Below are 72,089 nucleotides of genomic sequence, written 5' to 3' on the forward strand. Positions count from 1 at the left end.
TTTTATGGAAACTTGGTCTCACTCTACCCACATTGCTCTCGCCCCTTCTTTCACTTGACATTCTACCTTGATTCTCTGTAAGTCATTAGATATGGCACTAACACTATATTTTTGGGTGTTTAACTTACATGAATAATTTAAATAGATGATAGCAACTCAGTACACTTTATCTGGACTTATACATGTTGTTGTTAGAAGCTATCAAGTCAGTTCTGAGTCACAGTGACCCTAGGCACCGCAGAACAAAACTCGGCCCGGTCATTGCAATCCTAATAATAGTTGCTATATTTGAGCACACTGTTGCAGCCACTGTATCAATCTCATTGAGGGTCTTCCTCTCTTTCCCTGGACCTCTGCTTTACCAAGCATGATGTCCTTTTCCAGGGACTGCTCCCTCTTGATAACATGTCCAAAGCCATCCTTACTTCTAAGGAATATTCTGGCTTTCTCTGCTCAAGACACATTTATTTGTCCATACACAACACCACTAAAATGGAAACATTATCATTCATGCTTTTTAAGTCCACTCTTCCTGCATGTTCTAACTCTCCTCCTCCTGTTCTTTCCCACAAGTGAATCCAAGGTAATTCAGGTTAACAATGTGGTAAGTAGTCTCTCTTATCCTTGCTTAAACAAGCACGCACAGACTTGCATGTATCCTTCTCTTCTCATTTATACACACACATAAACATAAACAGGTATTCAAGCATATTCAAACAATTGGTATTGTTTAACCCAGATGTGCTCATTTTATATACACTTCTCTGCACCTTGATTGTTTCAGTAATACTTCCATAATACTTCATAGAGATTTCTCCCACTCAACTACTACAACTCTTTTTCATTCTAAGGACTCCCTGTTTTATTGAGGATGTAGCTTTACCATAAGTTCTCTATCATTCCACCATCAATGGACAGTCAAAGTTTGGTCATATTAATAATAACTATCCTTTGTGTACTACAGGATTTGCTTCTGTGGAATAGACTCCACAGAGTGAGATTTCCAATTCAAAGAATGTTAAAAGTACAGAGCCATGGCCTTTTCTTTCCCCTAGAGGCTGCCATAATGCACCTCTCCAGCCACGTCTCAGGGCATCCTTCTCCCCACAGCCCAGCCAGCCATAGGTGGTGCTGATTTTCAAATTGTGCCAGTTTCACTGGCAGTTTGATATTTTCTTAACTTGGACTATGTTTATTGGGCATGTGGATTTACTCTGAATGAACTGTTTGAATTCACTGCTCATTGTTCAAGTGCTTAACTTTTATCCTTCTGTGTAAAATGGAAATTGTTATTAAGCCTTGTCATCTCCATTTCACATGATTTTCTAAATCTATGATTTGTGTATCACATTTTTGCAAGCTTTGTCCCCCAGAACGATCACTTGAGTCAGCACCATTTATTAAATAAATATAATTTTCTTGAAATACGACCTTTGTATCAATGGTTCTTGTGACTTCTTAACAGATTTTCTGTTTCATTGGTTGACTTGTCAGCTTCTATGCTATGTCATATCAATTTGTTCTGTTACCCAACAAGGTAGACACCTGTTACTATCCTGCTTTTTTATGTTTTACTTTGGTAAAACTGCCCTGGTTTTGCAGCGATTAAGTGCTCAACTGCTAATCCAAAGAAAGTTTGGCAGGTTGACCCCACCAGGTGGCTCCAAGGGAGAAAGACCTGGTGTTCTGCTCCCGTAATGATTACAACCTAGAAAACCCTATGGGGCAGTCAGATGGGATCGCTTTGAGTCAAAAATCGCCTCCAAGTCTCGTGACAACAGGAATATTCTTTGTTATCTATTCTTTGTTATCTACTGTACTATTTGTAGCATATGATTACTGTATACAGTTCAAAACCAACTATCTTAATATTCCGGCTAGAAATGCATTCCACTTATATATTAGTTTTAAGGACCTCCATTTAGTTCACAAGACATTCCAGTTGAAAATATGGCATATTTTTGCATATATTCAGGTTTCATTTTATGTACTTTAATACATTGTTTTCCCTCATAGAGGTCCTTTGCTGCTCTGGTTAAAACAATGTATTGCTAAATATTTTACACTTTTGGACAAAGTGTGGTACAGTCAAGTAGTAGGGGAAAGAGAACGGTCTGCCCTTCCCACCCTTGCCAATTTTAGACCCTTATTCTATACTGGAGAGAAACCATTGATTTTGATGCATTTGTCTTTTATGCAGGTATGTACTTATATCATCATTATTTTAAATATCTTTTAATACTTGTACTAGTTATTTAAATTTTCTAGTTCATTCCTTCACCTAAAAACTATGTTGAGTGATACCAAAATTTTTGTCTAGTTCCAAATTTATCAGAATGGGTTTAATATTTTTCCATTTATCTCACACCTGATAAGTTTGGGGATATTTTGTTATGCACCAATAGATAACTAATACTCTGAGCTACTGACCTTTATGGTAATCTACACACAACTTGTTTCTGACAGTTAAGTACTTCCACCTGGCCTCTGTTCAGCTGGGATACCATGATTTACATTGCTACTAGGCAGCCCAGCTCCCACTAAAACCTGAGCCTATAGAGAATTGTTCTTCCTGAGCCTATAGAGAATTGTTCTTGTTAGCTGTCATCAAGTCATTACTGACTCATGACCACCCCATGTGGGCATAGTAGAAGTGTTCAGTAGGGTTTTCAAGGATGTGATCCTTTAAAAGCAGATCGTCAGGACTGTCTTCTGAGGTGCCTTTGGGTAGGTTCAAACCACCAAACTTTCAGCTAGTATAGAACACTTAACTGTTTGTGGCACCCAGGGACCCCCTGCAAAGGATACATATTGGTAAGCTCCTTATTGCTGGTGCTCCCCTCATCTCCGCATTCCTTATTCTTTTGATGAAATGGGTGTCCTTCAGAACCTCCAAGAAATGGTCTTACAGAAGACTAACTTAGACATGCCCACATATTGGAGGCTTTTATTTCTTCTTCCAACACCCGACACAGTAGGTCCGGCATTTCGATTTCATAGAATTTGGGCCGTTGCCTTTTCCAACCTTCCAAAAGCAACCGCACAGCATATTAAACCCATTTCCAGAACCCTTGCTACGGTAATAAATCCTTGTCAACAAACTCTCCTTGACCCAACTTTATATTAAACTCCCCTTGACTCAGCACCTTCAGCACTCGTCCCTCAGCACACCCCGGTCCTGCTCACACAAGGCAGCCAGGTCTTGCAGCTCCTGCAGTGTACAGTCCCTTCCCCCTCAACCACAACCAGCACTTCCGCCGGTGGCTATGCTGGTAACTGACAGCTAAGTATCTGGACAAATGCATGGGACACTATCTGAGGATTCTGCAAGGGAAACTGTTGAAGGTGGATGGGGCGGGGGTGGGAAACCAGAACATAGAGTATGAACATTCCAGAGGTTGAAATTAAATGAGCCCAAATCCCAGAGCTGCACATCTGTTGTGGACAGAAACAGCTCCAAGAGAAGCCCTCTCTCATATAAATGGGATAGAGGGTCCGTAAAGGAGAGAGACGGGCAGGTGGGCAGACATGTGAAACTGTGGCAGAGGAGAATCCTTCTCTCTGACCAGAGTATGGAAGGGCCAACGAGTGTAGAGGAATCTCCAATATATTTTTTCTCTCTCTCTGCTGTTAACTGGAACCTAGTCAATTCTACCTCAAAGGCTGAGACTTTTCAAAACCAGATCGCCAGGCTTGTCTTCTGAGGTGCTTCTTGACAGGTTCAAACTGCCAGTCTTTTGGCTGGTTGTCCATCCAGTGCTTTGGCCCCATAGGTAGAACCAGTCACTTATGTGCACGACAGAATGAAGAGATTAAAGCCCCTGCATTCCTGCCAGTGGGCCAGGAAAGCACTCCTTCAGAACTCAGACAGCAGAGAGAAATAAAGAGAGGAGACTGTGCAAGAAAGAGATTCTGCAGACTTGCCATGAACTCCTGGTTCACCCCCCAGATGCATCTGCATTGCCCTGACTCTAAGAAGCATTATCAAATCCTTTAAGAGCCGCACTATGGGTTAGAACGCCATCAAGGTTCCAGACTGAGTGGCGCGCACATAGATTAGATCTGAATACAGCTGCAAAGCCTTCAAAATTGAACTAACATTTGAATCATAGAATACAGAAGATGGGACAGAACTTGGAGCCTGAACATAACTGGGTCAATAGACTGCTAAAAACAAAAAAGAAAAAAGAAAAAAATTCTCATTAATTAAGCCGGACTTGTAGTCTTGAAATCATAAGATACAGATTTTAAAATGCTATTCTAATCATTCTCCAAGAAATAACAGGGACACTTTTTAAATAAATGGAAAGATAATAGGTGCTATTTGCAAAGGAAAATTTTACATGGTAGAAATAAATTCATTTGATAGTTTCAACAGCAGAATGGTGATGACAGAGAAAAAAAATAGATGAGTTTAAAATATTTATTCTGAAAAGAGAGAAAAAATATGGAAAAAAATGAACAGAGCCTCAAGAATTAGAGAAAAAGTCTGTTTATTTATTAGAACTCCAGAAGAAGTGGAGAAAATGTGTGCTGTAGGAAAACATATTTGATGAAATACTGGGTGAACACTTTCCAAATTTGATGAAAGACGTAAACTTACAGCTTCAGAAGGTCAGCAAACCCCAACAGGTTAATCCTAAAGAATTCTATGTGAAAATATCATATTTTTATGCAAATATTGTGTTATGTGTTTTTTGCAAATCACACGCTCCCCTCCCCCCAAACCGGCATATTTGCAAGTATGCTGTGCTAGTTTTTTACACCAACATATAAAAAAAATAAATAAAAGTAGGCACCGTTCTCATAAGAGTACCTGGGAAGGGGAAGGCTCAGTTGGCAAAAAATATCTATAATGTGTGCATTATTTGCACAAAAATACAGTACATCATAATCAACTGCAGAATAACAAAGATCAAGAAAATACCCAGGAAGAAGCTAGAGAGAAAACAATAGATTTCACATGGGAAAAATAATTTCACTGACTCTTTCTTCATTATCAGAAAACCACAGAGGCCGAAAGGTTGTGAAAAAACATTTTTTCAACACTGAAGATCAGAAACATTACCCCAGATTTCTATATCCAATCATTACCTTCAGGAGTAAAGAAAAAACAGTGCCATTCTTAGGGAAGGAAAACTGAGAGAATTCATCGCCACCAGACTTCTCCCAAATGAGACGCTAATGGAAGTGCTTCAGGAGGTAGACTTGGAATTTCAGCCGTATTTCAGGAAATCGGAAAACGTGGGCACTATGTGGGTAAATATACTGTGTTAATACTGTAGTCACTGCACAACATGGCGCTGGACATGATTCTTTGGAAAGTTTTTCCAGTCTCTTGGAAATGCTTGGGAATATACACTTGATGGAAAATCATTATTAGAGAATAGAATTAATTTTGACAATATCTGAAAGATGTCTGTAGTCAAGTCTGGTGAATAAAATGGAAACTAAATTTTGGGACCCAAAATAAGGTGTGGTAACAAAAAATGAGTCTCAATTCCGATGTGGCCATGAGCTGGCTCTGAAGGCCGGCCTTCCCCAGAGAGGCGTTTCAGGCACATTGGGAGCAATGGCCTGTTGTTCTTGTTGCTAGGTGCCATCGAGTGGATTTGTGAGTCACTGCTGCCCAGAGTGAAGACAATACTGTCCCAACAGGGTTTCCTGAGTTTTAATCTTAATGGGAGAGGATTGCCAGATCTTTACTCCTTTGAGCCTTTGGGTGGGTTCAAACCACTGACCTTTCGGTTAGCAGCCAAGCACTTAAACTTTGCACCATCAGGGCTCCTTGGAATAATGGCAGCACCACAGAATTTGGTATAAACTTGCCCATGGGCCTTCCCTGAGAAGTAACCTCTTTGCTGAAGTACCAAGTTTAGTTTTCATACATAGTCATTCTGTAGAAAGTCTACATAAGAATTAGAGTGCTTCCTTGAACGGACAACATTTTACATGCCCTCCATGAAGAAAATGCCTCAAGGGCAAAGTTTAAGAGTAAACCAAGGCATTTCCCATAACTCCTTACCTGAGAGCGTCTTTGTGAGGATTTCACGAAGACGCTCTCAGGTAAGGCGTTATGGAAAATGGAAAAGAGCATAGTAGACACTGCCTTCTTTTACCTCTTCCCTCCTAAACAAACAGAAACCTTTGCTAAGATGTCAAGTGTCAGGCCCCAAACTCCTCTTCTTATCCTGTATGTAAGTTCTGTAATGAGACCAGGACCCAGGCAGTATTTCCCATCTTTCAAAGTTTCGAGGTCCAGTGAAATCCTGTTACAAGTCACTAGATCAGCCCAGGAGCTGGAAGACTGAAATTTCTGGTCCTCTGACGAGTGGGAAGGGCAGGGTGGGATTGGGCAGAGCCTTCTTGACCATCACTTGCCCCAAGAGGCTCTGGAGGCTGCTTCATGTTATAAGTCAAAGGCCCTTCCAGCCCAGTCGCATAAGAGCAGGGAAAGGCTTTTTCCATTGAAAGAAGAAATGGGCTCAGGAGCAGCAGGTTTGAGGCCATTCAGCTTCTGTCAGCTTTGCGGCTTCTGACATCTTGGTCGCTGGTCGCCTTCACAACTGGGTCTTTATACCTCTCCACCTCTCTCTCCCTCCCAGTTTTCTCCCAGTACCATGGGCTGTGGCTTCTGCTAGTTTTAATGATTTCAATGTTTCAGTAGCTCCTCGCCCCACTCAGAGGAGGCAGGTTTGCGGGGTGTGAGGGACAAACCTATAGTGTTGCTTAGGTTTCCTTGAACAGAAACACTCCTGAGGTGACAAGCTGTCCTGACTGATTTTGAGACCAAGACAGAGAGAAACTCAGTGAGAGGGTCATTGGCTTCTGGAAGTGTCAGCGTTCTCAGAGACATGTCCTGGGGTCATGCCCAATTGCAGGAAAAATGAAGTGACTCTGAACCTCGGTGTGTTGACCGTCTAGTACATAGGACCCGGAAGCCTCTGGAGGAGTCTCACTTTTAGTCTAACCGAGCACTGGGGAAATCCTCACAGGGTGGGAGTAGTGATATTCTTGGGCATCTTTATTCTAAAAATCTCAGAGCAGTATATACAGTCTTGTGAAGTGGGAAAAGAGAAAGCTTGGGACCACAGGAGGGTGGCAAAAGGAGGCTCCTATCACTCACTCCCTCTGGGATCTTGTTCAGGTTTTTGTTTTTGTTTTTTAATGCAACTTGGGCTCCAGGCAGGAACAAGGTAGGCTAAAGTATTTCTCTGTTTTAATTTATGATATCTAAGTCAAATCTGGAGTCTTGAGCTCATTTTGATAATTCGTCTTTAGTCTGTGCAAACAAGAGTCCGCTCACACCCATGATGAGAAGCAGAGGAAATAAATTCCCTAGCCTAGACCAGGGCTGGCTCTCTTGCTCCTCAAACTAAGAGCACCACACTTGGGGAGCTCTCCTAGGGCAGCGCAGGCGGTGAGTCCAGTCTGGGGCCCTGGGAGGGGGACGGGGTGGGTGCCAGGCAGTGTGGCCTCTGTAGCTTTGCCTTCTCCTCCTGGAAGTGCATCTCGAAGGCCTCCACGTTCAGATCCTGACGCTAACCACAAGTTCCCACCCTTCTGTGTCCACTGTCTGGACCCAAGTCCTCATATGCCTCCTCTGCCCTCCTATCCCATCATATGAGCTGTGATCAGGCTCAAGTGTGTACCTGGGTCTCGCCCTCTATGGCCTTATGCTTCCCCTAGTTCTGTTGGGACCTGCCAGCCTGGTGGGTCTGAGGTCCAGGTGGGGCTGGGTGGGCTGGGACTGTCACAAAAGGCTCCTGAAGCCAGCTCTTTCCTGTTCCCCACCAGCTTGTGGTAGGGCTGTCTGGGACCTCGCGCCTCCCCCGGGTGCCCCTCTCTGAGCATCCCTGCCGCCCATTCCCCTAGTTCTTGAGGCGCCTTCTCTTGATGCACAGATGCAACTGGGCACCTCACCGTACTGAACCCGAAGTCGGTTCTCAGCTAGATTAAAGACCTGAACCTGAAATGCACAACCTTAAAACCACTAGAACTAATAACTCGTTGTTGTCTAATCCATTCCGACTCATAGGGACCATAAAGGACAGAGTAGAACTGCCCTATAGGGTTTCCAAGGAGCGCCCGGTGGACTTGAACTGCCAACCTTTTAGTTAGCAGCTGTAGCTTTTAACCACTACTCCACCAGGTTTCCTAAAACTGCTAGACAGGTGTGAAATGAAAAAAGAAAAAAAAAAGTAAATAAAAAAATTTTAAGAAAAAGAACAATTACATAATACGTAAAAGAAAAAAAATAATGAAACAAAAAAACAACTACAAAAAAAATCACGTAATATGAGACTGTAACCTCACATTATGGACTCAAGGAGGCTGGGTTGTATCTTTCTTTGCAAATAAGTCTTAGATTAGGGAATTGGTACCAGGAGTAGATACACACTCTCACTTCAGGAAAATGGAAAATCTGGGATTAATTGACCTGGATGAGGTAGAAAACAGTGATAACCACATGATATTTAAAGATGAAATCCTAAAAGCCTAAAAACATGCAGTGGAAATTTGTCTAAGTAAAGTAGCATCAGAAGAGGCCTTTAATCACTATACAAAATGGGTCAGTAGTTCAAGATCTCCCTACAAAGATGGAATCAACTCAATGGCCAACTGGTTTTGGGTTTGGTAGATCACTTTTAGGCAGGTTCCAGCAAACACGCAAAAAACAGATCATTTCCATCCTGTACACAGTCAATAAAGAAGAGAAAACTATGAGATGCTTCCAACTTGTTCCCTAAGGCTACTTTAATATTGATACCAAATTAGAAAAGGAAGGTACAAGGGGAGTTACAGGACAAGCACACTAAGCAATTGAGATGCAAAAACCTACCTAAAATGCTGGCAAAGAAATCCAGCAAGGTATAAAGCATGTAATACGCCATGATCAAAGGGGTTTATTTAAAGGATGCAAGCTTGAGTGAACATTAAAGGTTTAATAATTCAATTCACCACATGTGTAGGTTAAGGAAGAAAAGACATAGGTTCACCTCAAGAGACGGTGAAAAGGCAGTGATAAAATCCAACCACACTGAGACGTAAGAACTCTGAGCAAACACGGAACAGAAAAGGAGTTCCCGAATGTGGAAAACTACAACTAGCATGATAGTTCCCGGTGAAATATGGGACATTCTCTTTAATATTCATTAGCAATAAAATAAGGATGCTTTCTCTCATTATTTCTATTAAATATTTAACACTGGAGTACAAAAAGAAAAACGTATAACTCTTATTATTCATAGATTATAGGAATGTCTCCACAGAAAAATTTAAAAACCATAGAAAATATTAGAATTAATATTAGTTAATCATAAATACAAAGTAAAAAATAAAGTGAATTTCTATGCAGCGGCATCAAGACAACTCTGTCATAGCTCTCCGTGAAAGCAGAGGACACTGACAGGGAAACAGCAGGATTCAGGTGGGCTAGACCACGGAGGGGAGAGCACTATTTTACACTGGGCTGGATTTATAAGCACAGGTATGTGTGTTAGTTACCTAGTGCTGTCGTAGGAAAAAAAAATAACACAGTCGGGTGGCTTTAGAGAATAGAAATTTATTTTCTCACAGTTCAGGAGGCTACCTGTCTGAATTCAGGGCATGGCTCATGTCTACTCCAGCTTCTAGCAGCTTCCAGCCACCCTTTGTGTTCCTGGTCTTGTAGATGCATCTGCTCCGTTGTCTGTCTTCCTCTCCTACTGAGTGTGTCTGTGTCTATTCTGCTGTTTTTATAACTCAGAAGGGACTAGGTTTAGGACCCACCCTACACTGGTATGGCCTCATTAATATAATTTTAAAATCCCCTATATCCAAATCAGGTCACATTTACGGGTACGGTGGTTAGGATTTCAACATGCCTTTTGGGGTTATACAATTCAGTCCATAATAGTGCCCTCACCAGATGTTCTGGACTGAGAATACTAGCATGAGCAGTTGAGAGTGGTTCTATTTTTTTTTTTCGCATTAGTGGGTTGTAACTTGTCTCAATGGCCACTCATATGAACTTTGGAGCAGCTTATTATGAAGGCCCTGGCCAACCTTTCGTAACCATGTCCATTGTGTGGAAAAACACACAGACTCCCATCACTGAAGCCTTGGGAAATTCATTTATAAGTGTGGAATGGAGTTGGGACCAGAATTGTTTCGTGGCCTTGATAACATGGAATAGCTGTTAAGATATCCACATGGAGATGTCAGGTAATAATACTAACAGCTAACACTTACTGAGTACATGCACTGGTGCCAGGATTCTTGTAAGGGCTTCTCCTTTCCTATTTGTTCTGTATGATAGCCCTATGAGGAATGTAGATTATAATGCACATTTTATACATGAAGAGGCCGATACAGAGATTTAAGCTGATATTTGAGTATAAGTCTGGACCCAGGAGGAGTTAAAATGGCTGAAGGTGTAAATCTCACGACCTCAGCTACAGACCGATGGCTGTGGACACACTGAGGCATTCCAGACAGAGGGTGTCAATAGAGAGAGAGGACTAAACACCGAGCCCTAGGGCACCCTGACACCTACAAGCTGGCCGGGTGAACCACAGCCAACAAAGGTCTCTGAAGGCCAGTGTGGTTCCTGGAAGGTGGTCTGTCCTTTCTCTAGGCCGAATTTCCCCACTGCCCCGCCCACCCACACTGGCTTGTCCCCTTCCTAATGGCAGGGACAGTGAGTAACTTTCACCACTGCCCAAGATCCCAAGGTTACAATAACATTGGTATGGAAAGCAGAATGATGGAGTCAGGAAGCCTGGTGGTCACATGCAACCAGTTGGAAACAGAAAAGAGCAAATAAAGAAGGGGAGAAAACTGTGAGCCAGAGGGGTAGGAGAAATGAATATTTCCTGAGTGCTAAATAAGGCTGGGCATCTGCTAGTGGCATGTAGTTCCTCATTTAAACTTCAGAGGGACACAATGAGTGGAATAGACATTGCTATCCACTTTCATCATGCAAACGTTTTATTATCTTTGATTTTAACAGTAACTTCTTGTAAAAACAAATGAGAAAATAGAGAAGAGTATAATAAAAGAATACATCTCATCAATTCAGTACTATCATTTTGCCTCAGCAGTTACACATTTTTGTTGTTGATGTAAATATAACACACAACCTTTGCCAAGTGAATGAGTTGTACAGGTGTACACACTATTGACAGGAATTACATTAATCTGCTGTGCAACCCTACCCTTAATCTGTGTGATTTTTCCATCACTGTAAACAGAAACTCAGTTTCCATATGCAATAAAAAAAAAAAAATATGCAATAGCACCTCTTTATTCCCTCCCTCCTGCCCCTGGGAACCCCTATAAACCTTCGTCTCTATACATTTGCCTGTTTTTGTAAAAGGCATGCTTTTTAATTTGAAAGTTCATGACAAGCTACAAGGGAGAATTCATGTGGAAGCAGAAGTTATTTGCAATACATACATCCTACTACAAACTTGGTTCTAGAATATACAAAGGATGATTCATAAAGAAAAAAAAAGAGAATTCAATAGAAAGACAATACTTGAACGCTCTATAAAAGATTTCTGTATGGCCAACATACATATGGAAAGGGACTACATCAGTTATCAGAGGAATTCTAATAAAAACTCACAATGTGATCCTAACCCTACACACCAGAATGGCTAAAATTAAAAAAAAAAAAAAGGAAATACCAACTATTTGGTAGAACACGGAGCAACTGGAATTCTAATCTACTGCTAGTGAAAGTGTAATTTGGTACAACCACTTTAAAAATGCTTTGGCCATATCTACTAAAGCTGTGAACATCCATATATTCTATGACCCAGCAATTCTACTTCTAGATACATACCCAGTAGAAATGGGTACATACGTTCACTGAAACACATAAGTCTAACCATCTGCTAAGGAATGAACACCCTCCTTCTGAATGCCTAACTTTTGTTTTTAATTGTTCTTTAGATGAAGGTTTACAGAGCAAAGTAGCTTCTCCTTAAACAGTTAGGACATATATTGTTTTAAGACATTGGTTACCAGCTCTAAGACATGTCAACACTCTCTCTTCTTGACCTTGGGTCCCCTATTACCAGCTTTCCTGTCCTCTCCTGCCTTCTAGTCCTTCTTCCTGGGCTGGTATGCCCCAGGAGTCTCATTTTGATTTATGGGCCTGTCTAATCTTTGGTTAAGGGTGAACCTCAGGAGTGACTTCATTATTGAGCTAAAAGGATGTCTGGGGGTCATATTCTCAGGGTTTCTCCAGTCTCTGTCAACCTAGAATTCTGGTTTTTTTTTTGAATTAGGATTTTGTTCTACATTTTTCTCCAGTTCTGTCCTGAATGCCTCACTTAAAAAGCACTATTCTTGTCTGTTCTAAGGTGATGGCCATATATAATGATAAGCTTATAAAGAAAAGTCTAGAGCTTTCTGTGAAATACAGCAGCAAATCTCTAGAGGCTCATGTTCTTATAGCTTCTGTTCCCTCTGGAGCTTCTCCTTCTCTCTGTCCTCCTGCTGGGCTGCACCACATGGAACCAGTTATAAAATTCAACTTCATCTTATAAATTCACAGGAGTCTTACTCACACAAAATTTTTATTGGCGAACAGGTGTGTAGAGGAGGTATAGAAGGGATTTCTATTGCAGCAAAGCAAAACCTTAAAATGAAATGGCTGGGAATGGTGGGCCTCCTTCTGTAAAAATGCTTTTCTACATGGAATATGGAAAATGCAGTTAAGATATGGCTTATGCAAAAAGGCAAAAAGGAGTGCTTGCAGCAATTTGGTAATCATTTAGATCATCTGTAAAAATATTTTCATCCTTTTTCTCATAGCTTGCAGGAAACAAAACTCCAAAAGGATTGCATATTTAAAAGTAAAATATGCCACCATACAAATTTCAGAAGAAACTATGAGAGATTTTGTTTTGCTTTTTGTTGGTAAAAGAGAAAGATTATCTAAAAATCCCAAAGCTGTGAAGGCTGAAACTGGTAAGATACAGATATAGATGTTTGGCATATGAAAAACTATGTGAAGAAAGCAAAAATACAGGCAAAAATCTGAAGAAAAATTCGTAGGCTAAGGATTTGAATAGACGTTTCTCCAAAGAAGGTATAGAAATGGTCAATAATCACATGAAAAGAAGCTCAACCTCATTAGTCATTAGGGAAATGAGAATCAAAACCAAAACGCACTATTATTTCAAAACCACTGAGATGGCTCAAATCAACAGGATGGACAACACAAGTGGTGAGGATGTGGAGAAACTGGAACCCTCATACATTGCTGGTGGACATGTAACATGATCCAATCGCTTTGGAAAACAGTTAGGTACTTGCTCAGAAAGGTAAACATAGAGTTAGCATGCAACATAGCAATCCCACTCCTAGGTATGCATCCAGGACAACTGAAGCATGTTCACATAATAACTTACAAAAGAATTTTCATAGCAGAATTATTTATAAATAGCCAAAATGTGGAGAGAATCCAAAAGTCATGAATTGACAGATAAACTGTGGTATACTCGTAAAATGGAATATTACTCAGCCATTAAAAGGCATCAGGTACTAATACACGGCACAACATGGACAAACCTTGAGAACGTTATGCTAAGTGAAAGAAGCCAAACAGAAATGACCGCATGGTGCATGATTCCATTTACATGAAATACCCAGAACAGACAAACCAACACAGACAGAAAGTAGATTAGCAGTTGCTACGTCTTGGAGGAAAGGAGTAATGAGATGACTACTAATATGCAGGGCGTTTATTTACAGGGTACTGAAAATATCCTGAAGCTAGACAGTGGTGATTGTTGCACAACTCTGTCCATATACTAGAAACCACAGAATTGTGCACATTATAAAAGGCAATGTTATGGCCGGTGAATTATATCTCAATAGAAATATTTGTGACTCCAAAAGGCTAACATTTCAATTAAATATACAGAACCTATAAATCAGTAGGCGAAAACAACCCAATTTTACCATATCTCTTTCCAGCCAAAGTGAAGGGGGTACATTCTATTAATACATCTTATTTTTTTATCTCTTCATTAACAAGTTCTGTTCTCATTATACAAAACTGGTCTCCATTTCTAATCACACATAACTAGTCTCCATTTCCTTATGTCAGTTTTCAGTATTGTAACTACATAAACAGAGCACTTCCATGGTTTTTATAAAAACTCACCCACTCATTCAATCAGACATATCACTTTTGGAAGCTTCTTATGTGCCAGGAACTAGGATACTCTGACCAACACAGCAGACAAGGTCCTGCCTGCATGGGCCTTCTATTTTTGTGGAGCAGTCAGATGATAAACCAGCCAAACAGTATGTAATGTTACCTAACATCAGGAGGGAGACGTATTATTTTGGAGGTGTCCCAAGCTGTGTCTCTCTCATGAAGAGTTCCCTCTTGCCTTTGAACCCAGTGGAAAGTAAACACTTTGAAGGAACTGTGAGGTCAGTAAGTGTGAAAAAAGACATTTCATTTCAGTTTCATTTGGTTGGTTTTACCTGCTACGCTGTCGACATTTTTTTAAACACTATCCTGCAGCTGACATCAACCACCCCCCCAAAAAGCAAAAACAAAACCCGATGCCATGGAGTCGATTCCGACTCACAGCGACCCTGTAGGACACAGTAGGGTCTCCAAGGAGTTCCTTGTCTTAGGACACAAATAATGGACACAAATAATTCCTGCTTATGAGAATCTGAAAGTTGTTCACTGTGGATGTGTGAGGGACTCAGTAACACTTGCAAAGATTTCCATGTGGGTGTGGTGCTCAAGTGTGAGCATCGGGGGGAATGGACTCCATGTGCCCTTTGCATCCTTCTGGAGATTATGACACAACAAACATTCCCTCCTCATCGTCCTGCATCTTGTAAGAGGACAGAGGGAATTGTTAGGCAGAACCATCTGAAAATGCATGGCAAGAAATTTTATTGAAACATTAAATTCAAAATTAAATCTTCCTATGTTTTTCAACCTTCCCTACCTCATTTCAAAGGGGTAATTAAACTCACAGAGTTAAAGCCCTGAAACTTCGAGACTCTGAACAGTCTGTTGTAAGAGTCTCAGCTCATTGGAGTAATCACACTGAGTGAACTGGAACCCAGGGGAAGAGTGGGAGTCAGACAGCAGAGACCTACACATTGGGAAGGGGTGAGGCCTGCTTCTTGATAATGCCCTGGGCTAGGTGGCAGCACCTCAAAGGGTAATGCAGGCACACAAGTAGACAAACCACGTTATGGTGTTCCCAGCCCTGCCAAGGTTCTCATGCTCCATCTGGGAATGGAAGCAGCAGAGACAATGCTTCTAGAGAGATCACCCACATAGGCTGAGGCGATGGGTGTGTTAAAGATCTGCAAACCTTGGTCCTCCTTTAGACCCCGGGGTATCCAGAAAATAAACCAACACCAAATATACCCCTACAAAGAAGTAAGGTTAAAATTTTACCCCAATTTTGTAAGCCGAGAGCTCTGAGTTGGAATTCAGTTTATTTAAAGAAATATCAAGTTTTCTTGCACACATGAATTTGTGCTGATTCACACTTACAATTCATATTATTCATCCATCCACGAAGTCAGCAAACATTTACACTATAACAGCTATATGTGAGACCCTATGTCAGTTGCTCTTGATGATGAAATGACTCAGAGAATTTCCCTCAATGCCTGGTGAGAGAAACAGCCAAGTTAACAGTTGTATCAGTCATGTATTGCTCTGTAACAAATGACCCCAAATTGTAGTGTCTTAAAACAACGACAATTTACCAGCTCACAATTTTTCAAGTTGTCAGTCTGGAGCTCTTCTGATCTGGGCCAGCCTCAGTGGCTCACAACACGGCTTCCTCATGTGTCTACAATTTGCTTCCAGGTAGCTGGGAGCCAGTTCATAACATCAAGTCAGTGAAACCGCTAGATCCTCCCTCCACTGGTCTTCCATCATCTAGCAGGCTGGCCTGAGTATGTTCCCATGAGTTCTCAGGGTTTAAGAGCAACAAAAGGGAAAGTCTCAATGTAAAGTCTTCCAACTCTCTCATTTTATCAGGTTTTCTACCATCCCAGTGTCCAAAACAATAATGTCAGCCCCAACTGAGGGATGGAGAAAGACTCCTACTGCTAATGAAATGTACTCCAGAGTCTCATAGAAGGCATGGGCACAGAGAGAGGATAAATGTGTAGACATTTCTTACATCAACCACAAAAAGTAAATGCAATTGTGTTTTATGCTGTGGTAAAGGGTTTTGCAGGTACAATGGACTAGGGAGCAAGAAGTGAACAAATCTACCAGGAGAATATTTACAGAAGAGCACAACCAGGAATTGATGCCTGAACCAAGTTGGGAATATGATTGGATAGTTAAGGGGTGACAAAAGGCCCGGGTCCAGGAAGCCCCATGTCTTCTCCAGAGAGAAGTCTGAGGAGACAGGCTGAAGCCACTGAGGCATTTGGTACATTTGTGACCAGATGCAGATCATCTTTTGTTCTACTGTTTTCCAACCACTCATCCCTATTTATAGTTTGGAGTCATACAAGAGTACACCCTAGCATTTCCCTGTTGAAACTTTTATTTTCCTCTGAGAAGTCATCACCACCCCAATGTTCTTAATTGCTTCCTCAAATGCTGTCTCCATTTACCAGCTCCTTTTCTATATGGGCTCCAGAGTGAAAGCAGAGCCTGGAAGATGCACAGGTCATGGACTTTCCCCAAGTCAACTCCTAAACCTCCCATTCTGGCTGACCACAAATTCCTGAGTCTTAGGATTTTATGGTGACCTCACAAGCCCAATCTGTTCCAATGGGGTCAGTTCTCTTAACCACCATGCTTCACCAGAGAGTAGGCCATCAGATGGGATGGGAGAGAAAATCTTCTAGTCACAGGGAAGAGCCTGTGTGAAGCCTCACAGGCTAAGGAGACCTGATAGGTGTTCAGAGCAGACACTGTATGACCAGGGCTGGAGAGACATGATTCCAAGAGAGTCAAATGAGAAGTTTTGGAGAAATCAACTCCTGGTCACACTGTAACGATTCCATGTACTCTCTCTCTCCCCACCAAAGGATAGGAACGACATGGAGTGCAGAGAAAAGTTGCAATTCCTTTTTTATATCCAAGCCCCCTTTTCCCAGTCTGGGACTGGCAGTATTCAAGCTCCTACTTGAACAGTTTCATATTTTTCTTTTTGCTGTGTTTCTGTTTAAAGTGGGCCCATGGAACTGAGCAATGTCAGGAATGATGTCACACAGGGTTATGGAAGCCATGCCATTCATGCTGATCTCTTTTGGTGAGGATGTCGATCTGAGATCCTGTGGGAGAGCACCTGGAACTACTCTATCACGGAAATTCCGGACTAAACCGGGGTCCCCCAGTCACCAAACGGTCACGCATCATGAAGAACTGGGAAAAGAGATAAAGATCCTTCAGAACATCATTATGATTGGACATCTTCACCCAGAGAGGATGAAACAGTGATACAGAAGGAAGAGGCCTTTCTCTAAGACTCTAGATAAGGGTGAGAGGAAAAATTGTCCCAGATTGATGTGTGTTACGGAACAAAGGGTATGGTTTCCACCAGAAAAGACAGCCATGATAGGACAAGATGAAGGAATTGGGAATGGATAAGGTCATAAGGAGGAGCGTCCTGAGAAAGCATTTCCTGTCATTTGGTAGACAATTAACCAAATTCTTATATCAACAAGAAATGTAGGAATAAGTGAGGGATCAAGCTACAGAATTCATTGGGAGTTTGAGAGCTTTCCAGAACAGATTCAGACGAGGCACTCTGCTGTTTAAGATCTGTACCTGGTGGAAAGGAAGGAAGCCAGTGGACAACTAGGGCAGAGAGTATAGGATGGGGCAAAGGGTGGTTAGAGAGAAGCGTACTTTATTATATTTTCTAATGACATGATATTAATGTACTATGTGAAGAATTAAGAAAATATCTCAGGAGGTTCTGGGAGTGAGAAGTTGAAGGAGCCCAGAGCCCACATCATTGAGGGCAGAAGATGGCTTGCAGACTCCTCCTCTAGATTCAGGAACTCCCCTTCTCCTCCTATGTCTTCTCCCCACATCTCTCGAAGGGCCTAAAAAACCCTCACAGCAAAGACAGCTATAGGATAGAATTTTTTTACATTCCTACTTTTCTTAACCTGAATTTTGTCTAGGATCTTTAATTTGCCACTCCTTTTCAGGGCAGTTTTGTTGCCCTCTCCACTACCATTATTTTTGCTGCCCCCCACCACTACTCCAGTGCTGCCCTCCACTGGCCCTATTTCCTTTTGCTTCCTAGGTTTCTAACTGGCCTCTAAAACCCTCTTGAGAGATACCCTGCTGCAACTTCTGTCACGGAACTTGCACTCCACTCCCAAGACGCTTCCATCTCTTTCTTTCTTAACTCGCCAATCCTACCTTCATACTCAGAAAAATACAGACCCTTATGTTGACATATACAACCCACCCACACACACAGTTGATGTGGTTGTGTCTTGGCTACTGAGATTTGTACCATCGGACTCTCAAATATGGACATCTCTTTCTGCCTCACACTGAAAGAGTATTTCTCATAATGACATGGTGAGAGCTTTCTGTTCAGGGAAAGGCAATTTTAAAGGAGAAGCTTTAAATTATACATAAATGTACAAATTTTGCTCCAAGTATAATTCCTTGAATAACAGTTCTTCCCTTAATGGCCACATAAACCAGGGACTCCATCAGCCTGAAACCAGAAGAACTAGGTGGTATGCAGCTACAGTGAATAACTGCCCTGACAGAGGATACTTGCAAGTTATAAAAATGATGGTACCCTCAAATACAGCCCTTATACTGAAAGAAAAGACCAATATGAATGTCAGAGATACTCTGAAACTTGCTCTTGAACGTAAAGTAATGAAAGAAATGATGAAGTAGAAGAGCTGAAGAGAAGATTTCAAAGGGCGGCTTGAGAAGACAAAGTATGATAATGACATGTGCAAAGACTTGGCATTAGAAAAACAAAAGGGAAGAACATGCTTGGCATCTCTCAAGCTAAAGGAACTGAAGAAAAAATCCAAACCTCGACATGCAATAGTGAAGGATTGTACGGGCAAAATATTGAACAACACAGGAAGCATCAAAATAAGATGGAAAGAATACACAGGGTCACTGCACAGACACACACACACAAAAGCATGGGTCGATGTTCAACCACTTCAGGAGGCAGCATGTCATCAAGAACTGATGGTATTGAAGGAAGAAGTCCAAGCTTCACTGAAGGCATTGGCAAAAAACAAGACTCCAAGAACTGACAGGTACCAATTGAGATGTTTCAACAAACAGATGCAGTACTGGAGGTGCTCCATCGTCTATGCTGAATAATTTAGCCATCCGATTGGAAGAGATCCATGTTTGGGCACATTCCAAAGAAAGTGATTCAACAAAATTCAGAAACTATCAAACAATATCATTAATATCAAAACCCAGTACAATTTTGCTGAAGATCATTAAAAAGAAGTTGCAACAGGAATTCAAGTCAGATTCAGAAGAGGATATGGAATGAGGAATATCATTACTGATGTCTGATGGATCTGGGCTGAAAGCAGAGAACACCAGAATACCAGAAAGATGTTTCCATGCGTTTTATTGACTATGAAATGGCATTACACTGTGTGAATCATAACAAATTATGGGTAACACTTCAAAGAACGGAAATTCCAGAACACTTAAGTTTGCTCATGTGAAACCTGTACATAGACCACGAGGCAGTTTTTCAGAGAGAACAAGGGGTACTATGTGGTTTAAAATCAGGAATAGTTTGTGTCAGGGTTCTATCCTTTCATCACATTTATTCAATCTGTATGCTGAGCAAATAATCCAAAAAGCTGCACTCTATGAAGAAGAACGTGGCATTAGGTCTAGAGGAAGATTTATTAACAACCTACGATATGCAGATAACACAAACTTGGTGAAAGTGAAGAGGACCTGAAGCACTTAGTGGTGAATATCAAAGACTACAACCTTCAGTATGGGTTGCACCTCAACATAAAGAAAACAAAAATCTTCACAACTGGACCAATAAGCAACATCATCATAAACAGAGAAAAGATTGAAGTTATCAAGGATCTCATTTTATTCAGTTCCCCAGTCCACGCTCATGAAGCAGCGATCAAGGAATCAAATGATGTATTGCAAATCTGCTGCAAAAGAACTCTTTAAGCTGGTGACAAGCACAGATGTCACTCTGAAGGCTAAGGTGTGCCTGACACAAGCCATGACATTTTCAAATGCCTCATATGCATGTGAAAGCTGAACAATGAATAAGGGAAACCGAAGAAGAAATGCTGCCTTTGAATTATGGTGTTGGTGAACAATATTGAGTATACCACAGACTGCCAGGAGAATAAACAAGTCTGTCTTGGAAGAAGTACAGCCAGAATATTCCTTACAAGCACAGATGGTGAGTGTTTGTCTCACACACTTTGGACATGTTATCAGGGGAGACCAGGCCCTGGAGAAGAACATTATGCTTGGTAAAGTAGACAGTGAAAAAGAGGAAGACCCTCAGTGAGATGGATTGACACAGTGGCTGCAACAATGGGCTCTAGCATGATAACAAGTGTGAGGATGGCACAAGACTGGCCAGTGTTTTGTTCTGCTGTATATAGGGTCACTATAAATTAGAACTGACCTGATGACACCTAACAACAACAATATGCTGTTCAGCTCACTGCCTGTCTCTTAGTTTGCTGTACTGTGGTGGTTTGGATGTTGCTATGATGCTGGAAGCTAGGCCACCAGTATTTTAAACACCAACAGGGTTATCCATGGTGGACAGGTTTCAATGGAGCTTCAAGACTAAGACACACTAGGAAGAAAGACCTGGAGATTTACTTCTGAAAATTAGACAATTAAACCCTTACAGATCACAAGAGAATACTGTCCAATTCACTTGCTTTGGACATGTCATCAGGAGGGATTAATCAGTCCTAGAGGAGAATATCATGGTTGGTGAAGAAGAAGGCCAACAAGGCTGTAGGAGACCCTTGGTGAGATGGACTGGCACATTAGCCATAATGATGGAATCTAAATTGCTGGCACTTGTGAGGATGACACAGGACCTGGCAACCTTTAGTTCTGTGTTACCTAAGTTCACCATTAGTCGGAGTCACCTCAATGGCAGCTAGCAAAAAATTACTGTTTGAGAGGAGAACTGAGATATGAACTTCATACAATATACCAAATGTTAAAATGTTCAAAGATCTCATGTTTACTATGAAAGAATAGGAATTGAAAATACAACTTTCAAATAGCTAGAAGGAAAAAGAAAGTAAGAGAAATTTTATCATTCCAATAAAAAAATAAACAGGAAAGGCAGAATAAAAAAAAATAAAAAAAAAGAACAGTGAATATGAAGTATAATACGGGAATTATGTCTAAATGTATGAGTAATAGCAAGAAAAAGGGATTAATACCTTAGGAAAAAACATGTACACTCAGCTTAGACTTGCAAATCCACCCATATCTTATTTATAAAACAAAATTAAAAGATAATGACAGAAACTTTTAAATGATGTAAATGAAGAAATTTCTACTTTTTAAAAAAAAAATTTTTTTTTTTTTAATGACTACAGGAATAACCCTCTGCCAGATACTGCTGATACAGAAAGGATTAAGAAAAGATTCCTTGCAGTCTGGTGAGAGAAACAGCCCAGTTAACAGATCAGTTATCGATTGCTCTATAACAAATGATCCAAAAATGAAGTGCCTTAAAAGAACAAGCAGTTACTTCGCTCACAGTTTTGCGGGTTGGCAGTTTGGGGTTCTTCTGGTCTGGGCCAGACTCAGCCGCTCTCGGATGGGCTCCCTCATGTATCTGGAATCAGCCACCATGTCAGCTGGCGGGCAGAGGGTGTGAAATCTTCTCAGCTGGATTCTCTCTCTAATGGTCTTTTGTCATTTATTAGGGTGGCCTGGGCTGTTCCCATGGGTTCTCAGTGTTTGAAGAGCAGCAAGAGGGCAAGGAGGAGCCCTGGTGGTGCAGTGGTTAAGGGTTCAGTTGCTGAAGGAAAGGTAATCAGTTCGTACCCACCAGCTGCTCTGTGGAAGAAAGACATGGCACCCTCCTCCTGTAAAGATTAAAAAAAAAAAAAGATTACAGCCTTGGAAATCCTATGGGGCAGTTCTACTCTGTCTTTCAGGGTCACTATGAGTTAGAATATACTTGAGAGTGATGGGTTTGGTTTTTGGTAAGAGAGCAAGCCACTATGTGTCTAATTATATCCGGTCTCTGCTTCTATTAGTCTTTGTACTGTCCCAAAGGCCAAAGCAATCATAGATCAGTCCAAATTCAAGGACTGGAGGAAGAATCTTGCTCTTGAGAAAGGGAGCTGTAAGTCATATAATATGTATGGATACATACATATTAGAACATGTGGCCATTTTTGCTATCCATCACAACATGTAAATGCAATCAAGTTTGTCCCTAGTTGTGGCAGAAGCATTTCTTAAATACAATAGAGTATGCAGCAGGGTGGGAAATTCTACCAGGTGTAGGGTTGGAAAGGCTTCCACCAGGAAGTGATGTTTGACCTAAATTTTGAAATACGGGTGGATGGTTAGGAGATTTTCTTTTTTATATATTTCCAACCACTTGCCCACATTCTACCATCTGTAGTCACACAAAACGAGCCCTCTGCTCCCATGTTGACATCTTTCATTTTCCTTCAAATCCTCAGGCTCTCCTCTACCTACCAAGCACAACTTCCCAAACCCTGCCTTAAAATGTTTCAACAATTTGCTTCTTCCTTTTCTAATTGCCCCCTGGACAAAAAAGGAGATCAAGCAGAGGACAGTGGACCTTTCCCCGAGGGCTCTCCTAAGCCTCCCAGGCAGGTTTACCATAGACGTCCGGAGTCTCAGTGCTTTTCTGTGATGATGTAATCCTACCCTTTTTAGTGGCTCCAAGGGAGAAGCATGTGGACAGGCCAAGAGGCTTCACAGGGTTGAGAGTCAGGAGGTCAAGAGAGAGTGGCCTAGACACCACCACTGAGTGATGGTACCTCCAGGCAACAGACCAAAACCTCCATTCTGCACAGATGGCTACGAAGGGTGAGTCTTTTGGAAGAGTCTTCTGTTATTTAATCAATAGATATATATTGAGTATCTCCTATGGGTGGGGCTCTGTCTCACTTTCTGGGACTGCCAAAAACAAGGCAGATTCCATCTTTGTCCCCAAGTTATTTACAACCCATTTGGAAGACACAAATTGGAAAATGAGCACCTCCTATGACTCAGTGCTATGATGGAGGATTACCAGGTGCTCTGAATACATAAAGCAGGAGCACAGACTGGGTACCATGGAGGAGGAACCAGTCAACAGGAAGGGAGAGAAAGTCTACTAGTCAGAGGGAACAGCCTGTGTGAAGCCTAAGTGGCAAAGGAGGCCTGAGAGGTGTTCAGAGTGGACATTGTGTTTCTAGGGCTGGAGAGATTTGATTCAGGGCCAGAGAAGAGGTTTGGGAGAAATAGCGACTCATTATACTCTTCTATTCCCTCAACTCACAGTTTCCTTCCTCTTGGATGTTGACTTATTTAAGTGAACATTTCAATTCATTTTTAAGATATAATTTCCCTCCTCCCAGCCTCCTAGCCTCTCCCACAACAGTTGCCATATTTTTTCCTAGTGCGCTGTTTAGATTCAAACTGGGCCCTTGGAACTGAGCGATGTCAGCGATGATGTCACACAAGGGTTACTGGAAACCTTGGTGCTCACTCAGATCCTAACTGCTCTTTGGAGAGGTTGTGGGTCTGAGGTCTCCTGTGGGAGAGCGACTTTGGATACCAAATTACAAACAGTTCTGCCTAAATCAAGGTCCCCAACTTGTGAGAGTTTGGGACATCATCTCTACGTGGGAGGAGGAGAAACATCTTGCCGGTGACCATCCTTCGTGGTTCATCTTCACCCAGCCAGAATGGAGTGGCAATACATGAGGAAGAGGCCTTTCTCTAAGGCCCGAGGTAAGGGTGGGAGAAAAATTCAGTCTGTGCGATGGGTGCTGGGCAGCAAGGGGTTTGATTCACCCCGGAAACAAGGACCACAAGGGATCACCGAGGCTTTCACCTGAAAAAACTTCCTGTCAATTAGTAAACAGTAAGAAATTATACTGTGAATAAATAAATGAAGGAATAACTATGTGAGTGAAGTACAGAAATCTACTGTCATCTGAGGGGCTTTCCATAACAGTAGCAGACAAGTCAGATTTGTGAACTCTCCTGCTTTGTTAGCGGAAAGAACGCAGGTGGGCAAGTGGGGCAGTGGGTATAGAACCAGGGAGAAGGGTGGTTACAGAGATTTGTGCTTAATTTTTTCATGAGACTGAATTAATATATCACGCAAATTAAAAAAATATATCAAATTTATCAGGAGGTTTTGGGAGTGGGTGGTGTGATGGAGCACAGTACGACACGTTCATTCAGAGTTCCCAGTCAATGTAAGCTGCCACAGTCCTCAGCCTGGACTCAGGCAGAAGAAGGTCCAGGAAGGCCCTGCCCCTCTAGCTCTAGGGATTTCTCTTCTCCTCCAAGGTCTCCTGACCATCTTTACCTAAGGGTTTAACAATTCTTCTACGTAAAGACACCTATAGTATAGATCATTTTTTTTTCTCCTGTAATTGCAAAGTTTAATTTTTTTTAATTGTGTTGAAAATATACATAAAACATAACTGAATAATTTCTAATGTATGAGTCAGTGATACTCATTACGTTCTTCAAGTCATGTAACCATCCTCAATATCCTTCTCCAAACTTTTCTACAACCATTAACATAACCTCAATGCCCCAGTGGAAAAACTTCCCCTTCCCCCTGCCCACAACAGGCAACGACCAATAATCTTTGCTTTCTATATATTTGCTTATTTCATATAAGTCAGATCGTACAGTATTTGCCCTATACTTAGGGCAAATACTAACTTATTCCATTTAGCATGATGTTTTCCAAGTCTAGCAGGAAAGAATTTTAAAATTCCAACTATAGCTAACCTCAGTTTCTGCTATCATTCTTAGTTATCCATTCTTTCTCCGACTAGTGTGCCCCCCCTTTGTCTTCTTTGTTGCTGCCCCATTCTGCCTTTCAGTGGCTGAGCCCTGCTTTCTGCTCCCTCCTTGATCTCTGTATCCTTCTAACCAACTGCTGGCATGTTCCATCTCTGAATCTTGTCTCTCTCTCAAGCTTTCCCTCCATCCAACGCACCCGACCTAGCTCCATCTCTTTCTGCATCCTGAACTCTGCAGTCCTTCCCACAGATTCAGAAACATACACAGACCTTTAGGTTGACACAGACAACCCACTGAGACATACACAGGAGAGGAGGTTGTGTGTTCTCCATCTGAAGTTCTCGCATCAAGGTTCTCAGATACGGCCATCTCTTTCTGCCTCACTTCATCTACTAAGGACTGGGCTTCTATTCCGAGAAAAACAATTTTCATCTTCTACTGTGGCTGGGTTAAGAAGGGTGCAAGGAAGAGGTATACATGTAAGAATCATAACTAAATATACACATTCTTCTGTTTTACGTATAACTCTATAAAAAGCCTTTCAGTAAAAAGAGGATGAAAAGAGGTGACCATTGCTCTGGAGTGTTTACCCTCCAAATTTACTAAGAATATCACCCACATACAAAACGTCAAGTCACACATTTATTATGAAGCTTCATGGGAATGAGGTCATTTCTAAGTTCCAAAGGAACAAATTCATTGGAATTCAATAAATGTGGAATTAAAGAAAAATAACTTCTTAAAAAACGAACTATCATAAACAGTGCCACTTTACAATGGAGACTTTGTCTCCCACAGCAGTGCCCCCAAAGGGTGGTGGGTCTCTGGGGAAGAAGAAAGAAACCATGGGGTCTGCAGAGGTGGAGGATGTGGTGATGGAAAGGCCTCCAGGGGTCCCTATGACCAAAGCTTTGGGGTCACAGGTGAGAATAAGGGCCCTGAAAGCTCAAGTAAATTAACTCTCTATTCTCAGAGGTCTCTATCCAAGAGGAAAATGCGCAAGAGTCAACAACATCCCATGAAAAAAGTCAAAGCTCCAGGCCCAGGAAGATTCCAAAACAATCTGAGAACTCTTCTCCTTTATCTTCCACCGAGCAGACCTCTCATTCCTCCAGTTACGGGGCTGCCCCAGGAAAGCGATGGGTCAGGTGCGCATATTTCACCAAGGTGCGCACGGTCAAGGGGGTGGCGGTCGCCTGGCAGACCAAAACCTCCTTTGCCCCCGTGGGCAAGATGCCCCAGGTCTTTGAGGCCGAGCTCTCTGAGGAGAGCACCATCGGCTCTGCCCCCAGTCTGGCTAACACTGAGTCCCTGGTCAGCAACCTGGAGCCCTGGCAGGAGGGGCCTCAGACCTGTACCCAGAAGCCCACTGACCAAGGGGAGGAGCATGGGGAGAGACCCCGCGCAACCACCCCGGAGTGGCTGGTGACCCGTGAGTGCGGCTTCCGCTGCGTGGCCTGCTGCCGTGTGTTCGAGTCCCGTGACGCCCTCGTGGCCCACGCGGAGCATGGTGTGAGCCAGGGCTTCAGCTGCCGGGTCTTCTTTGAAGAGCTGCTGGAGAGGCGGCTGCCACGCTCAGTCCAGCGAAGGCCCAGACGCTGCCACCAGCTGGCCAGGCATTGCCTGATGGCCGCCAAGAAGAGGGAGGTGAGGGAGAAGAGAGCAGTCTGCAGGCGCCTGGAGAAGCAGAGAGAAGAACTGAAGAGGCTGAGGCACCAGCTGAACAGGCTGCAGAGGCAGGAGACCAGGCTGCAGAAGGCGCAGGCGCACCACCGAGGCCAGAGGGGAAAGCGCCTGAAGACGTGCTAGAACCCCGGGACTAGGAGGAGCAGGGCCTTTGGGCTGGAAACGTGGGCCCTTTAGGAGAGACCTCCATTCAGGTTTGTTTAAGCCAGCTCCCCTGGAAGATCATACCCTCCTTCCACTGTGACCCCAACCCTCCCAACCCAAGTGCACAGAGAACTCCAGCCCTAAGGGGGATCTGGATGGAAGAAGCCCCAGATACCTGACCGCAGACACCAGGTCCCCTTAGAGGCTCCCCTGGCCCAGGAGAGGACAGGACAGGCCTCATCTGGATGGTGAGATCTTGGGACCCTAAGGATGAGCGCAGCATAAATAGGGAAAGGGAAATGGGATTTCAGTGGGACTTGGGAGGGTAAGGGGGGGGCCCTGCTGAGGTGTGATGGTGAAGGGGGTGTCACTGAGTTCTTTGGAGGAGAAGGAATCAGAGAGATGGCAGGCTGTTGGGAAACATGCCTGCAGGTGAACAGTGGACATAAAGCCCTAAACAAACAACTCTGGGTCCCTTCCCAGCAGTATAGAGGCAGAGAAAGAGGCAGGGCTTGGTAGGAGGAGAGGAGGGCAGGTGGAAGGAAAATGAACTCACCCCACCAATGTCTTCTGGTCCCCTAGGGTGAATTTGGGTTTATAATTGGGATGCATCCATTTTGCCACATTAGGGGAATGTAAGTGGGAGGTGGTGTAGAAAAATCCCCCTGGGTGTTAACCATTTCTGGATAAGAGTTGATCCAGGGCTTGCAGGATATTTCCTGTAGAGCATGTCCTAGGGTAAGGAGTAGAGCTTTGGAACTTTTTCTTCTCCTTTAAATCAAGGTTCTTGACATGTCAAACAAACTTGCTAATTTTTTTTTATTTTCCTGTGGTCAAATCTGACCTGTCCCGAGGTCAAAGAACTGGAAGAAAAAGGCCCTCTGAGGTGAAAGAACCAAAAGAGAGGACAGGCTTCAAACCCAGGGAGAACAGCGAGAACACAGGTGATCAGAGGTAATGGTGGGAAGGGGCAGATTCAGGGCCAGACTCAACAGTGGACAACAAAGCCCCAGTCTCAGTCGCGACATCAAATCCCAAGTCTGGGGAAGCCCTGGACATGACAGGGGTGTATCCATCTCTCTGAGAGATGAGACCACAAGTATCACAGGGAACCCCCAGGGGCAGAGGAATGGAGGGAAGGGCTTCTAGGATGGGAACCTCCATCCACAGTCTGTCCTGTGTGTATTCCTCAGAGTGACAGAGACGGCTCCTGCGAGGCAGAGGGTGACAGGCAGAAAGAACCGAGGTGTTCAGACCAGGTAAATCCTGCAGTCTCCTAAGGATCCAAAACAAAAAATCAGAGATTCTCAGAGGTATCAGGGTGGGAGGGGATGGCATTCCCAGGTTGGGGAGAGGCTGGCTGGGGAGGTACTGCTTTCGGAAATCTTTTCATCAACATCTTTCTTCTTAAAAGCTACCTTCCCAGTTGATGTCCTCTATTTATGATCTAGGCTCAGACCTGAATGGGGCCTAGAATGCACAAAGGTGGGTTATCCAGTGGGGCTAGGCAGGGAGGAGGTGGTACCAGCATATCCAGGAAAGAGAATCTTCTAGAGACGCATGAGTTACCTAGTGAATTGCACATGGTGTCCAGCCTTCTGAGTTTAGCTGTAGACGTGTGCTTGCAAGACGTGTTTGAGGGGTAACTCTACTGACTTCCCAAAATTATTTTTGGTCATTTCCAGTTATAGAGACCAGAAGAACTCACTGGCTCCAAGAACAAGAAATCCACTGGATCTGATTATTACTTTTTGCAGTGTGCTCTCCTTCCAGTGATTCAAATCTTTTGTCTGTCATTCTAGAGAATTTTCACCTATTTTAAATATCTAACAAAACACGTTAAAATATACATATATCTATGATGTTTATGAATTTTCGAAGCTCTGAAATTGTTTTTTATTACATTTGCAAGATTACAGATTTGTATGACAAAAAAATTTATGTCAGGGTCCCACCCTCATATGTAATTTGGTCCTGCTCCCCCAGGGTATCCAATGTTAATAGACACACGTGTATCCTTCCCTACGTTTCTCTGCAGGGACACATATACACAGTCACAGGTACACAAGTACATCTGCTGGGGTGTTTACTTTTATGGAAGCCTGGTCACACTCTATCCACATTGCTCTCGCCCCTTATTTCACTTGATATTCTACCTTGATTCTCTTTAAGTCATTAGATATGGCACTGCCACTATATTTTTTGATCTTTTAACTTACATGAATAATTTAAATAGATGATATCAATTCAGTACACTTTATCTGGACTTCTACATGTTGTTGTCAGAAGCTATCAAGTCAGTTCTGACTCACAGTGGCCCTTTGCACCACAGAACAAAACACCACCTGGTCACGGGCCATCCTAATAATCTTTGCTCTATTTGAGCATACTGTTGCAGCCACTGTATCAATCTCACTGAGGGTCTTCCTCTTTTTCACTGGACCTCTGCTTTACCAAGCATGATGTCCTTTTCCAGGGACTGGTCCCTCCCTCTTGATAACATGGCCAAAGCCATCCTTGCTTCTAAGGAATATTCTGGCTTTCTCCCTTTAAGACAGATTTGTTCATCCATACATAACACTACTAAAATGGAAACATTATCATCCATGCTTTTTAAGTCCACTCTTCCTGCGTGTTCTAGCTCTCCTCCCTCTGTTCTTTCCCGCAAGTGAATCCAAGATAATTCAGGTTAACAATGTGGTAAGTAGTCTCTCTTATCCTTGCTTAAACAAGCACACGGACTTATAAACACTCATAAACATAAACAGGTACCCAAGCATATTCAAACAATTGATATTGTTTAGCCCAGATGTGCTCATTTTATGTACACTTCTCTGCATGCACCTTGATTTTTTCAGTAATACTTCAATAATACCTCACAGATATTTTTCCCACTCAACTACAACAACTCATTTATTGATGATGTAGCTTTACCATAAGTTATCTATCATTCAACTATCAATGTACAGTCAATGTTTGGTCAACACTAATAATAACTATCCTTGGTGTACTACAGGATCTGTTTCTGTGGAATAGACTCCATAGAGTGAGATTTCCAGTTCAAAGTATGTTTTTAAAGTACAGAGCCATGGCCATGTCTTTCCCCTGTAGGCTGCCATAATGCACCTCTCCAGCCATGTCTCAGGGTTTCCTTCTCCCCACAGCCCAGCCAGCTATAGATGGTGTTGATTTTTAAATTGTGCCAGTTTCACTGGGACTTTGATATTTTCTTAACTACCAGTGTTTTTGAGCAACTTGGACTATGTTTATTGGGCATGTGGATTTGCTGTGAACGATCTGTTTGAATTCACTGCTCATTTTTCAAGTGCTTAACTTTTATCCTTCTGTGTAAAATGGAAATTGTTCTTAAGCCTTGTCATCTCCATTTCACATGATTTTCCAAATATATCATTTGTGTATCACATTTTTACAAGCTTTGTCCCCCAGAATGATCACTTGAGTCAGCACCATTAAATAAATAAATATAATTTTCTCAAAATACCGCCTTTGTATCAATGGTTATTGTGACTTCTTGGCAGATTTTCTTTCATTGGTAGAATTGTCAGTTTCTATGCTATGTAATATCAATTTGTTCTGTTACCTTAAGAGGTAGACACCTGTCAGTATCCTGCTTTTTCATGTTTTTCTTCTCTATACCTTTTAAGGCAGCCACAGTGTTGCAGTGATTAAGTGCTCATCTGCTAATCCAAAGAAGGTTTGGCAGGTCGAACCCACCAGGGGGCACTGAGGGGAAAGACCTGTTGTTCTGCTCCCATAATGATCACAGCCTAGAAAACCCTAGGGGGCAGTGAAATGGGATCGCTATGAGTCAGAAATGGACTCCAAGTCTCCTAACACCAGCAACATCCTCTGCTATCTACTGTACTATTTGTAGCATACGATTACCGTATACAATTCAAAAACAACTATCTTAATATTCCGACTGGAAATACATTCCACTTATATATTAGTTTTAGGGACCTCCATTTAATTGACAAGACTTCTCATTTGAAAATATGGCATATTTTTTGCATATATTCAGGTTTCATTTTATGTACATTATTTACATTATGTACATCATTTAGTACATTAGTTTTCGTCATAGAAGTCCTTTGCTGCTCTGGTCAAAACAATGTTTTCCTAAGTATTTTACAGTTTTGAACACAGTTTGATCCAGTCAAGTAGTAGGGGCAAGAGAACGGTCTGCCCTTCTCACCCTTACCAATTTGAGACCCTCATGTCTATACTGGAGAGAAACCATTGATTTTGATGTATTTGTCTTTTATTCAGGTGTGCAATTATATCATCATTATTTGAAAAACCTCTTATTATACTTATTTAAATTTTCTAGTTTATTCCTTCACCTTAAAACTATGTTCAGTGATACCAAAAATTTTGTCTAGTTCCAAATTTATCAGAATGAGTTGAATATTAATTTTCCATTTATCTCACACCTGCTAAGTTTGGGGATAATCTATTATGCTCCAATAGATAACTACTACTGTGACCTGCTGACCACTACTGTAATCACACACAACTTGTTTCTGACAGTTAAGTACTTCCACCTGGCCTCTGTGGAGCTGGGATCCCATGATTTGCATTGCTACTAGGCAGCCCAGCTCCCACTAACAACCTGAGCCTAAAGACGATTGTTGCTGTTAGTTGTCATCAAGTCATTTCTGACTCATGACCACCCCATGTGGGCATAGTAGAACAAACTGTTCAAGAGTGTTTTTAAGGCTTTCATCCTTTAGTAGCAGATGGCCAGGACTGTCTTCCAAGGACTCTCTGAATACGTTCAAACGGCCAAACTTTTGGATAACATTCGAGCACTTAACTGTTTGTGGCGTCCAGGGACTCCCTACAAAGTATACATATTGGTAAGCTCTATGTTGCTGGTGCTCCCTCATCTCCACATTCCTTATTCTTCTGATGAAATGGGTGTCCTTCAGGACCTCCAAGAAATGGTCTTACAGAAGACTAACTCAGACATGCCCACATATTGGAGGCTTTTAATCCCTCTTCCAACATCTGACACAGCAGGTCTGGCATTTCGATTTCAGAGAATGTGGGCCATTGCCTTTTCTAAGCTTCCAAAAGCAATCCCACAGCATATTAAACCCAGTTCCAGAACCCTTGCTACGGCAATAAATCCTTGTCAACAAACTCTCCTTGACCCAACTTTATATTAAACGCCTCTTGACTCAGCACCTTCAGCACCCACTCCTCAGCACACCCCCGTCCTGCTCACACAAGGCAGCCAGGCCTTGCAGCTCCTTCAGTGTACAGTCCCTCCCCCATCAACCACAACAGCACTGCCCCCGATGGCTATGCTGGCATCTGACAACCAAGTATCTGGACAAATGCATGGGACACTATCTCAGGACTCTGCAAAGGAAAGTGTTGAAGGTGGATGGGGGCGGGGCGGAACCAGAACATAAAGTATGAACATTCCAGAGGCTGAAATTAAATGAGCCCAAATCTCAGAGCTGCACACCCGTTGTGGACAGAAACAGCGCCGAGAGAAGCCCTTGCGTCTTAAACATTAGCAAGCAGCCATCTAAGATGCATCCATTGGACTCAACCCACCTGGATCAAAGGAGAATGAAGAACACCAAGGACATGAGGTGATTACGAGCCCAAGAGACAGAAAGGGCCACATGAATCAGCGACTACATCATCCTGAGACCAGAAGAACTAGATGGTGTCTGGCTACAACCAATGACTGCCCTGACAGGGAACACAACACAGAAACCCTGAGGGAGCAGGAGAACAGTGGGATGCAGACCCCAAATTCTCATAAGACCATACTTAATGGTCTTACTGAGACTGGAAGGATCCCGGTGGTCATGGCCCCCAGACCTTCCGTTGCCCCAGGACAGGAACCATTCCCGAAGCCAACTCTTCAGATATGAATTGGACTGGACAATGGGTTGGAGAGGGATGCTGGTGAGGAGTGAGCTTTTTGGGTCAGGTGGACACTTGACACTATGTTGGCATCTCCTGCTTGGAAGAGAGATGAGAGGGTAGAGGGGGGTTAGAAGCTGGTGAAACAGACACGAAAAGAGAGAGTGGAGGGAGAGAGCAGGCTGCCTCGGGGAGAGTAATTGGGAGTGTGTAGCAAGGTGTATATGGGTTTTTGTGTGAGAGACTGACTTGATTTGAAAACTTTCACTTAAAGCAGAAAAAAATTATTAAAAAAATAAGGATGCTTTCTATCATTATTTATATTAAATATTTAACACTGGAGGTCCAAGCTAGAACAAAACGACAACAAAAAGGAAAAGCTGCAACTGCTATTATTTATAGATTACAGAAATGCCTCCACAGAAAAATTTACAAACCATTGAAATTAATGCCAGTCAATCGTAAATATAAACTAAAAAATAAACTGCATTTCTATGCATCAGCATCAAGCCGACTCTGTTGTAGCTCTTAGTGAAAACAGAGGACACTGATAGGGAAATAGCAGGATTTGGGTGGGCTAGACAAGGAGGGGAGAACACTATTTTACACCAGGCTTCATGTATAACCATGGGTATGTGTTAGTCATCTAGTACTGCCATGAGAAAAAAATAACACAATTGGGTGGCTTTAAAGAACAGATATTTATTTTCTCACAGTTCGGGAGGCTAGAAATAGGAATTCAGGGCATGGCTCATGTCTACTTCAGCTTCTAGCAGCTTCCAGCCACCTTTGTGTTCCTGGCCTTGTAGATTATCTTCCCCTTTGTCTGTCTCCCTCTTCCCCTGTTTGTGTCTGTGCCTATTCTGCTCTTTTTATAACTCAGAAGGGATTAGGTTTAGGACCCACCCTACACTGGTATGGCCTCATTAAAATAATTTTAAAAATCCCCTATTTCCAAATCAGGTCACATTTATAGGTACAGTAGTTAGGATTTCAACATACCTTTGGGGTTACACAATTCAGTCCATATAGTACCCTCACAAGATATTCTAGGCTGAGAGTACAAATATGAGCAGCTAAGAGTTCTATTTTTCGTCTCTATTAGTTGGCTATCACTTGTCTGAGTCCACCCATATAAACTTTGGAGCAACTTATTATGAAGGACCAGGCCAACCTTTATTAGCCATGTCCATTATGTGGAAAAACACACACATTCCCATCACTGAAGCCCTGAGAAATTCATCAATAAGGGTGGAATGGGGTTGGGACCAAGAATTGTTTCATGGTGTTGATAACATGGAATAGCTGTTAGACATCTACGTAGAGATGTCAGGTAATAATATTGACAGCTAACACTTACTGGTGCCAGGACTCTTGTGAGGGCTTCTCCTTTCTTAAGATACTTGCTCTGCATGATACCCATGTGAGGAATGTATCATTATAAGGCACATTTTACAGATGAAGAACTCGGTACAGAGAATTAGGCCGACATTTGAATAGCAGTCGCGAACCAGTAAGAGTTGAAATGGATGGAAGTGTAAACATCGCATCCTCAGATACAGACAGACAGCCACTGACTCACTGAGGCATCCTAGAGAGAGGGTGTCAACAGAGAGAGAGGACTAAGCACTGAGCCTGAGGGCACTCTGACATCTACAAGCCGGACAGATGAACGGCAGCCCACAAAGCTCTCTGAAGTCCAGTGTGGTTCCTGGAGCATGGTCTGTTCTTTCTCTGGGCTGCATTTTACCAGTCCCCCTCCCACCCGCACTGGGTGTCCCCTTCACAATGGCAGGGATAATGTGTACCTTTCACCACTGTGTCCACATGATGTAGACTATTCCTGGCACATGGAATCTCTCTAAATATTTATTGAATGAAAAAATGAAAATGATGAATGAAATCATAGTTTGCTACCCCCATGTGTCTGTCAGTTTGTCGTACTGTGGGGGCTTGTGTGTTGCTGTGATGCTGGAAGCTATGCCACCGGTATTCAGATACCAGCAGGGTTACCCATGGAGGACAGGTTTCAGCTGAGCTTCCAGACCAAGAGAGCCTGGGAAGAAGGACCTGGCAGTCTACTTCTGGAGAGCATTAGCCAGTGAAAACCTTATGAACAGCAACGGAACACTGTCTGATATATGGCTGGAAGATGACCCCCCCAGGTTGGAAGGCACTCAAAAGATGACTGGGGAAGAGCTGCCTCTTCAAAGTAGAGTCAACCTTAATGACATGGATGGAGTAAAGCTTTTGGGACCTTCATCTGCTGATATGGCATTTCTCAAAATAGGAAGAAACAGCTGCAAACATCCATTAGTAATCGGAACCTGGAATGTAGGAAGTATGAATCTCGGAAAATTGGAAATCATCAAAAATGAAATGGAATGCACAAACATCGATATCCTAGGCATTAGTGAGCTGAAATGGGTTGGTATTGGCCATTTTGAATCAGACAATCATATAGTCTTCTATGCTGGGAATGACAACTCGAGGAGGAATGATGTTGCATTCATCGTCAAAAAGAACATTTCAAGATCTATCGTGAAATACAACGCTGTCAATAATAGGATAATATCCATACTCCTACAAGGAAGACCAGTTAATACGACTATTATTCAAATTTACATACCAACCACCAGGGCCCAAAGATGAACAAATAGAAGACTTTTTCCAGCTGCTGCAGTCCGAAATTGATCGAACATGCTATCAAGATGCATTGATAATTACTGGCTATTGGAATGCAAAAGTTGGAACCAAAGAAGGATCAGTAGTTGGAAAATAGGGCCTTGGTGATAGAAACAATGCCGGAGATCAAATGATAGAATTTTGCAAGACCAACGACTTCTTCTTTGCAAATACCTTCTTTCACCAATATAAGCAGTTTTATACACATGGACCTCACCAGATGGAACACACAGAAATCACATTGACTACATCTGTGGAAAGAGACGATGGAAAAGCTCAATATCATCAGTCACAAAACGGCCAGGGGCCGACTGTGGAACAGAGCATCGATTGCTCATATTCAAGTTCAAGCTGAAATTGAAGAAAATCAGAGCAAGTCCATGAGAGCAAAAATATCCCACCTGAATTTAGAGACCATCTCAGGAATAAATTTGACACATTGAACACTAGTGACCGAAGACCAGACAAGTTTTCAAATGACATCAAGGACATCATCCATGAAGAAAGCAAGAGGTCACTGAAAAGACAGGAAAGAAAGAAAAGACCAAGATGGGTGTCAGAGGAGACTCTGAAACTTGCTCTCGAATGTCGAGCAGCTAAAGCAAAAGGAAGAATTGATGAAGTAGAAGAACTGAAGATTTCAAAGGGCCTCTCAAGAAGACAAAGTAAAGTATTACAATGACATGTGCAAAGAGCTGGAGATGGAAAACCAAAAGGGAAGAACACGCTCGGTGTTTCTGAAGCTAAAAGAACTGAAGAAAAAAATCAAGCCTCGCGTTGCGAAAGTGAAGGATTCCATGGGGAAAATATTAAACGACGCAGGAAGCATCAAAAGAAGATGGAAAGAATACACAGAATCATTATACCAAAAAGAATTGGTCAATATTCAACCATTTCAAGAGGTGGCCTATGATCAGGAACCAATGGTACTGAAGGAAGAAGTCCAAGCTGCTCTGAAGGCATTGGCGAAAAACAAGGCTCCAGGAATTGATGGAGTATCAATAGAGATGTTTCAGCAAACAGATGCAGCACTGGAGATGCTCACTCGTCTATGCCAGGAAATATGGAAGACAGCTTCCTGGCCAACTGACTGGAAGAGATCCATATTTATGCCTATTCCCAAGAAAGGTGATCCAAATGAATGTGGAAATTATAGAACAATATCATTAATATCACACGCAAGCAAAATTTTGCTGTAGATCTTTTAAAAACGGCTGCAGTAGTATATCGACAGGGTAGTGCCAGAAATTCAGGCTGGTTTCAGAAGAGGACATGGAACCAGGGATATCCTTGCTGATGTCAGATGGATCCTGGCTGAAAGCAGAGACTACCAGAAGGATGTTTACCTGTGTTTTATTGACTATGCAAAGGCATTCAACTGTGTGGATCATAACAAACTATGGATAACACTGGGAAGAATGGGAATTCCAGAATACTTAATTGTGCTCATGAGGAACCTTTACATAGATTAAGAGGCAGTTGTTCAGACAGAACAAGGGGATACTGATTGGTTTAAAGTCAGGAAAGTTGTGGGTCAGGGTTGTATTCTTTCACCATACCTATTTAATCTGTATACTGAACAAATAATACAAGAATCTGGACTATATGAAGAAGAACGGGGCATCAGGATTGGAGGAAGGCTCATTAACAACCTTCATTATGCAGATGACAAAACCCTGTTTGCTGAAAGTGAAGAGGACTTGAAGCACTTACTAATGAAGATCAAAGACCACAGCCTCCAGTATGGATTACACCTCAACATAAAGAAAACAAAAATCCTCACAACTGGACCAATGTGCAACATCATGAGAAATGGAGAAAAGACTGAAGTTGTCAAGGATTTCATTTTACTTGGATCCACAATCAACAGCCATGGAAGCAGCAGTCAAGAAATCAAAAGACACATTGCATTGGGCAAATAAATCTGCTGCAAAGGACCTCTTCAAAGTGTTGAAGAGCAAAGATCTCACCCTGAAGACTAAGGTGCGCCTGGCCCAAGCCATGCTATTTTCAATCACATCATATGCATGTGAAAGCTGGACAATGAATAAGGAAGACGGAAGAAGAGTTGACGCCTTTGAATTGTGGTGTTGGCGAGGAATATTGAATATACCATGGACTGCCAAAAGAATGAACAAATCTGTTCTGGAAAAAGTGTGGCCAGAATGCTCCTTAGAGGCAAGGATGGTGAGGCTGCGTCTTACATACTTTGGATATGTTGTCAGGAGGGATCAGTCCCTGGAGACGGACGTCATGCTTGGCAGAGTACAGGGTCAGCGGAAAAGAGGGTGACCCTCAATGAGGTGGATTGACCCAGTGGCTGCAACAGTGAGCTCAAGCATAACAATGATTGTAAGGATGGCGCAGGATCAGGCAGTGTTTCGTTCTGTTGTGTCTAGGGTCACTATGAGTCAGAACTGACTCGATGGCACCTAACAACAACAACAACAATCTCTGAATACCTTAAGGGCCTTCGTGTGTAAGAGGGAGAAAATATGATCTGAGTTGATCCTGAGACTATCTCTTAGCGTTAAAGAATGCTGAATAACAATTCAATAAAAAGGTTCAATAGCAAAGATCTTTGTTAAAAGATTTAAGTATAGGTTGAAGATTACTAGAAACATGCACATTTAATATTTCAAGTATAGTCAAATTGCTAAAATTATATACTCCTTGCACACAGCAGAATATAATACAACAATTTGATGTTGTCTGTAAAATAAACAAAACTTTATCATGGAAAAGGCTAATATTGAGTGAAAGGAGCAGGATATAATATTTATGTGAATATACATAAATGTGTGCGACACACATATAAAACCCATTGCCATGAGTCTATTCTTACTCATGGTGTTCCCATGTGTGTTAGGCTAGTTTCCAAATTTTCAATGACTAGAATATACTTCTACAAGCAGGACAAAATTAAAGGAATATATTTAAACAATAAATGAACAGAAGTGAAAGAATTAAACCTGCGGAGAGGCTGCCCAGGAATCCAAGAACTACAATAACATTGGTATGGAAAGCAGAATGATGGTGTCGGGAAGCCTCTGGTCACATGCTTCCAGCTCGAAAGAGAAGAGCAAATAAACCAGGGGAGAAGACAGTGAGCCAGAAGAGTGGGAGAAATGAAGCATTTCTTGAGTGGCAACTAAGGCTGAGCCTCTGCTGACGGCATGTAGTCCCTCATTTAAACCTTAGAAGGATGTAATGGTGGGATAGACCCTGTTATCCACTTTCATCATGCAAACATGTTATAAAAACAAATTAGAAGATAGAGAAAAGTATAATAAAAGAATACGCCTCATCCGTTGAGCACTATTATGTTGCCTCAGCAGCTGCTCATTGTTTTTGTTGTTGCAAACATACCACACAACCTTTGGTGACTGAACAACTGACAGTAATTACCATTAATTGGCTGTGCAACCCTGCCCTTCATCAATGTGACTTTTCCACCACTGTTAACCAGAACTCAGTCTCCATATGCAGGAACACCTCTTTATTTCCTCCCTCCTGCCCCTGGTAACCCCTAATAAACTTTTATGTCTACACATTTGCTTGTTCTTGTAAAAGACGGGTTTTTGAATCTGAAAGTTCACGACAAGCCACAAGGGTGAATTCATGTGGTAGCAGAAGTTATTTGCAATACATATATCCTACTACTGACTTGGTTCTGGAATACATAAAGAACAATCCAAAAAGAAAAAAGGAAAAAGAAAGCAGACAGTTTGATAGAAAAATGAGCAAATACTTGAACACTGTATAAAAGATTTCTATATGGCCAAGAAACATATGAAAAGTGACAAACCTTCACTGGTTATCAGAGAAATTCTAATTAAAAGCCACAATGTGATATTATCCCCTACACGCCAGATTGGCTAAAATGGAAAAGATGGAAAATACCAACTATTGGGTATAACGTGGAGTAACTGGAGCTCTAATCTACCGCTAGTGGAAGTGTAATTTGGTACAACCAGTTTAAAAATGTTTTGTCTGTATCTACAAAAGCTGTGAACATACATGTATCCTAGGACCCAGCAATTCTACTTCTAGATACATACCCAGTAGAAATGAGTACATATCTTCACCAAAACACATACACTTCTCAGCATCCGCTAAGGAATGAACACCTTCCTTAGGAATGTCTAACTTTTAAAGCATTATTCTCTGTCTGTTCTAAGGTGATGCCCATATATGATGATAAGTTTACACAGAAAAGTCTAGAGCTTTATGTGAAATTCCACAGCAAATCTCTAGAGGCTCACGTTCTCATAGCTTCTGTCGCCTCTGCAGCCCCTGCTTCTGTCTGTCCGTCTGCTGGGCTGCACCACATGGAACCAGTTATGAAATTCAAGCCCATCTTACACTCGCCAAGGTCCTACTCACACAAAATTTGTATTAGCTTAATAGAAAAGGTGTGTAGATAAGATACACAAGGGATTTAATTGCAGCAAAACAAACCTTAAAATGAAATGGCTGGGAATGGTGGCCTCCCTTTGTAAAAAGGCGTCTCTGTACGGACTACGGGAAAATGCAGTTAAGATATGGGTCATGGGAAAAGGAGCGTTTGTAGCAATTTGGTAATCACTCAGACCACCTGTAAAAATGTTTTCATCCTTTTTCTCATACCTTACACAAAACAAAATTCCAGATGGATCGAATATTTAAAATTAAAATATGCAACCATAAAAATTTTAGAAGTTTTTATTTTCTTTTTATTGATAAAAGAGAAAGACTTTTTAAAAATCCCAAAATATGAAGGCTAAAACTGTTAAGATCTATATAGATCTTTGGCATATCAAAAAGTACATGAAGAGAGTAAAAATACAGGCAAAAAGCTGAAAAAAAGTTTGCAGGCTAAGGATTTGAATAGAGATTTCTCGAAAGCAGATACAGAAACTCTCAACAAGCACAGGAAAAGAAGCGTAACCTCATTAGTCATCAGGAAAATGCAAATCTAAACTAAAGTGCACTATTATTTCAAAAGCAGTAAGATGGCTAAACTCAACAGGATGGACAAGTGTCGGCGACGATGTGCAGAAGCTGGAATACTGCTGGTGGAAATGTAAAATGATCCAATTGTTTTGGAAAACGGTTTGGCAATTCTGCAGACAGTTAAACAGAGAATTTCCATACAACACTGCAATTGCACTCCTAGGTCTGCACCCCGGAGAATCAAAAGCATGTTCACATACAAACTCACACAGAGGATTCCTAGTGTTATTCATAACAGCCAAAATGTGGAGAGAACCCAAATGTCATGACCTGATAGACAGGATGTGGTATATTCATAGACTGGAATATTACTCAGCCACAAAAAGGCACCAAGTACTGCTACATGCCACAATATGGACGAACCTTGAGAACATTACGCTAAATGAAAGAAGCCAAACACAAATGACCGCATCGTGTATGATTCCATTTACATGAAATGTCCAGAACAAACCAACACAGACAGAAGTAGATTAGTGGTTGCTACGGCTTGGAGGAAAGGAGTAATGAGGATGACTGTTAATACGCCTTTATTAACAAGGGCCTTTATTTACTGGGCACTGAAAATATTCTGAAGCTAGACAGTGGTGACTGTTGTGCCAAGTCTGCCCATATACTAAAAGCCACGGTATTGTGCATATTTTCAAAGGCAGTGTTACGGCAGGCGAATAGTATCTCAATAGAAATATTCGTGATTCCTAAAAGACTAACTTTTCAATTAACATATAGAACCTATAAATCAGTAGGGAAAAAACAATCCAATTTTAAAATGTTTCCCTCCAAAGCAAAGGGAAGGGGGTACATTCCATCCACACAGCTTATTTTTTTATCTCTTCATTATTCAAGTTCTATTCTCATCTTATGTAACTCTAAATTATACAAGTAATTGCCTCCATTTTCCTTATCCGTTTTCACTATTTAACTAAATAAAGACAGCAACACAGTGTTTTTTATAAAAACCCACCCACATTCACTCAAATCATTTTTTAGCACTTCTTAGGTGCCAGGTACCAGGATGCTCTGACAAACACAACAGACAAGTTCCTGCCTGCATGGGCCTTCTATTTTTGTGAAGCAGGCAGATGATAAACCAGCCAACCAGCTCTTAATGTAACCTAACATTAAGGAGGGAAACATGTAATTTTGGAGCTATCTCAAGCTGTGTCTCTCTCACAAAGATTTCTCCGAATCTAGTGAAAAGTAAACACCTCGAAGGAACTCCGTGGGGCCAATAAATGTAAAAAAGCCATTTCATTTCAGTTTTGTTTTGTTGCTTTCACCTGCTACCCTGTCATTATTTTTAATAACATGATTATGGAGCTGACATCAAACTCCGACCACCCGCCTGAAGGAAAAAACCAAACCCGTAGCCACTGAGTCAATTCTGACTCAGAGACCCTATACGACAGAGTAGAACTGCCCCATAGGGTTTCCAGGGAGCAGCTGGTGCTAGGACACAATTCCCTCTTATAAGAATCTGAAAGCTGTTCACTGTGGATGTGGGAGGGACTCAGTAACACTAGCAGAGATTTCCACGTGGGTGGGGTGCTCTAGTGTGAGCATCGGGGGAATAGACTCCATGTGCACTTTGCATTCTTCTGCAGATTATGAAACAACAAACATTCACTCTTCATTGTCGTACATCTTGTAAGAGAACAGAGGGAATTGTTAGGCAGGACCCTTTGAAAATACATGGCAAGAAATTTTATTGTAACATTAAATGGAAAATAAAATCTTCCTCCATTTTTCCTCCTTCCCTACCTCATTTCAAGGAGATAGCTGGAGTCACGGTGTTGAAGCTCTGAAACTTCAAGACTCTGAAGAGTCTGTGGTAAAAGCCTCAGCTCACTGGGGTGATCACACTGAGTGGACTGGAGCCCAGGGGAAGAGTGACAGTCAGATAGTAGGGTCCTAGACATTGGGAAGGGGTAGGACCTCCTTCTTGACAGTGCCCTGGAGTAGGTTACAGCACCTCAAAGGCTGATGCAGGCATGTAAGTAGACAAAAGCTGTTATGCTGTTGACAGCCCCACCAAGGTTCCCATGCTCCAGCTGAGAATGGAAACAGCAGAACGAATGCTTCTAGAGAGATCACCCACATAGGCTGAGGCAATGGGTGTGTTGAAGGTCTTCTCCAAGCACTGGTCCTTAGACCCTGGGAATTACTGCATATCTGGATGAGGGAGTACCCTAAAAGTAAGTGAGGTTAAAAACTCCCCTCAATTTTGTAAGCAGGTAGTTCTGAGCCTCAATTCATTTTATTTTTTAAAAAATCATGCTTTTTTTCATACATGATTTTGTGCAGACTCACACTTACAATTCATATTACTCATTCATGCATTAAGTCAACAAAGATTTCCTGTATAAACAGCTACATGTCAGACCCTAGGCCAGATGCTCTTGGTGATGAAATGACTTAGAGAAGTTGCCTCACTGCCTAGTGAGAGAAACGGCCAAGTTAACAGGTGTATCAGTCACATATTACTGTGTAAGAAATGACTCCAAAAGGTAGTGTCTTAAAAAAACAACTATTTACTAAGCTCACAATTCTGCAGGTTGTCAATTTGGGGTTCTTCTGATCTGGGCCAGCCACAGTGGCTCGCAGCAGGGCTTACTCATGTGTCTACAATTTGCTTCCAGGTCAGCTTGGAGCCAGTTTGTCTAAAATCAACTCAGTGAAACCGCTGGATCCTCTTTCCAATGATCCCTCATCATTCAGCAGGCTGGCCTGGGGTCACTCCCACAGGTTCTCAGGGTTTAAGAGCAACAAAAGGGCAAGACTCAACGTAAAATCTTTTCAATTCTCTCCTTGTATCATCCTTGCTACTATTTCAACGGCCAAAGCAACTGTAAGGTCGGCCTTCAACTAACAGGTGGAAAAAGACTCCTACTGCTAATGAAAGGTGCTCCAGAGTCTCATAGAAGGCGTGGGAACAGAGAGGGGAAGAATGTGTAGTAAATGCAATTGTGTTTTATGCTGTGGTAAAGGGTTTCCTGGGTACAATGGAGTACAGAGCAAGAAGTGGACTCATCTACCAGGAGAAGATTCAGGGAAGACTACAACGAAGAAGTGATGCCTGAACCAAGTTGGGAATATGACTGAATAGTTAAGGGGTTAAAAAAGGCCGAGCATCCAGGAAGCCCCAGGTATTTTCCAGAGGCTTCAGTAAACGGGGAAGGATGGCTTGATGAGAAAAGTCTGAGGAAACAGGATGAAAACACTGGGGCATTTGTTATATTTTTGAACAGGCACAGATTATCTTTTGTTCTATTGTTTCCCTACCATTCCTGCCTCTTCTGTCCTTTGGGGTCACACAAAACAAGCCCCTACCATCCCCATGTGGAAACTTTTATTTTCCTTGGAGAAGTCTCCTCCTTCCTCATCACCACCCCAACCTTCTTAATTTCCTCCTCAAATGGTCTCCCCATTGGCTGGTTTCTCTTCTAAATAGCCTCCTAAACAAAAGCAGAGTCTGTCATGGGCTTTCCCCAAGTCAACTCCCAAACTTCCCATTCTGGCTGACCACAAAATTCCTGAGTCTTAGGGCTTTTTGGTAAGTCATAAGCCTAATCTGTTCCAATGGGGTCAGTTTTCTTCACCTTGACACTTCAACAGGGAGAGTAGGCCAGCAGACGGGAAGGGAGAGAGCATCTCCTAGTCAGAGAGCAGAGCCTGTGTGAAGACTCAGAGACTAAGGAGACCTAAGAGGGGCTCAGAGTGGACATTTTATAACCAGAGCTGGAGAGACATGATTCCAACAGAGTCAAATGAGAGGACTGGGAGAAAGCAGCTGCCCATGATACCTGACAGTTTCATGTTTTTCTGGTTGCCGTGTTTAGCTTCAAACTGGGCCCATGGAACTCAGCAGTGTCAGCAATGATGTCACACAGGATTATGGAAGCCTTGGTGCCTACTCAGATCTCAGCTGCTTTTTGAAATGGGTGCCAACCTCAGGTCTTGTGGGAGAGAAACTGTAGCTACTGAATCAAGGAAATTCAGGAGCAAGCCAGAGTCCCCAGTTTATCAAAGGTTCCTGCTGGGAGAAGGGATAAAGGTCCTTCAGACCATTATGTTTGGACATCTTCACCCAAGCAGGATGAAACAGTGACACACAAGGAAAAGGCCTTTCTCTAAGACTCTAGATAAAGGTGAGGAAAAGTTGTCCCAGATTGATGAGTGCTACAGAACAAAAGCTCTGACTTCCACCAGAAAAGAGAGCCGTGGTAGGACAAGATGAAGGATTTGGAACGAATGGATAAGGTCATAAGGAAGATTCTCCTGAGAAAGCACTTTCTGTCATTTAGTAGATAATTAACCAAAGTTTATTTTGTCAATAAGAAATGTAGGAAAAATGAGGGATGAAATGAAAGAATTCAATTGTAAGTTTGAGAGCTTTCCAGAATAGCTGCAGACAAGGCACTCTATTGTTCTGGATCTGAACATGGTGGAAGGGAAGGAAGCCAGTGGGCAACTGGGGCAGAGAGTATAGGATGGTGGAAAGGGTGGGTAGCAAGAAGTGTACTTAATTATTATATTTTCTAATGAGATAGAATTAATATACCATGTGAAGAACTAAGGAAATTTCTCAGGAGGTTCTGGGAGTGGTAGGTTGAAGAGCCCAGAACCCACATCATTGAGGGCAGAAGGGCTATAGACTCCTCCCTAGATCCAGGAACTCCCCTTCCCCTCCTATGTCTCCTGCCCACCTCCCTCAAGAGCCTAACAACCCCTAACCACAAACATGGATACAGGATAGAATTTTTTATTTTCCTACTTTTCTTAACCTGAGCTTCATCTAGGATCAGTCATGTATCACTCTTTTCAGGCCAGTTTTGTTGCCCTCCCTACTACTATTACCTCTGCTGTCCTCCTCCACCCAGTGCTGCCCTCCACTGGCCCTGCTTCCTGCTGCTTCCTGCTTTTCTGACTGGCCTCTAATACCCTTTGAGAGATCCCCCACCCCATCTTCTGTCTGTCACTGGAGCTTACACTCCCCTCCCAAACTCCTTCTCTTTCTTCCTTAACTCGCCAATCCTTCCCTCAAACTCAGAAAAATACTGACCCTTATGCTGACATATACAAGCCCCGCCCACCCAGACAGGAGGCATGGTTGTGATTTGGCTATTAAGGTTTGTGCCATCAGACTCTCAAATATGGACATCTGTTTCTGCCTCACCCTGAAGGACATGGTAATGGGCTTGTGTTCAGAGAAAGGCACTTTTAATCTCCTGGTGCAGGCTAGTTAAGGGTATGAGGAGAAGTTTTAAATTACACAGAAAAGTACAAATTACGCTGTCTCTTTAAGTATAATTCCTTCTATGAAAATCCTTCCCTTAAAAGGAGGATGAAAACAAGTTACAAAGAGGAGACCGATTCTCCTGTTTCAATGTTTACATTCTAAATTTACCAAAAAAAATAACTTTCATAGAAAACACCTTTTAGAGAAACCATGTATTATCATGAAGGTGCAGAGGATGAGGTAATTTCCATATTCCACAGGAGCAAATTCACTTCCATCCAACAAATGCAAAAAAAAAAAAAAAAAATTTTTTTAATGTGGCGATCCTCTGTTTATATTATAAACTATCACAGGATAAACCTTTGGCTGCTAACTAAAAGGTTTGGCAGTTGGAATCCACCAGCCGCTCCTTGGAAACCCTATGGGGAGTTCTACTCTGTCCTATAGGGTTGCTATGAATTGGAATCTACTAAAAGAAAACTGGGAATTTTTTTTTTTAAATCAATGTATTATAATTTTTTGAAAAACGATAGACTTTTGCTATAAGGTAGTACCATCACCGAAATTTTCTGGAGGAGACTTTATTGCCCAGAGTAAATTCCCTAAAGTATGGTCGGTGCCTGGGGAAGAAGAAAGAAACCATGGGGACTGTGGAAGTGGAGGATGGTGGTGATGGAAAGGCCTCCAGGGATCCCTGAGACCAGAGACTTAGGTCACAGTTGAGACACCAGAGCCCAGACGGCTCATGTAAATTAACTCTCCACTATTGCAAGTCTCAACCCAAGAGGAAAGTGTCACTCAGGGTAGAACATGAGAACAAAAAGCCCAAGTTCCAAGCCCAGGAGGATTCCCCAAGTATCAGCAAGGCCTTTTTCATCAGCTTCCACTAGGCAGAATTCTCACTCATCAAATTACTCCAGAGATCAATAGGTCAAGTATGGGTATCTACCCAAGTGTGTAAGGTCAAGGGGTTAGCCATGGTCTGGCAGACCAGACCAAAACATCTCACACCCCTGTTGGCAAAAGGCCCCTGGTCTTGAGGCTGAGTTTTTGAAGAAAGTGAGTGCCATCAGGTCTGCCCTCAGTCTAACCAACACTGAGTCCCTGGTCAGCATCCTGGAGTCCTGGCAAGAAGAGCCAGGCACCTCCAGGAGCATCTGGAGGAGGAGACAGGGGCTGAAGAGGCTACCACACCTACTGGTGCTGCTACACATGTGGGAGACCTGGCTGCAGAGGGTGCAGGCATGGCCTCAAGGTCAAAGGAGAAAGCGCCTGAAGACGTGCCAGGAGTCTCAGACTGAGAGAAGCAGGATGTCTGGACTGCAAAATATGCACCCTTCAGGGAAGAACTTCATTCGGGCTTCTTAAACCCACCTCACCTGGAAGATCCACTCTTTTAGCCTTGTGCCCCTTCCACGACCCCTCAAGTACATGGAGAGATCCAGCCCTAGAGCACCAGGGTGGAAGAAGCCCCAGGATAGCTGTCCAAAGACATGAGGTCCACTCCAAAGCTCCCCCCGCCAAGGAGAGAAGAGGACAAGACTCACCTGCAGATGAGGTCTCAGGGCCCTGAGAATGAGCACAATGTCTGTAAGGAAAGAGAAATGGGATTTCAGTGGGACATGGAAGTCTGAGAAAGAGCCTCTGCAAAGATAGCTCTAAGGGAGGTGTGATTGTGAAGGTGGGCTGGTCACTGAGTTCTTTGTAGTACAAGGTAGCAGACAGAAGCCAGATTCTGGGGGGAACCTGCCTGCCAGTGAGAAGTGGGCATAAAACCTTAAACCAATGAGAATCGAATCCCTTCCCAGCAGCTTCTGCACAGATCAGTGATGTTTGCTTGGTCTTTCTCTTTTCTGTGGTCTAACCTGATCCGTTCTGAGATCAGAGAATTGGAATAGAAAAGCCTGACTGAGATGAAACGAGCAAAGAGAAGACATGGCCTCCTAAATCTGGTGAAGACAGAATACAGATAACCAAAGGTGAGGATGGGAAGAAACAGATTGAGTTCCAAATCCCATCCACAGTATCCCAGGGCCTGGGAATCCCTGAAAGTGCCAGAGGTGTGTACTCCCTGGGAGATGCGACCCCAAGTGTCAGAGGAAGCCCTATGGAGCAAGGAAGGGAGGGCAGGGCCTCTAGGATGGGCATTTCCATACAGGCTGCCCATGTGAATTTCTAAGAGTGACCGTGACAGATCCTGAGAGGGACAGTTTGAGGCAAAGGAAAGTAAGTTTTCTGAAGAGGGGTGAATTCCACAGTCTCTTGATAATGAAACAGAAATCCCGTCCTGCTCAGAGGTACTGAGTAGGAGGGATTGTGAATTCCCATCCTGCACAGAGGCTGGCTGGGAAGTTCGACTGTCTAAAGACAATGTGGCCAAAGTCTTCTTTATCTTTCAAAGATATATCTTTAACTTCCTGCAAATTCAATTCTGGAAAAAAGCCTAGAATATACAAGCGTGGGTTTTTCAGGAGAGCAACAAGGGGAGAAGGTGATAGTGGCATATCAGAGAAGGAGAACAATAGTCTAATGGTCCCTGTGTTACTTAATGAATCACACATGGTGTCCATCATTCTTCCTTATCTGTAGACATGTAAATGCAGTAGATGTTTTAGCAATAACTGAATTAATCCTCACAGAATTCTTTTTGGCCATTTCCAGGCATGGAGACCAGAAGAAGTCATTAGTTACAAGAGCAAGCAATAATTCGCTGGTCTGAATTTTGTTCAATTTCTGTGTTTGCCCTTCATAGATGGATAAAAGTCTCTGGATCTGGCATTGAAGACAGTGTTTTCTCTATTGTTATGGATTGAATAGCGTCCCCCAAAATGTGTGCCAACCTGGCCAGACCATGATTCCCAGTATTGTGTGGTTGTCCTGCATTTTGTGATCTGATGTGATTACTTATGTGTTGTAAATTCTAACCTCTGTGATGTTAATGAGGCAGGATTAGAGGCAGTTAGGTTAATGAGGGAGGACACAATCTGCAGGATTAGGGTGAGTCTTGAGTCAGTCTCTTTTGAGATACAAAGAGAAAAGTGAGCAGAAATGAGAGGGACCTCCTACCACCAAGGAAGAAGTGCCTGGAGTGGAGCACGTCTTTTTGACCCAGTGTCCACGCGCTGAGAATTTCCTAGGCCAGGGGAAGATAGATGAAAAGGACCTTCCCCCAGAGCCACAAAGAGAAAAAGCTTTCTCCTAGAGCTGGTGCCCTGACTTCAAACTTCTTGCTTCTTAAACTGTGAGAGAATAAGTTTCTGTTTGTTAAAGCCATCCACTTGTGGTATCTCTGCTATAGCCACACTAGATAACTAAAAAACACATATATAAAATAGTAAAAAAAAAAAAAAAGTTTCAAATACACACACATACACGTATGATGTTACTAAACTTTAAAAGGTTTTACATTCTTATAACACATTTAACAATAGAGATTTGTATATAGAAGTTATAATAAGAGCCATCCCCACATAAGTATATTGTACCTGCTCCCCCAAAGTGTCCAGTGTCCAAAGATACATATGTACCCTTTTACACACTGCTTTTTGCCGGGACACACGTAAGGACATTCATTTGTTTGTTTTTATGGAAATTAGGTCACACTCTACCCATGTTTTTCTCTGAATCACTCTTCACTTGACAATTTCTCATGGTTCCTCTAAATCAGCAGACATGGAAGAAGCACTCTTTTTGGTTCTTCTCATTTTTAACTCCCACCACTCTTCTGTCAGTTTGTTGTAGTGTGGTGGCTTGCATGTTGCTGTGATGTTGGAAGCTATGCCACCGGTATTTCAAATACCACCAGGTTCACCCATGGTAGACAGCTTTGAGTGGAGATCTGGATTTAGACGGACTAGGAAAAAGGACCTAGTGATCTATTTCTAAAAACAACTGGCCAGTGAAATCTTACGAATAGTACTGGAACACTGTCTGATTCAATGACACTGCTCCATACCCCAAATCTAAATGGCTTGATATAAAGCACTGGTCTTTGTGATTCACAAAAAGGAGGTGCCAATTCCTGAAAAAGAACTGAAGTGACAGGAGAAACTCCTCATGCTGTTAGAGCCCTGAGTATGGGCCCTAATCCAATGATCTGTCTTCATTAATTCCTTTTCATTTCATCTCTGTGAAAGAGGGGAGGGAGAAGGTGAGAGAGGCTTACATGCGCCTATTCTGTTCTTTAGCATCTAGTTCACTGCCAGGAACAAGTATTCATAAGAGTCTAAAAATCATTAAAGTACAAATAAGGAGGAAAACCTCCTAGTATATATATGTATTCGGTGGCACAAAGAGTTAAGTGCTCAGTTACTAACTGAAAGGTTGGCAGTTTAAATCCACTCAGTTGCCTTGGAAGAAAGGCCTGGCAATCCACCTCCAAATGGTCACAGCTATTGAAAACCACATGGAGGGCAGTCCTACTCTGAAAACTCACGGGGTCGTCAGGAGTGAAAATCTACTCAATGGCAACTGGATTGGTAATCTATATATGGCATAAACGTTGGGAAAATTAGTTTCTGAACATATACACGGCATATAGAATACACTGTACATTAGTATTATGTGCCAAAACCCACTGTCATCAAGTCGATTCTAACTCATAGTGACCCCAAAGGACAGAGTAAAACTGCCGCATAGGGTTTCCAAGGCTGTAAGTCTTCACTGAAGCAAGCTGCCACATCTGTCTCCTACAGAGAGGCTGGTGGGTTCGAACCACTGACCTTTCAGTTAGCAGCCAAGTTCTTCAACCACAGAGCCACTAGGGCTCACTGCTGTCATGTACAGTGATTACATAAGCAAATTCTGAAACAAACTGCCTGGGTTTAAATCCTAACTCAATTTATCAGCTGGGTGTTCTGGGCACATTACTTTACCTCTCACTGCCTCAGTTTCCCATTTCTAAAATGGGTCTTATTCAAAAGGTTGTCACGCAGGTTAAATAAAACACACAAGGTACTTAGAAAAAGGCCTTACACACAGAATGAACACAATAAATGTTAGCTTTCATAATTATTAAGGGAATACAAACAAACAGCTTAGTTGAAGAAACTTCCATTGAGAAAGAGTTGAGTTCCAAAATTCATGTGTAAAGTCATTTACATCAACTGTTAAAGTTGTATGTTTAGATTCAAGTGATTACTGAGGTATGTCATGATCTTGAACAGAGTTCTGGGGACTATACAGGCAGACTCTGCATGCCCTTCTCCTGCACATCCATTCCATCTCCCTTGGAGCCCAGACATCATGTTATCAGTTAAACCCCTCCCATGCTGGTGGTGTACTGTTTAAGAGCTATGGCTGCTAACCAAAAGGTCATCAGTTCAAATCCACCAGGCACTCCTTGGAAAGTCTATGGCACAGTTCTGCTCTGCCCTATTGGGCCGCTATGAGTTGGAATAGACTCAGTGGCAATGGGTTTTTAATGGGTATGAGGTAACTGTTCAGTGCTTAAAGACATACCAAAAGCAACCACTAACACAAAGTATAGTAAAAAGTTCTCATTTTAGAATAGCAAAACCTTTTTCTAACACAGTGGTGAATTAGGGTGGACTGTGGATCAAGAGGAGCCCTGGTGGCACAGTGGTTAAGAGCTCAGCTGCTAACCAAAAGGTCAGCAGTTCGAATCCACCAACCAGTCCTTGGAAACTCTATGGGGTAGTTCTACTCTATGCTATACGGTCTCTATGAGTTCAAATCAACTAGGGTCTCTACGAGTTGGAATCAACTTGATGGTGACAAGTTTGGTTTGGTGGGTGTCATGGATTGAATTATGACCCTAAAAAACGTGTGTTTCAACTTGGTTAGGCCATGATTCCCACTATTGTGTAGCTGTCCTCCATTTTGTGATTGTAATTTTACTTTAAGAGGATTAGGGTGGGATTGATTGTAACACCACCCTCACTCAGGTCACCTTTCCCTGGGGTGTGGCCTGCACCACCTTTTATCTCTCCAGAGATAAAACAAAAGGGAAGCAAGCAGAGAGTTGGGGGCCTCAGACTATCAAGAAAGCAGCACCAGGAGCAGAGCGTGTCCTCTGGACCCAGGGTCCCTGCACCTGAGAAGCTCCTTGACCATGCGAAGGCTAAGGACAAGGACCTTCTTCCAGAGCCGAAAGAGAGAGAAAGCTTTCCCCTAGAGCTGATGCCTTGAATTTGGACTATTAGCCTACTTCAATGTGAGGTATTACATTTCTCTCGGTTAAAGCCATCCACTCATGGTATTTCTGTTATGGCAGCACTAGATGATGAAGACAGTGGGTCAAGGTGGAAGGGGTGGATGAAGGACAAAAAAAGAAAAACGGACAACAAGAGAAATATAAGAATTTAGAGAACTGTGAAAATTTAATTCCTGAATATACTTTCTTTCTCCTCCCTATAACTGTAAGGACTTTTCTCATATACAGCGTATATAAGTAAATCCTTGCAATATTTAAAACACTTAGATTTTTGTAAAACTCATTCTCTGAAAACTCATGGTGGCCCCATTAATTTGTGGCTTAAAAACAACTCAGAACTAACAAGAAGCATAAATAAATAAATAAAGGCACTGCTGTCATTTGCGGGTGATGTTCTTTTCCTGCTATCCACAACCCACACACTTGGGAGTTAATTTTCCAGGGTCAGTGTTCATAGACCATCCTCTTTCTCTTACCACCACCCACCACCCTTAATTATTTAGAAAAGGCAGGGCCAGTCAGTGCTCCAAACATCAAGTTTTCTCTCCAAAATGCCAACTGGCACTTGGGGAGCAGGCTACATTCTCAGCTATCAGCACTTCCACTAGCCCCTGCAGATAAGGAACATGTCTCCACTGAACTGTTCACTGTAATAAATAATAATAAAAAAAAAAAATTGTAAAACACTGTTTCTTAAAAACAAACAAAAAAAAACCCCAGGCATTTCCCTATTACCCACCCACCCCACTCTCCCACACCCAGTGCTCCCCCCACCACACACACACTCAAATATTTCCTACCAAGGGTGTTTCCCAAGCACGGGGTCTGGCTCTGCTCTTCTTTTACACCCCGTGGAGGCCTCTGGAGAAACCATACCTTTGGTTGGCAATTCCCTGAACCCTGCCTATTCAAGCTGGCACTTATTCAAAAAGGCAGGTGAGTCTTCAAGTCAGGTTTTTAAAAGGAGTTTAAGAGGAGCCAGGTGATATGCCTACTCACCCTCAAGTTTCTCAAAGGCAATAATTTCTTGAGATGTTTACCATGTCTCAACTATGGGTTAATTAAATCCCTTAGGATGGTGGGCATGGGAAAATCCTCCATCTCAATGCCCCCCATTTTGAAAAAAAGAGGGAGAATCTCCAAAATTACAAATTTGAATTTCTACACGTTAAAAAGCCTGTCGGTTCCCTGGTGGTCTAGTGGCTAGGATTCCGCATTTTCACCGCCACCGCCAGGGATTTCCAGCCAGGGAAGAGTCTTTGGAAACCCTGGTGGTGTAGTGGTTAAGAGCTACGCCTGCTAACCAAAGGTCGGCAGTTAGAATCCACCAGACACTCCTTGGAAACCCTATAGGGCAGTTCTACCCTGTACTATAGGGTAGCTACGAGCTGGAATTGACTCCATGGAAATGGGTTTGGTTTTTGTTTTTAAAAAGACTGTCAGAATGATGAATTCGAAAGAAATACATATTATGTATATTATCTACATGATTGCACGGAAACAAGACTAGAAGCACAGAGACTGGCATAGAGTGTAAATATGAATGTATATATTGAAATATATTTTTTAAACCACACCCTCCCTTGGTGGCTTCTCAGGCTCTCCGAGGCCAAATGGTCAGTGTCAAGCCATCAGGGAGCCCTCTGGTGGGCTCGGAGAGGGCCATCGGAGGTCAGCAAACAAATGACCCTTAGAGGAGGTGCCCTCTGCACCCTCCCCCAACGCTTGGGTGGGGCTTCCTCTCCTCTCCATTTGGTCTGGACCATCCTCACCTGGTCGCCTTGATGCCCCTCACCTGGCCGATTACCTAGCTGGGAAATTGCCAGTTGTGAGCTATCTCAGTGGATTTTCTTTATTTAAAAAGCACGTTATACAGGTATTCTTTTGATTATTTTTGATATTTTGATAACTGAAGACCCGTTTTAAACTACCAATAACAGACAAATTTTAAAAAATAAAACCATGTATTTTTTTAAATCCCACCACCTGAGGTATCCACGTCTCTAAGTCTGCTTCCAAGCTTCCAGTGCAAATACATATCAAACTACAGAATATTATACTCTTTAAAATGGGGGTGAGTCATACGCATTTTTACAATCTACATTTTCCCATTAAAATGATTCTTTTCCTGTCTATTTTTTTTATACTGAGCTTTATTTGATTTTTTTTTCTTTTTAATTTTACTGGGTTTTAGGTGAAAGTTTACAGCACAGATCAGTTTCTTATTCAAAAATTGATACACAAACTGTTTTGTGACATTGGTTGCAATCCCCACTTTGTGTCAGCGCTCTCCCCCTTTCCCTGTCCACCTCAGGTTCCCCATGTCCATTTGTCCAGGTTTCCTGTCCTTTCCTGCCTTTTCTTCTTTGCTTTTGAGCAGGTATTGCCCATTTGGTCTCATACTTGATTGAACTAAGGAGTAAGTTCCTCACGTGTGTTATTCTTGGTCTGAGCCCTGGTGGTGCAGTGGTTAAGAGCTCAGCTGCTAACCAAAAGTCTGCTGTTTGAATCCATCAGTTGCTCCCTAGAAACCCTATGGAGTAGTTCTACTCCGTCCTATAGGGTTGCTAAGAGTCAGAATCCACTAGATGGCAATTGGTTTGTTTGTTTTTCAATCTTTGGCTGAAAGGTAGACTTTGTTATCAATTTATTAAATCAACTGGTAATTTGCTGGATATTTCTCATACACGAACTTATGATGTCTTCAAATCCAGCCAATCAGGTTTAGGGAGAGAGAAACTTCTCTACCTTAGCCTCCCTGCCACTCCCACACCTTTTTCATTGATTTCCATGCCCTGTTTAAGTAACATCACTCATCACTTCTCACTGTCTAGGTTATCTGAGCCAATTCATGGCAGTCAATTCCACCTGAGCTCTAGGATACCCTCATTTACACACTCTGCCCTGTTGTTCCTTCACCCATGGCTGACTACATCTCCCCTTGAATGTCTACTAGGCATCTCAAACTTAATGTGGTTCAAATAAAATTCTTGCTCCAAGTGTCTTATCTACCTCCCAGTCTTCCTTATCTCAGCAAATATTCTCACTATCCTCTGGGTTGTTCAGGACAAAAACCTAGAAATCACCCTTGATTTCTCTCCTTTATTCAAATCTTGCATCCAATCCATTGATACAAATTCTGGACTCTTGGCACTACCTTAACATAAATCCTGACTCTATCCACTTCTCACTACCTCCACCTTACAGCCACCATCATCTCTTGGTTAAAACTGGACTCCACGCCACCGATCTTCCCTCTTACAGTCTACAAAACAGCATCATTTCAGTGGCTTCTCATGGCGATTAGGAAAAATTCCCAAACCCTTCCCATGGTCTTTCATGACGCGGGGTTTGCCCACCATACTAACCTCATTTCCTAACAGTCTTCCCTCGGTTCACTCCACACTAACTAGCCATGACTTATTTCCTGAGCTTCCTCAATCATGCCAAAACACTTGGTTATTTAAGGGCCTCAGAAACAACTCTTGCCTTTATTGGCAATATCCTCCCTCCAGAACTTCATACAGCTATTCTCTCCTTTGGTATAGGTCAGTTATCTCCTCAAATATCCTGCTCCCATAAGCCTTCTGACTATTAATCTAAAACATCTCACCCCACTCCTTCCCTCACATGCAAATCTGTCTTATTTTCAAAATATTTAGCTCTCCTTGACATTTTTTGTTAATTATTACCTGTAAATTAATTTTTTGTGGTGGAGAATGTATGCAGCAAAACATACACCAACTTAACAGTTTCTACCTGTACAATTTAATGACATCGGTTACATTCAAGTTGTGCAACCATTCTTACCCTCCTTTTCTGAGTTGTTCCTCTGTCATTAACATAAACCCACTGCTCCTTAAGGTTCCTATCTAATCGTTTCAGTAGCTGTTGTCAATCTGATGCCATGTAGACAGTTCTTCAAAGAGCATATGCTCAAGGTAGACCATTTTTATTAGTTAAGTAGCTAATGTTCTGGAGCCCTCGTGGCACAGTGGTTAAGTGATACGGTAGCCAGGCAAAAGAAGAGCAGTTTGAATCCACCACCTGCACCTTGGAAACCCTATGGGGCAGTGCTATTCTGTCCTACAGGGTCTCTGAGTCAGAATCAACTCAACAGCAACAGTTTGGTTTTTTCTTTTTTATACTTCAGTTTTAAGATAATTCAAGGGAAGGCTTTTGGTGTAATGTTTAAAGAATATCTCACGGAAATAGTTTCAGGAGTTCATTCACCCTCAATGGCTCCAAAAAGTCTGGGGTTCATGAGAATCTGAAATTCTGTTCTGCATTTTCCCCCTTTTGATCAGGGCTTTTCTATGGACTCTTTGATCAAAATGTTCAGCGACAGTAGCCAGGAACATTTTGGTTCTTCTGGTCTCGTGGCATGCTAGATGTTCTTTTAAAAAACATGAGTGGATGCTGAAGGTTATCAAATACTTATTTTATTACACCTATTAATATAACCACATTTATTTTTCCTGTACATATGGCAAATTATACTGATTCATTTTTGAATGTTAAACTAACCTTGAATTCTTGGGATAGACCCAACTTGGTCATAATATAATCTTCTTTACAGTATTGCTGCATTTGTTTTGCCTATTTATTTTCATATTTTGCATCTATGTTCATCAGTGACATTGGCCTGTAATTTTCCCATCTTGTGCTGCTCTTGTCAGGTTTTGGTATCAATATTCATTCTACAAGCTTTAAAAAGGAGTTTGGGTATATATTTCATTTTATATTGAAGAATTTGTGAAATATTTCTTGAATATTTGGCAGAATTTGCAGGAAAAGCCATCTGACATGAAGTTTTCTTTTTGAGAATAGTTTGAGCTCTAATTCAATTCTATTAACAGTTGTGGAATTACTTTTGCTTCCTGTTTCTTCCTGAATCGTTGTTATTAACTTACATGGTATGATACGTTTGCCTACTTTACCTAAATTTGCAAATTTATTGACTAATATGGTTCATAACATTCTCACGTTATCTTTATGTTCTGCAAGATCTGTAGTCATTTTCTTTCTAATTCCTGATATTCGGTATTTATACCTTCATTCTTTTTCTCTTGATCAATCTTGCCTAAAGTTTGTCAATTTTACTAGCATTTTCTAAGAATCAACTTTAGTCTTCGTTGATCGTCTGTTGCATGTATTCAATCATTAATAGAAACAAAAATTTCTATGAATGTTTGTTCTGTTTTTTTCCCAACATTTTGAATGGATGTTTAACTCACTTATTTTTCAAGATTTGTTCTTTCCAATTATATTTTTAAGGCTATAAGTTTCCTATATTATATTGTCTGTACTGCACAACTTTTTACATGCACTATGTTCATAATTGTTCACTTCAAAATGTATTCTAATTTTCATCATGATGTCTTTTTTGACTCATAGTATTTTAAAATATCCAAGGACATGGAGATTTTGTATTTTCTTTTTCTAAGATGGTTTCTTTTTTAATTATGGTGTTCTTACATAGTATCCTCTATATTATTGCAGACTCTTGAAATTTGTTGAAACTTGCTTTATAACACAGTATATAGTCAATTTTTATAAACACTATGTATGTGCATGAGATGAATGTATATTCTTTAGTGGTTAGATAATGCACGCACATATACATATATCAATTTGGTATTTTTATACATGTTAAATCTTCTGTATCCTTGATAATTTATGGGCTTCTATGTTTCTGAGGGGTGTGTTAAAAGTCTATTATGATGCATGATGTCAAAAGGAGCCCCAGTAGTGCAGTGGTTAAGCACTCAGCTGTTAAACCTTTTGATCTGATCCACCAACTACTCCACAGGAAAAAGATATGACAGTTTCCTTCCATAAAGATTACAGCCTTAAAAACCCTTTGGAGAAGTTCTACTCCATCCTATAGTCACTATGAGTCAGAATTGACTCAACAGCACACAAGAAAAAATGTATGAAGTGATGGAAACTGAGGAGTACAAACCTCAAAGAATTGGTCCTACCTCCAGGGTCAAAGGATGAAGGACAGAGAAAACAGCAGAGACATCCAAAAGCTTGGAAAAAAGGAGGCTGAGAGGAAGATGCTTGGTGGTTTAAGGGCTTTGAAGGGCTACCACATATACTGAGGAATCTGGAGTGCAATGTTCTTGCCTAAGGATGAAGACATGCTCATAAAGATCCTGACAAAGCTCTGGGCTTGCACCTCTGGCTGATCTTTGGGCTCCATGGGGGCAGGAAGTGAAGGCTAAGGCAGAGTTTTAGGCACTCTTGCTTAGCATTGAAAGAACGCCCCAGTTCAGAGCCAATCTGCAAAGACTGGGATAATGTTCCTTTTTCTTTTTGGCTACAAGCTTTTAAAGAAATCACTGTCAGGTCATGAACTGACTGCTGAGATAACAGAACAGAACTTCAGTGTCCACACATGAGAAGACATACAATCTTTGCAGAAATAGTTTGGGAACATCACTAAGCAAATGGATGACTGGCCCTCAACAATTTAAGAAAAAAAGCAAACCCTAATGACAGGAGGGAATCTGATTTCCAGAGTTACATTATAATGTTTAAAATATCCAGTTTTCAACACACTATTTTAAGTCATAAAAAGAAACAGAAAAGGATGGTTCATTTGTTAAGAAGAAAGAAGAGAATGAACAGAAAGCATCCCTAAGGAAACACAGATATTGGGATTACTAGACAAAGATTTTAAAACAATTGTCTTAAATTTCCTCAAAGAGCTAAAGAAACCATAGACCAAAAAAAAAAAGGAAACCAAGAGAAGAATGTATGAACAAGTAGAAAATATTAATAAAGAAATATTATACAAAAGAACCAAATAGAAATTACAGAGCTGAAAAGTAGAATAGCTGAAATAAAAATTTCATTAGAGGAGCTCAACAGGAGATTTGAGCAAGAAAGCAGGAAAATGTAAACTTGAAAAAGCACAACTGAAATTGTTCTAACTGAGGAGCATAAAGGAAAAAGAATGAAGAAAATGAACAGAGCCTAAGGGACCTGCGGGACAACATCAAGCATACCAATATACTCATTAAGGAGTCCCAGAAAGGAAAGAAAGATGAAAGGACAGAAAGAATATTTGAAAACGTAATGACTGGAAGATTCCCAAATGTCATCTAGATATCCAAGAAGCTCAATAAACTCAAAGGACAGTAAATACATAGATATCCACAGACAGACATAATCAAAATGTCAAAAGACAAACACAGAAACTTGAAAGCAGTAAGAGATAAGTGACTCCTAATGTACAAGAGAGTCTCAACAAGTTTAACTGTTGATTTTTCACCAGAAACCATTGAGACAAGAAAATAGTGGGATGATGTAGTTAAGGCACTGGAAAAAAAAAATACAGAAACAAAAGTATGAAGCAAGATGTCAATATCTAGCAAAACTATCTTTCAAAAATGAAGGTGAAATTAAGACATGCCCAGGTACACAAAACCTGAGGGAGTGTGTTAGTAGCAGAACTGCCTTATGAGAAATGCCACAGGGAATCATTCTGGCTGGCATGGAAGGACACTAGACAGTAACTGGAAGCCATAAAAAGAAACAAAGACTCCGTAAAGGTAACTACTTAGATAAAACAAAGTCAGTAATATTTTTATATCACGCCTCTCTTTTTTTCATATATGATTTAAAGCAAGAATGCATAAAAATACTTACACATCTCTCTTAATGGACACACAATGTATAAAGACGCAATTTTTGTAACAGCAACGTAAGTAGGGGAGGTAACTGAGCTGAATAAAAGCAAAATTTTGTATACTGTTGAAGCTAAATTTATATTAATTAAAAGAAGATTGTTATAAATATAAGATCTTAATTGTAATCCTCATGGTCACCACTAAGAAGTTAAAAAATATAAGGAAAGGAAATAAGGAGAGGACCAAAATTGTACACTTGAAAAAAATCAGTCAAACACAAAAGTGGACAGTAGTGAAGAAAATGAGCAACAAAATACATATATGACCTACTACAAAGTAGAAGATATAAGTCCTTCCTTATCATTAATCGCTTTAAATATAAATAGATTAAATTCACAATTGGGATCATTAAAGTTGTGTGTCAACTTTGTCGGACCATGATTCTCAGTGCTTTGGCAGTTACGATGTAGTTTAGCAGTCGTATACGGATGAAATCACTTCCATGATGAGATGTGATATAATGCGATTACCTCCATGATGGGATCTGCTGTGAGTAGCCAATCAGATGTAAGGGAGTTTCCTTGCGGGTGTGGACTGCATCCAATATAGGTGGACTTTCTGGCAAGGCTCTTGAGCTTTTGCTCACTCTGAATCCTGCAGCTGGCTCCTCTTCATCTGATCTCAAGTTTTTGGGATTTGAACCTTCAGTTTACCTTCCAATTTTGGGATTCATCAGCCTCCGCAGTCTGTGAGGCACGGCCTGCCAGCTTACCTGCCGATCTTGAGATTTGTCAGCCTTTGCAGCCTGTGAGCCACAGACCTGTTGTATGACCTGCAGATCTTGAGTTCTGCAGTCCCTGCATCTACGTGGGTCAGGAGAAGCCACCAGCCTGACCCACGGACTTGAGACCTACCAGCCTCTACAGCCTCGTGAGCCATTTCCTTGATATAAATCTATTTAAATATATATCTCACTGGTTTTGCTTCTCTGGAGAACCCAGCCTAAGATACCAATTAAAAGACAAATATTGGCAGAATGAATAAAAAAATCATTCAATTGCTATCAAGCTGATCTGACTCATGGTGACCCCTCCCCCCATGTGTGTCAGAGTAGTACTGACACTCAAGTGTGTCAGTTCAATGGCTAATTTTTCAAAAGTAGATCGCCAAGCCTTTCTTCCGAAGTCCTTCTGGGTGGACTCAAACCTCCAACATTTTGGTTAGCAGCTGAATGCATTAACCGTTTGCACCTCCCAAGGACTACAACATCTATCTATGTTTATTTCTGTATTACTTGTCTTTATACCATATACATACACACACACATATGTACACACACATAGACATCACACAGATGCTTTGGACTTCAACTAGCAGGGCTCTAGTAATTGTTGATAGAAAAGTATTGATATCAATTATAAATGCGTATTTGTCCATTTCCCCTTTCAGATTTATTAGTTTTTGTATTTTGGAGCCCTGTTGTTAAATACGTACACATTTAGGATTGTTGTATCTTTTTGGAGAATTGAACCTTTATTATGTTATGTCCCTACTTATTCCCAATAATACTCCTTTTTCTGAAGTATAATTTGTCTGATATTAATATAGCTACTGCAGTAGAACTGGATAATTTTCAACCGTTTCAAGAGGTAGCATAAGATCAAGAACTGATGGTATAAAAAGAAGAAATCGAAGCTGCATTGAAGGCATTGGTGAAAAAACTATCCTCTCTCCACCATCTTCACTAACTCTGACACCAACTGTCCCTCACACAGCACTCCCTACTTCTTTGCTGGGTTCAATAATTCATTGCAATGGCCACACAGAGCTCGCAGTCCATATTCATGATTATGGGGTTTATTAGGGAAGTAACAGTTATAGCTCAGGCTCAAAGACACTCAGAATACAGTTCTTCTATCAGGACAGCCTCTTCCCTCCTGTGCTCACAGGCGTGCCTCTGCCTGGCCTTGGGCCTCTCTCCAAAGGCACTCAGCTTTCCTTCTCCCTGGGCCAGCATCTCCTATAGCCGGGTCCCTGTTGCTTGGTCTCTCCTGCCATGGCATCTTACCGTCTTCAGGGTTACAGCTTCCTCTCTCTATCTCAGTCTCCTGCTTCTAGGAGCTTCTCAGTGCAGGGATCTGAGGTCCATAATATATGCTCAGCTCCTGGCTGTTCTTCCTTGATGGGAGTTGAATCCTCCTCTTTGCTCTGGAACTGGTTCTCTTTGAAGGGAAAACTAAGCAATCCCCTTGGTGAGCCACAATTACCCTATCACACAGTCCTGCCCAAGCACCAGGGTGGATGTTATAAGACCATGGCTAGAAAGGCCACACAAAGTAAACAATCACATCACAGTACCTTGGACTCATTTTTCAAGTGAAGTATCAAAAATCCCATACGAACAAATTGGTAAAGAACATAATCAACAGCAAGAACATTTTCATAATTATGTTTTCTGTATTTGGAAGACATCTATAGTACTATTCTTATTTTGCCAATTCACACGGATCACAGAGATTAGTGGTAGATATTGCAGTACCGGAAAACTCTCTGGTGAAACAGTCTGTGAGCAGTCTTACAAACATGGATATTCCACCAGAGTCAAAAGAATGACGTTACGTTAATCATCAAAGAGAACATTTCAAGATCTAGCCTGAAGTACAATGTTGTCACTGATAGGCTAATACCCATACACTTACAAGGAAGACCAGTTTATATGACTCTTCAAATTTATGCACCAACCACCAATGCCAAAGATAAAGAAATTGAAGATTTTAAACAACTTCTGCAGCCTGAAATTGATCAAACATGCAATCAAGATGCATTGATAATTACTGGTCTTTAGAATGTTAAAGTTGGAAACAAAGAAGGAAAAGTAGTTGGAAAATACAGAATTGGTGATAGAAATGATGCCAGAAATCTCATGACAGAAGTTTGCAAGACCAGTGACTCATCCACTGCAAATATCTTTCTTCACCAACATAAACGGCAGCTATACACGTGGACTTTACCAGATGGAATACACGGGAATCAAACTGACTACATCTGTGGAAAGAGAAGATGGGAAAACTCATATCATCAGTCAGAACAAGGCCAGGGATCGATTGTGAAACAGACTGTCAATTGCTCATATGGGAGTTCAAGTTGAAACGGAAGAAAATTAGAAAAAGTCAAAAGGGGCCAAAATATGACCTTGAGTATATCTCACCTGTACTTACAGACCACCTCGAGAATACATTTTACGTGTTAAACTTAACAACTGAAGACCAGGTGAGTTGTGGAATGACATCAAGGACATCATACATGAAGAAAGCAAGAGGTCCTTTAAAAGACAGGAAAGAAAGAAAAGACCAAAACGGATGTCAGAAGAGACTCTGAACCTTGCTCTTGAATGTCGGGTAGCTAAAGTGAAAGGAAGAAATGACGAAGTAATAGAGCTGAACAGAAGATTTCAAAGGGTGGCTTGAGAAGAAAAAGTATTATAATGACATGTGTAAAGATCTGGAGATAGATAACCAAAAGGGAAGAACACACTCAGCATTTCTCAAGCTGAAAGAACTGAAGAAAAAACTCAACCCTTGAGTTGCAATATTGAAGGATTCTACGGGTATAATATTAAATGACACAGGAAGCATCAAAAGAAGATGAACGTAATACCCACAGTTACTATGCCAAAAAGGATTGGTCGACCTTCAACCATTTCAGGAAGTAGCATATGATCAGAAACCGATGATACTGAAGGAAGATGTCCGTGCTGCACTGAAGGAATTGGTGAGAAAAAAAAGCCTCCAAGAATTGACGGAATACCAACTGAGATGTTTCACCAAATGGATGCAGCACTGGAATCGCTCACTTGTCTAATCCCAAGAAATTTGGAATACAGCTACCTGGCCTACGAACTGGCAAGGATCCATATTTACGTCGATTCCTAAGAAAGGTGATCCAACCAAATGTGGAAATTATCAAACAATATCATTAATATCACATGCAAGTAATATTCTGCTAAAAATCATTCAAAAGCAGCTGCAGCAGTACATTGACAGGGAACTGCCAGAAATTTAAGCAGGATTCAGAAGAGGACATGGAAGGAGGGATATCACAGCTGATGTCATATCGATTCTGGTTGAAAGCAGAGAATACCAGAAAGATGTTTACCTGTGTATTATTGACTATGCAAAGGCATTTGACTGCTTGGGTCATAACAAATTATGGATAACATTGCGAAGAGTGGGAATCCCAGAACACTCAATTGTGCTGATGAGGAACCTGATCAAGAGGTAGACGTTCAAACAGAAAAAGGTGATACTGCGTGGTTTAAAGTCAGAAAAGGTGAGTGTCAGGGTTGTATCCTTTCACAATACTTATTTAATCTGCAAATAATCTGAGAAGCTGGACTATACGAAGAACACGACATCAGGATTGGAGGAAGACTCATTAACAACCTGCATTTTGCAGATGACACAACCCCACTTGCTAAAAGATAAGAGGACTTGAAGCACTTACTGATGAAGATCAAAGACCGCGGCCTTCAGTAGAGATTGCACCTCAACATGAAGAAAACAAAAATCCTCACAACTGGGCCAATGAGCAACATCGTGATAAACGGAGAAAAGATTGAAGTTGTCAAGGATTTCATTTTATTTGGATCCACAATCAACACCCATGGACACAGCAGTTAAGAAATCAAAAGATGCATTGCATTAGGGAAACTGGCTGCAAAAGACCTCTAAAGTGTTGAAAAGCAAAGACATCACCTTGAAAACTAAGATGCAACTGATCCAAGCCACACTGTTTTCAGTGGCCTCGTATGTGTGGGAAAGCTGGCTGATGAATAAGGAAGACTGTAGAAGAACTGATGCCTTTTAATTGTCGTGTTGGTGAAGAATTCTGAATACACCATGAACTGCCAAAAGAACGAAAAAATCTATCTTGAAAGAAGTATAACCAGAACGTACCCTAGCCTAGAAGCAAAGATGGCCAGAATACATCCTACATACTTTGGACCTGTTTTCAGGAGGAATTAGTCCATGGAGAAGGATATCATGTACTATTTCTTTGGACTATCTAAGACCTGAAGAACAAAATCTCATGGTCCAAATTAACGTTTTTACTTACTAATTTTCAAATATAGCCCTGGTGGAACATTTGGTTAAGAGCTTGGCTGAAACTAAAAGGTTTCAACCAGCCTCTCCTTAGAAGCCCTACTGTGCAGTTCTATTCTGTCCAATAGGGTCACTGTTAGTTAAAATTTAATCCACAGCAATGAGTTATTTAATTTTCAAATACAAATTTTTTGTGTTAATGTCTAAATTCTAAATTAAATTTTATTTTATAAACTTCCTGTTTTATAAATTTACTTTCTATTATTCAAATTTATTGTTATGGTAGAATCAAATTTAAAAAGTGACATAATTTTATATCCAGGCAAAATGAAACGGCAATAACTAAGTGGAGTGCAAAAATGGAAGCCTGCAGGAGATAAAAAGAAAATGATTTGTGAATCCCTAAAGACAATCCCAAAATTCCTTTTTAGAATGTAATAAATCAGAAGAGACTTCTTCCATTAAAGGTACGTGCTTATGGGTGGGAATCATCCTACTAGTACCACTAGTGCTGAAATTAAGGATGGCAATACAAATATAACAGGATTTGTTCCAAATTCTGCATCCATTTCTTGCTGTAGTAAAAAAAAAAAATTAGTAATGATCTAGAAAGTGAAACTAAGAATATTAAATTGTCACATCTGCAGACCCCATAAATAACAGAAATGCAGATCCTGCCTTGTGGAATAATTTTCTTTCAATGAAGTAAATTACTGGATCAAAAGAGGCCCAAGTGATTGTCAACATCACAGTTGTCCACTTGTAAATTTGTGTTGAAAATTCCTGGATGGTAAACAAAGTTCTATAGCCAGAATTTTTTCTAGAGTGCAAAGTTAATGATGAAAATTATAAGAGGGAGTGGCTACTGCAATCTCCATCAGTCAGCTCCCTGTATTGTTTTGTTTGCAAACCTACTAACCAAACAAACCTGTCATCCTCACTTAATTCTCGAATTGTTACAGATGAATTTAGCAATTGGTGCAAATTGAATAGGATCAGTAAACATGAAAATAGTTCAATTCACAGAGATCATGTTATCATATTTAAACCAAACACATTTGTTCTGGCTTAATTTATGAACTGGAATCACAAATTAATGAACATCAGTATTGAAAAGACATTTTATAATGTGTCATTGTTGTCATAACAATCACCGAATGGGGACTATCTTCATGAAAAAGAAATGAAGTCTTTGGGTCCCCACGAAATGGAAAATTTTAAAGTTGACTTCAACTTGTTGCTCATTTGATCTATTTTTAGCAAGTCACATCTCAAAATATGGTAACACAGGAAAGGGCAATCCATCCTATAATTCTCAAATAATGTGTAAAAAATTTATAATCTTGATAAGTGATGAAGTTCAATCAACTACTGTCAGTGAAATAAGCATAGCTCGATATTTCATTTTGTCTGTGGATTCCACTTCTGAGCCTTCTCATACAGGCCAGCTAAGTATTGTTTAAAGATCCGTATCTCCAACAGATAGAAAACCTGTGTGGTGATTTATCACATTTCCTAGCTTAAGAAATCATACTGGTAAAGACATTGCAAAGCAAATGTTTCACTGATAATGCGAAGCTTGCAAAATTGATTTTTCTAAGTGCAGAGACCAATCCTATAACAATGCTGCCATTACGTCACTGCATTATAAAGGCATACAACAGAAAATTCTGGAATGAAATTAATATGCCATTTTCATACCAAGGTGCTGCACATTCACTTAATTTTGTAGGATATATCACAATAGATTTTTTTTTGTCCAAAGGCAATTGAAGTTTTTTCTAATATTCAGTTACTTTACAAATTTTTTGCCACCTCTACTCACTGATGAGCTGTTCTTAAAACATATTCAGGCAATGATTGAGCACTAAAATGTCTAATACACATTGGGAAGCACATGCTATAGCAACAAGTACAATTCTAGGTGCCACACAGAATATTGCTGAAGACCAGATACTAAAAGGAAACTCCAAAACAGAAGCTAAAATCATCGCTGCCTTAGTCACCTAGTGCTGCCACAACAGATACCATAAGTGGATGGCTTTAACAATGAGAAATTTATTTTCTCACAGTCTAGTAGGTTACAAGTCCAAATTCAGGACGTCAGCTCCAGGGGAAGGCTTTCTCTCTCTGTTGATTCTGGAAGAAGGTCCTTGTCCTCCATCTTCCCATGGTCAAGGAGCTTCTCAGGTGCAGGGACCCCGGGTCCAAAGGACATGCTCTGCTCTTGGTAGTATGAGGTCCCCAACTCTCTATCCTTTCATCTCCTGAGAGATAAAAGGTGGTGCAGGCCACACCCTAGGGAAACTCCCTGTATCTCGGATCAGGGAGGTGTTAAAATCCCACCCTAATCCTCTCAACATAAAATTACCATCACAAAATGGAGGACAACTTCACATGGCCTATCCAAGTTGATACACACATTTTGGGGGGACATAATTCAATCCATGACATTCTACCCTTTGGCCCCCCCAAAATCACATTCTTGCAAATGGAAAACATATTCATCCCATCACAAACCAAAACCAAACCCACTGCCGTCCAGTCGATTCCGACTCATAGTGACCCTATAGGACAGAGTAGAACTTCCCCATAGAGTTTCCAAGGAGGGCCTGGCAGATTCGAACTGCCGAGCTCTTGGTTAGCAGCCGTAGCACTTAACCACTATGCCACCAGGGTTTCCTCATCCCATCATAGCATAGAAAAAGTCTTAAATCAAGTCCAAAATTCAAAAATCCCTCTTCATCTGTGAAATCTAGGACACAAGTTATCTGCTTCCAAAGGTACAATGGCATAAAAGGAACAAGCTAGACATTTCCATTACAAACTGAAGAAGCTTGAGGGAAAGAAGGCATAACATGAACCAAGCGAGTCAGGAGAACACAGCGCATTAGCCCTTAAAGACATTGCAAACCAAGTGTTTCACTAATTAGGCGAAGTTTGCAAAATTGATTTTTCTAAGTGCAGAGACCAATCCCGTGACAATTCTGTGAAATGTCACTGCATTATAAAGGCATGCAACGGAAAATTCTGGAATGTAATGAATACGCCATTTTCATACCAAGGTGCTGCATATTCACTTAATTTTGTAGGATGTATCACAATGGATTTTTGTCAAAAAAATGATTTTTGTCTTCTATTCAGATATTTTACAAATTTTTTGCCATCTCTATTCACCGATGGGCTATTCATAGGCAATGATCACCATTAAAATGTCTTTCTAATACCCACTGGGAAGCACATGCTATAGCAACGAGTGCAATCCTGGAATCACACACCCAGATTCTAGGTGCCATAGAGAATATTGCTGAAGACCAGTCACAAAAAAGCGATACCAGAACAGAAGCTTAAAACGTCGCCAACAAAATGTAAACACAGACCATGTATTTATGTTTGTTATGTATAATAATATATTGTATCATTTTCATTTGACGAGTCAGTTCTCCAAGATTCAGAAGTAAATTTATAGACATGCATAGATCTCTACCAGCTATTAACAAGATATTTACATAAGAGAATATTTTGAAAACACAATAAAACAAATACTGCCAAATACTGATTATCAAGCAGTTTATTGTTGCAGAAGCATTAGAAGAAACAAGTAAATGACAGAAATGCTCCAGAAGTATTGAGTGCCAGGAATCAATTTTACATAACCACCATCACTGACACACTTGAATCTTGCATGAAATGAAGGGTAAGGATGTATGAAGTTCCTTCTGATATTTTTTTCCTTCTTAATGTGAATATAACTGATGAAGAATTCCTGAAGGTATCCAATAAATTAGCACAGGCTTATCCTGATGAGGAAACCCTGGTGGCATAGTGGGTAAGTGCTACGACTGCTAACCGAGAGAAGGCAGTTCAAATCCACCAGGGGCTCCCTGGAAACTCTATCGGGCAGTTCTACTCTGTCCTATAGGGTTGGGATGAGTCAGAATCGACTCGACGGCAGTGGGTTTGGTTTTTATCCTGATGACTTAAGACAAACCTTTATGGAGAAGTGCTACAAAATCATTCTTACGTTAGAATTAAGTTTAGAGATTCAAGTCAAATTTTACTCATGTAGGCATGTAAATCAAAAAACCAAACCCATTGCTGGTGAATTGATTTCAACACACAGCAACGCTATAGGACAGAGTAGAATTGCCCCCATAGGGTTTCCATGGAGCAGCTAATGTATTCGAACTGCCAAGCTTTTGGTTAGCAGCTGAGTTCTTAACCACTGCACCCCCAGTGCTCCAAATATACTCTGGCCCAGTAGTTCAAATGCAACAGCCGCTCCTTGAAAACCCTATGAGGCAGTTCTACTCTGACCTATAGGGTCATTATGCATCAGAATTGACTCCAACCCAACGGGTTTGTTCTGCCTACTGCCTCATCCCTATTTCATTTTCTCAGAGATAAGTTTCTCTGATAGTGTCAGATTCAGGAATGTGATGAAAAATGTCTCTTGTAGGGGTGGGGCCAAGATGGCAGAGTAGTCAGATGCTTTATGTAGCCCCTCTTATAACAAAGACCCAGAGAAGTAAATCGATTATATATGACAATCTAGGAGCCCTGAACATCAAAGGTGAAGTTACAGAATTGGACTTAGTGGCAGGGGGAGGGGAATATGGTTCAGAAGCAGTGAGAGTTTGACAGACCTGACCCGGCAGAAACCAGCACCCTGCAGGCTGGATCGGATGGCATGTGCGGTGACGCAAGCAGTGACGCTCGGGACATGTTTTCCACATCTGAAGAGACCGAGTGGTGGAAAGCCTACACAAGCCTCCATAAGCAGTGAAAAGCAGTGCTAAGTTGGCAAAAGATAAGTACATGCATTTAAAATGCCACACAAATCAAAAATCATCCCCTTTGGGAAGAACACCTCTCCCATTTACCTGCTTCCTCCCTCTCTGTTTTTAGTCTTGGACCAGCTTCAGCTATTTCTGGGTCCCCTGGGCCAAAAGTAGGAACTATTACATGCCCTGGAGCAGGAACAAACAACAAAAAATAATCTGCCAGCTTCCCTAAGCCAGGAACTCAGGGAAGGCACAGACATTAAGGGGTCCAAGGACTTTGAATGCCTTTCACCCTTGCACAGATCTGTGTGGGCCCATTTCAACAGCATAGGCTCTCATTAGCACACTACAACAGGGTAAATACCTGAAGCCTATTTTCAACTGTATCAGCTATAAAGTGGAGGGGCAGATTTCTGATATTTGACAACGTTCTGCCAATTAAGCAGAGTCCTCACCTACCCATATCAGTGACCTGAGGGTTGGTGGCTCCACCCATGCCACCTAGCTACCCAATTCAGGAGTCCAAGAGTAAGTGGTGAATCCCAGTCCTTACAACCAACAGCATTGGGTGACCATGGTCTGGCTGCAAAACCCACCCACCTATGTGCTCTAGGGAACAGGGACATGCTTTCCTCCCAGACACTCAGGGGCAGTCATCCCCCCCCACAGTAGCCAGACACCTGTACCTACACCAATCAACCCTGTATATGTAGGACTGTAGGTAAGAGCCTACACCACACACTTGGTGACCGACTACCTGGATACCTGAGCTGAATCCATACAAGAATGTAAAAGGGCTCCTAGGCTCACATACCTAGTAACAGCTCTGATCACCTGGTGACAGGATGTAAGAACTTCAAAAGGTGCCAATAATCAAACTAGCTCACCCAAGCAGCCTATTTGGGCATATCAAAATAAAACAAGAAGCTAGGACACAGTACACACACACACAAAAAAAAAAACCAAACCCAGTGCCGTCAAGTAGATTCCGACTCAGCAAGCAAACATAAAATAAATGAATATAATAACTCACTAATGGCTCAGAGACAAGTGTAAATATCAAATAACATAAAGAGGCAGACCATGATGGATTCAGGAAGCTCCCAAAACAACAAATCAAGAAATCTTCCAAATGAAGAGAAATTCCAGGAATTGCCGGAGGTAGAATTTAAAAGATTAAGAGACCGAGCTCTTCAAGAGATGCAGGAGGAGATCAGGCAAAACGAAGAACAAGCCAAGGAACACACAGATAAAACAACAGAGGAACTTAAGAAGGTTATACAAGAGTATAATGACAAATGTAACAGGCTGCAAGAATCCATAGAAAGATAGCAAGCAAATCCAAAAGAGTAACAATAAAATTTCAGAATTAGACAACTCAATAGAAAATGAGAGGAGCAGAATTGAGGCACTGGAAGTCAGAATTAGTGAGACTGAAGATAAAGCAATTGACGCCAAGTTATTTGAGGAAAAATCAGATAAAATAATTTTTTTTAATTGAAGAAACTCTAAGAATTATGCGGGACTCTATCAAGAGTGATTGGAACACCAGAATCGAGGTGGGGGTTGGAGGATAACAGAAAACACAGTGAGAATTGTTGAAGACTTCTTGGCTAAAAACTTCACTGATCTTATGAAAGATAAGAAGATATCTATCCAAGATGCTTACTGAACCGCACACAAGGTAGATGCCAAGATAAAGTCACCAGGACATATTATAATCTTGCTTGTCAAAACCAAATATAAAGAGAGAATTTTAAGAGTAGCTAGGGATAAACAAAAAGTCACCTACAAAGAAGGGTCAGTAAGACTAAGCTTGGACTACTCAGCAGAAACCATGCAGGCAAGAAGGACATATACAAAGCCCTGAAGGAAAAAAAAAATTGCCTGCCAAGAATTATATATCCAGCAAAACTGTCTCTCAAATATGATGGTGAAATTAGGACATTTCCAGACAAGCAGAAGTTTAAGGAATTTTTAAAAACCTAACCAATATGACAAGAAATAATAAAGGGAGTTCTCCAGTTAGAAAATCAATAACATCAGCTAACAACCCAAAACTAGAACACGGGACAGAACTACCAGATATCAACCCACATAGGGATGTCACAAATAAATGAAAGCTAAAACACTGAAAATATAGAAACAGAGACATTGATCTGTAAAAGATGACAACATTAACACAAAAAAGAGGGACTAAATAATGTAGTCATAGATTTTTCATACGGAGAGGAAGTCAAGACGATATAAGGAAATAAAAGATTGGTTTAAATTTAGAAAAACAGGTAAATGTTAAGGTAACCCAAAGGAAACTAACAATCCTACACATTAAAATTTAAAAAAAAGCAAGGAAAACATAAATTTTCAGCAAATACAAAAGCAACAAGGAAGAAGATGAAAGACTAAAAAGAAAAACGATTCAGCACAGAAAAAAATAAATTAGCAGTAAATACAAAGGCAACAAAAATGAAGAGGACGGAAAGAAAATGCACCAAGAAAAACGACTCAACAGAGAAAATTAAATGGAATAAGGAAAATGCCAACAAGACATACACAAAAAAGATGAAAATGACAGCACTAAACTCAAAAAAAAACTCGTTAACTATGAATAATTACGATAAATGTAAATGGTTTAATCGCACCCATAAGGAGACAGAGAGTAGCAGAATGGATTAGAAAACATGATCCGTCTGTATGCAGACTGCAAGAGACACACCATAGACTCAAAG

This window comes from Loxodonta africana, unplaced genomic scaffold (assembly GCF_030014295.1).
Source record: "Loxodonta africana isolate mLoxAfr1 unplaced genomic scaffold, mLoxAfr1.hap2 scaffold_309, whole genome shotgun sequence".
Taxonomy (NCBI): domain Eukaryota; kingdom Metazoa; phylum Chordata; class Mammalia; order Proboscidea; family Elephantidae; genus Loxodonta; species Loxodonta africana.